Consider the following 67,590-nt stretch of genomic DNA (forward strand, 5'->3'; position numbering starts at 1 on the left):
TTAATTTTTTTTATCCTGTTCTGATTAAGAATATAGAAATTCAAAACTATTTCCTTATTTTTTTTTAAACTTTTTCTAATAAATATTAAACAGACCTATTTCAAAATATTATTTAATTGAAAGTTTTAAATTAAAATACTCTAAGTATGTTATTTACGAATAGAAGAGACAATATTAAATTTTTACCCTTTGTAAAAATTTGATATTTAGATAAGTAAATAAAAATTGAATTTATATTGTTAGTTATTATAATATCGGTTATTAATATAGGGTTTCTAAATAAGCGTAATAAAAATTCTCTTTTTATAACTGTTTTTATCTAGTTTTTCACGTCTACACATACCAGTTCCTAATCATTTTTTCCACCGGAAGTAAAGTTTCCTTTAAGGAAAAATTAAAGAAAAAAATAAGAGCGATTTATTATTTAAAATATATTTTAAAAATAATTAAAAATTAAAGTTTTAATAAATGTACTTATATAATAAAAATATCTATAAAAATCTTTAAAAATTTAATAAAATTTTTTTTCTAAAACTTTGTTAGATAAATTTACTGAATGCTTATTATAAGAAATTGTATGATAATAATATCTTATTACTCAATAGATTAAAATAAACTGATATTTATCGTTATTATTGTAAGAATTTGATCAATATATTAGTTTTTTAATAGTAACTTGATAATTTATTTTACTTATTGATAATAACTAATTCTTTTTATGTTAAAGAGTTTAACTTTGATATGTATAAATACTGTTGATTAAGCAAATTTTTAAAATGTATCAAAGAAGATAACATTCATAGTTTAACAACGGAAAAAAAAAATACGAATCATCACTCAAGCGACGTCTTATAATTAAGCTTTTAGAATAAGAGGAATTATAAGCGAAGAAATGACAATTTTATTTTTAATAATTAGAAAACTACTTTTAAAAATTGCAATTGCGAATTCTGGAAATTTAAATAACAAAGATTTTTATATCAAATTAATTTATTAAAAATATTTTTTTCCAATACTTTATTATATTTTGCTCTTTTATTTACAGAGTGAAATTTTTAAAAAGAAATTTGAGAAAGCAATTGAATAAAAGAATTATTTCAATGACTGGAAATCGAAAATATTTAAGTTGTATATATGTTACATTATTTTAAAATTTTATTATTAACTTAAAAGATGATAATAATTGATATTATAATTGTAAAGAGAAAATTTTATAAATAATACATTTACAAATATAAATTATATTTGTTACTAATTTCAATCCAATGCATAAAAATTATTTACTTAATTAATATGCTTGGATATAAATCTGTTGGATAATATAATATAAATAACAGGTTTTTAGTTTGCATCTTCCAAAAATGCTAAATTTTTCTAAATGTAGTTATATTCTAATATAAAATCTCAGTCTGGATTGAAATTACATAATTCATGTAAATCCAGACAGACATAGTTTAATATTTAATTAGAAATTCGAACAGAAACTTTTCTCCATATCTCTTTATTGATACTTCAGTCAAATCTTGAGAATCAGTTATGCTTATAATAAGCAAATTTAATAATTAGTTTCTACATAGCCACTATCAATATCTCTATAAAACTCAAAGTAATTAGCTTTTTCCTGGAACACACGTTCAAGCATCTTCTTCCATGCCTTGTATCTTGCATGTTACAAGAAAAACCCGTTCCTGCATATTCATCGTCACTGATATAGACCCGAAAGGAAAATAAAAGTAACTTGAACATCTGCAGGCATGAATTCATATAATAATGTACATATATTATGGCATTATAAACAATTGTTTTTTAAATATCTCTAATTTTAACATTTTAGAATCATTGTTTGAAACACCCGTAAAGTTTGTTGTGATATTTTGACAACGGAATTCATTTTTTTGACAGAAAGCATTATTTTAAAATCTAGTTACATCTAAATTTTTTGGCATGATTTCTGTACTCTAGTTCATCTAGATGGCTGAGAAGCATTGAGATTCGAATTTCGATCCGTACTATTATATGTTATTAATAATAGTTGGATTATCGTTTTCTGATCAGTCTCATTGAATGTCAGCCTATCTATCATGAGCAATATTGAGATGGATTGAATAGCTTGATACGAATAGAACGATGGTATTTGCATTAAGAAAATTATTCAACCAATCCACACTAAGAAGTATATGAAACATTAACTGAATTGTTTGTCCTTTCAAGATAAAATCAATTTTCTCTAGCTTCTAAAAGAAAATCTTATCGTTCGAAACTGATGATTCAGATTTATTTCACTGCATAAATTATTGTAATAATAAATTACAGCGGACGAGATTATCACGTTCATGAGAAATCAGACGTATATACATTAATATTTAACAAATTAAAGTTAAGTTTGTCTATTACTTGTTATATACATTATCAGTTTAGTTTGATATTGAATTTTTATTTGGAAATTTAATCTATTTCTATCGATTGTCGAATGCATGCATTAAATAATCCACGAATAAATGTTTTCGAAAAGATAAAATATTAGCACTTTTGATAAAACATAAGTAATAGATATAACAAAACATCTCGTGATTTTTTTCTCCTTAAATTTGGCATCTTTTCAACTTCTTAATCGATAATTTATCGATCAAATATAAGAGGACAATCATCTCAACCGCCCTTCGATTAGACAGCAATTTTAATTATATAATTTAATTATGAAAAAAGCATATAATAAATTATATTTATTACAATAGTATAAATATTTTTATTACTTTTTTTTTACTATATTTTAGTTCTAAGTGTTTAAGTAAATAGAAAATGTTAATAATGTGTTTATTTTAGACCTTAAAATTTAATATAAACTATGTAATGTTAAATAATCGTGATATGTATTAAAATAATTGACAGTAAGTATTATATATTTAAAATTTTAGATTATATACATTTTTTACTGTTACATAAATATACTTTCATTTATAGCTTAATTTATTATATTTAATTACATATATTAATTATATATAGAGTTATTATAGATTACCAGAGTTCATTGAACTCAGATTGAATAAACATTTTTTTTGTTTATTCAATATATAATTAAATAAATAAATAGGATAAATATAAATTAACTTTATTCTATATAGTTTAAACAGCTGTTTCATATTTATAACATGACTTCATATAATTTTGTAACTGCAATTGAAATGTAGAGATATGAAATATTGTAGACTTAAGAAATATTTTTAAGTAATATTAAGAATATCTCATTCATATAGATTTTAATGACATAATATTTTCTTATTTCGAAATGTTTATAAAAATTGCATTGAAGGAAAATTTTGATCAATTTTTTTTTTCTTAATGTATAGCATTTGAATAGTGAATTATAAATAAAATTAAGCTTGTGCTCTGAAAATTGTTTAAACAAAATTGCATCAATAATTCCAAGTAATCTTAATTCTTAGTGTAACTAAAAAATTTTATATTGACAAATATGACACTATTATACGATTTACATGCTTTCTTGTAAAAAATACGGTCTCATAGACTAAGAACACAACAAATATATATATTTTTTATAATTTAACGGACCATCGATGATATTTTTGTTTAGTTAAAAATAATATTGCCTTAGGGAAATAGGAATAATTTCTATTTATATATTTTATATATATAATGCAATATTGAAAATTCCACTTTTATAATCCAATTACATATTTTTACTTAAGTTATTTGATATTTTCTCTGATTCAAAATATTGATTAATTTTTAATTTAATAATGTATTTGACTTTTTAAGCTCTTTTATAATCGAATGATACAATGTTGGATTTATTTATGACACAAATTATATCTTATCGATTTTCAATGTAATTATGTCTAACGAGAAGTGTTAGTGTTATCCTTTCCTTTTCTTTAAGTAAATAAAATAAACATGGAAAGTGCATTACTTCGTATTCTGAAAATGTTACAAAATGGAATTTTTAATTTTGCAATTTACTATAAATTACTTACTTGTGTCAATCATTGAATATAAACTTGTTAAACGGAATATTTTTTAAAATATTCTTATAATCTATATATAAAAAATATTTTGTGGAATCTGAATTGTTCATTTATTAAAGAAATAAAATCATTTAATTAATATTACAATATATTACTGATATACAATTAAAATAATTTAAAAACGTAATTTTTTAATTTGATTATCATAAAACTTACTAACACAATAAAATGAATTTATATTATAAATTTCTTTTTAATTTACTTGTAATTTCCAAGTAAGTAATTTACAATGGATTGCAAAATGAAAAATTCCATTTTGTAACATTTTCATAATACGAAGTAATGCACTTTTCTTGTTTATTTTATTTACTTAAGAAAAAAGATAATACAGATAACACTTCTCGTTAAATATACAAGTAATTACAATCGATAAAATATAATTTGGTTTGACAATTAAATTGATAAATTTTTGTATTTAAAAAAATTAAATAAAATCTACTTAGTGAGATTAATTATGAAAATATCTAAAAAGATTTTTATAATATATAAGTACCTTATTAGCGTTTAATTATTACGTTAAATCATTAATTTTACGTTAATGTCTCTGAGGAATGTTAAGAAGGTCGATTATCTTAAATTTTACTTAAGACATGAGGCATGTGTATGTTGATCAGTTATAAAAATTACTTAATTTATAACTAAGAATGTCATTTATAAGAATTTAATGCCAATAGCATTAAAGTATGTAGGTCTAATCATTTTCATTCATTTTTCCTTTTATAGTAGTAATTTATTTTTATAGTAAACTTTCGTGCGAGTTGAAAATAGTTTTTTTATATGGCTGCATGTAATGAATTATATGAAACAAGCTTTTTTTTATGTAACTAGATATTAAAAAAATATTTATTTAGGTCATGAACTTAAGGTATAAAATATTATTTTTATTTTATTTATCTTTCATTGGCTTGAAAGACTGATTAGATCAAAAATTAAAGTTTTATTGAAAGTTTATTTTATTTTTAATTTTGAATAATATATATATATATTTTACTTTAAATTACACTTTAACATTTTTCAATGGTTAAAAGAGAATTAATATTAAATCCTATATTTTCAAAATATATTGTCGTGATTCTATAAGAATTGAAAGAATAAATCTTAAATTTTAGTGAATTATATAGTAGATTTTTTAAGGAAGTCTATTGATTTTTCGAAAAGTAATTAATTATACTCATTCGGTTATTACCCCTATAAAAATAATAATTATTATTAAAAGTATGTGAAAATGATTATCTGTAATAATTTAGATTTTTATTAGTCAATTTTTAATGATTAATCGATTCTTGAATTTTAAAAATTTATTTTAAAAAATGATTTACTGTTATAATTATTTTGATAAGACATTTTGGTATCGAAGAGTAGAATATATACGATATAATCTCTCTTTTCAGTCATTTCAGTTAGTGACTCAATAGTCTGTCGAAGTCGCCATACTTTGTATGGAGACTTCGACAGAATAATAAAAGCTAAGTTTACTACTGCATATAGATAACATCTAATAATCAATCAACGATAATGACCTATTTTTTGGTGTATAGACTTAATCAATGATAACGTAACTTGATAAACAATTTTTTTGTTTGAAATCTAATTTTTTTTTATTAATCCTTTAATTTAGAAGCATGAAATTAAATGGAAAGAGAAACATATCAATAAAAATATGTTGTAATTACATTAGTATTGGAAAGGAATATATGGATAAGGAAAGGAATAATAGATAACTATTCTTAATTTATTTCATGTTAAGTTGAAATAAATTGGTTATGTAAATTTAATTTATAAAGATATATTCTGTTAGAATATTTTTTTATTGTTAACAAGATCGTAATGTATTTTACAAATACAGTATTTAATTTATATTTTTTATTTCTATAATATAAATAGATATAATTTTTTAAAGTAATTATAATAGATTAAATATTAACATACATTCTAATGTAACTGTTGCCATGTAATTTATTGATGATTAATTTTAATTTATATGCAAATAAATGCATTTTATCCTCCCGAAATAAAGTTAGAAATATGTCTTGTGTAAGCTACTTATATTATATATTTTAATTTTATCTTGAAAGAAACAATAAAAAATGCTAAAATATTTTATTACTTATTTATTAATACTATTACTTAATTATATGTTATAAATTTTTTTATCAAAATTTCAGTTGTTTTTGATATAATAGTATATTAGACTAAATCATTCTAGTATTAAATTTTTAATGTTAATTTCATGTTGTTTATATATTAATTTATTTTTTTTTATTTTATTAAGATATCACTAGAAAATCTATAATTTAAAATTAATGAGTTTAATCAGAGGCACTACGTAGCCAATTAAAGGTCATTATGTAGTTCATTAATATTTTATTCGATTATTACCGTATTTAAGAATAGTGACAGAATATGTTGATATATGTTTCGTGTGATTATAATTTAGCTAAACGTAAATTAACGTTACGGAACAGAATATATGTAGAGCGCATTAATTATATCTCGACGGTTATGTTATGCATCGTAAGCATATATAAGGAGTCCACTTAAACATCTATCCAGAGGCAAAAGAGATTAACATTGGTTAGTTTAGATCGCGTTACGTTAGGTTATGTCGTGAACTGCTGAGGACCCAAATACACTTGATATTATGTCACCATAACATGCCAGTTGAGGGAGCACCTATTCTGCTGACCCCTCAACTAGCGCAACATGCAGAGGATGCCACACAGAGATTTCAGTGGTGCAACAAAATGCTAGATTTACACCAACCACAACTCTTTCAGGACATTTTATAGACTGACGAGACACTATTTTTCCGAAATGAAGTGTGTAACCATCACAGTTTGCACCATTGGGCAGAAGTGTACTTCACGAAGCACGCGACATACACGACACCAACTGCGTTTTACCGTAAATGTCTGGTATGGAATTTAGGATGAGCAGCTTCTTTGTTCCATATTCACTGACTGCACCCTGAATAGTGACTGATAAATAGTGATTGATCTTTGTCTCCTGATTAAAATAGACTATATGTCTTATGTAGTTAATTATGTAGTCTTATGTAGTTAAACTTAGGTTATTAGTCTCGGTGGAAGTAATTCTTTGGAAAATTTTCGCATACATTTAATAAAAAAATCTGCCATCGCGATTTAGTTGTCTAAATTGTTGTGTATAGTGACTGATATCTGAACATCCTAAATACGATGGTAGACAGATGGGTTTGATTACTTGCCAACTAATTCGTCTACCATCGTATTTAGGATGGTGCAACTACAGCGGGTTTGGCACCATCAAATTCCCGGACAGACGTGCGTCAATGGCTCGTAGAGCGGTTGGCAACAGCTAAACATGAAGGCCTTGTTTCATGGCCATCACGTTTTCCAGACTTGCTCCTCTGGAGTTTTTCCTATGAAAGCAGCTAAAGGCATCGGTGTATGATGCGTACCCAACAGTGCCACGTGATGTTGGCTAAATGGAAAAGAGAGGCCTGTGAAATGGTGACACCAGGAATTTTACATGCCATCCATAACACCACACTCGACTGTCTACATCAGTCATGAGTAGTTCAGAAAAGCTTAGCGCAGCTGTTTGGAAATACCGAACTGAGCTTAGATCCTGACAGATCTGAGCTGTGAATTTGGGCCGGGGCTGAGAGCTGCTGAGCTGGGCTGTGTTGAAGAAAAGCCTTAAAATAAGATTATTCAAATAAAGACTACTTGAACATTAACCAATTCAACTATAAATACTTTTTAGATTAAGAGAATTATTAAGAATAATAAAGGATAATATAATAAACCCTCGATTTAACAGAATAACGGGGAAAGGGGTTCTGCTATTGCCAAAAACCCGTTAAATCGAATATGTCTTTAAAAAATACATTAATAACAAACTTAAAATGTTAGAGATTGTTAAAATCTTATTATAATGTATAAGTACAAAAAATATTATAAAGTAGGCCTACGTTGAGTATTTCTACTATTGATTCATTGACCCAACCTTCTAACAAGCTCTATTTGCAAATAAAAAAGGTTTTAAATTTTTCCTACAGGACAGAAATTTATTTATTTATTTGTTATATTTGTTAAATCGAAGGTTTATTATATTTTAAAATGATACAAGTAACGACAATCAGTCATTTCTAGCAAAATGTGTAGTAGAGTCCCGATAATTCGAAGTGGCCGAGACGAGACAAAAAACTCTGAATATAAGTTACAGAATAACATGAAAAATTAGATAAAGAAAATACAATACATATATAAATTCAAAATTTATGCAATAAATTAGATGTACAGTATTTTATAAATATTAAAGTACATTCAAAAGTCGTATGTTATGCTATGTCTTAAATTTATTTTCTTTCTGTTATTTTAGTGTTGAAAAAGTATGCATCTTATACATACACTTGTGCAATGCTGGAAAAATCTATTTTGCCCTTGGATAGATGTTTAAGTGGACACCTTGTTTAGCAAAGACATATGCTTACAATGTTGAACTACATAGGTGACATCATCCTCTATCTAAAATAATTGCTTTCCGCGGCTTAATTTATTATTCGGTCGTAATAAATATGTGAATTTTATATCTGTATTTAATTTCGTGTCGTTTTATGATTTAATTTAATTTCATCTGTAGTTTCATGCAACATTATTTCAATATTATAATTATATATTAAATAATTCGATATTATATAAATTATAATTTTTATAACTTAAATATCTTTAAGTTACTCAAATTATTTTAATCTTACTTTTACTGTTCAATAAGAAATACTTCTTAAAAACAACTTTTGTTGTTAAAAGTTTGAAACAGTTTTCAACCTTTTTAAAATTTGGCTGAAACTGTTAACAAACACGAGACATGTAAATTATGAATCTTGGTGTTTAAAATCACATGCTCAACCAGAAGTGAGATTAAAACACATGTCGTTCAATAGTATGTCAAATGTTTCCTGCATTCTTAACGTAAATCTGGATCTCACCCGGGTCAAAACATTTTTTCTGTCTGGGATTTAATTTCTTTCTTTTATAATTGATATATGGCTTATAAACTAGGATTTATACTTCAGGTAAATAACAAAATGTCGTCTTATTCTTGAGTATCTAATGATAATATTCTATGTCCAGACTGTAAATATTTAAAAGCCTAATTAATTATATGAATACTTTTTAAGATTTTAAGATGTCATAAATTATTCAAAATATTCCTTTCCATAAAAAATTATTTTTATCGTTAATAAATGAAATATTCTCTTAAGTAATTTAAAATTATAAACCATGATATATATAATAATCGTCAGAAGGAAGTGAATAACCGGAGGTCTAATTTTGTTTTATTTTATTTAAAATAAGCAATGGAAATTTTATTATGGTCGTTTTCAAATACAACATTAAATAGGATTGAACACTTACATTATTAATTTTAATAGAATTTATAAAAATTATAATAAATTTAAATGAAAGCATAATTTGATAAGTTACTGTACGTCTCTGAAATGGTTAATTTTATTTTTATGCATAAAAAACTGCTTTATACCATGAATTATTTCTGTACAGTAAAATTGTAATAGAGTCAATCCTGGAACCGTATTGTGATACTTATTGTACTGAGTTTCTTATAAGAACTAATTAGTTCAAAACAACGTTTGCCTTGTCAGTTTCTGTTCAATAACCGTAGACACGTTTTGGGATCATTTATCCATCTACAGTATGGAATTTTACATTGTCCCTATCAGTTTTGACAAGATATTTTTGCAAAAAACAATCATACAAACTTCCTCATATCAACAAGTCATCTTATTTGCCGTATTTGCATATAACTTACGGTATTGAGATGAGTAAATACACTAAAACATTTTTATATAAAAACACTTTGTAAAAATACAAAGTATTAAAGACCAATACGAATGCAAATTCTTGTCTTCTCTATCGTCCTCTTTTTTACATAAATATAGGTGGGGAAAGTAGCCTAAAAAGAAAGGTCGATTCCGCTGTGTGGATCATGTTCTTGTGATGTTGAAAGAGGACGATAAGACAAAGAGAAGACTAGAATTTGTATTCGTATTGGTCTTTAATACTTTGTATTTTTATAATGTATTTATATATATTACATCCTGGATTCTTAGAATTTTTCTTTATAATATAGTAAAACATTTTACAGTTTTTTTAATTTTGATTGTCATATATTATGATTATTTAAAAATAAATTTTAATTATATTTTAAATTATTTTGATTTTTTAAAACAATTCTTTTTAATTTCCTACATTTCATATGAATTTATACTCGTTGACAAAAATTACCCATCAAGCAAGAGAGGTTAGAATGGAATGAAATTTTGTTAGTGTTGTTGACAATGGTAATAAATGATTACAATACCATAGAATTATACTGTTGTACAGTATAATTTAAAGAAACTTTTAGTACCTTCTACATTCTCTTCTTTCCTGGATATAAGAGGGCATGGAGGCATATAGGCATCTTAAGCTATCCTGCGACAAATTTGCTCACAGATGTTACAACAGACTACCGTTCCGAATCCCTCATACTGTAGATTCGTCTTGTCCATCAAATGCTTTTGATGGGTGACAAATCGAGTCTGGGCAGGCCAAGGAATTGCTGCATAATGACAGTGGCATTTCTGGAAAACCCTAGCTCTGTGCGGCCAAACATTATCCTGTTGGAAAATAGCTGTTTGTAGCCCTGTTATGAAATGCAACACGTGAGGACTTCCTGAATCTACCGCTGTGGCGTCAATATTCCTCGTACCATTATTAGAGGTGGCCGACTGTCATACAAGATAGCTTCTCTGAATAACACTCTAGCACGGGGGGTTGTGTGCCTCTTAACAGCAAAGACAGAATTGACACGCTCACCAATAGTCCTCCATATTACCATGGCTGTCTCCCATTCCCAAACAGAACTGGGATTAGTCACTAAAACCGATTCGCTATCAGTTCGTGTCTCCGTTACGGCATCACTGCAAATGAACCCGACTACGTTTAGGTGCTGATGGTAGGATACGTAGTTGTCGTCGAGCATGAAAATTGCCTCTGCTAGTTGCCTGACAATGATACAGGAAGAGACAGATTCTAATCTCTTCTCGTACCATTGTCAGGTGATAGTGAAAAGAGTTCCACCATCTGCCACTGAACGGTATAAAGACTATACAGCTATTTGTGCTTGTGACACGATTATCTCTCCTGGTGACTGAGGACTGAGGCCCGGACGTCGGGCATTTCGTCGAACATCTGGACCTCGTCCTCAGAACGATGATGTCTTTATCAAAATTCCGTTACTGTGGGTAATATCTTTAACTGTAACAGGTAGGTTCCAAATTTTCAGAAATTATGAATAGTGTGTATCTGAGGCTTTTTATAGGATACTGGAATGGTGATTTTAAAGTATTCTAGTGATATTATCTGGCGTACAATCAGATCAACTGTACATCATTTACATACATGTCTGAGATGAGAAACTGTTTTGTCAATGAATGTATTTTCATATTATAAAAATTACAAAATACTATGAGTTTTTGCCTATTTTGACTTATGAATTTGTCTTTTTGCGCGAAACTAATTAAAAATAAATTGCAGAATTTTTTGAAACCTTAAAAATTTAATTTTTTGAATTCTCATTTAACCTTTTGCTTAAGAAACTTATACAATACAGACGGTCCTTTACGTTCGGACGATTTACTCTTTCATAACACTACGATTTTCACTTTTCGTACGCTAAATTTGTATTTTAGTATATTTTCAGCTGGCAAAATAAAAATTTTTACTAGGCAGTGGCACTTTCTATCAGTTTTGGTTTCCGTAATAGTAAAATCATTTGTGAAAATTAATTTTTGTTACTTGTCTTATATTTAATCTGCAGTTTTAACGCCTTAAATGATGTTTTATGCATTATAACATATTCACAGCAACAAAAGTGAAACTTTAAAACCTTAATAAATTATTTTATAATTTTTGTTTTATTTCTCTGGAAACAGAAACCCTTTTGTAACGCAATTCTTCGACTTTCGTACACAATTTAGGAATGCATTACTTCCGAAAGTTGAGATCTGTGGATATTAAATTACACATGCTTTTGATGAAATTCCTTATTTAATAAAATAATTACTTTTCGTTTGTAATATTTATATCTGTTTCCGTTTTTCAAATAACTTTTATTAAAGGTACATAAGATAATTTGATCAGTGACATCTGTTTATTTTATTAACTCTTAAATTTCAAATAGTGAATTATTGTTGATAATTTAGAAATCAAAACATAGTAAAAAGAGTTAATTTATTTGTAGTTCTACAACCAATTTTCGTAGATTGATATAAATTGTGTTATTGCATTTGATATGCATTAATTCATTTTATTATAATAATAATATAATCATTGAAGTGTATAAGGACGAACGATTAAGTTATTGTAGTTCTCAATAAGAAGAAAAAAAGCCCACAGACATGTTTTTTATTAATTCACTTCATTCAAAAAGACATCGCAATTAAAAGGAACTTTATTTCGTGTTTCTTCCCTTATAAAATGGATCCGCCTCTCTTCCAATTTAGAAACAAGCTAACTGTTTAAAATTATTAGGACTTAATTTAAATATACATATTTTCATTTAGTCTAATTCTTTTACAAAAGTAGATTTAACGTTTTAATAACGAAAAATGTACAAATCTGTTATTTTTAAACATTCCTTTTGTAAGGAAAAATTTAATACGTTTTTGCTGTTTTTTTAAAGTTAATTCTATTGTTTTTTATTACCTTTAAACATTAAAATGTGTTTGTAAAAATTTACTTTTATATTCTAAAACTAATTTTGTATTTGTATTGGCTGTATTTTAATTTTAAAAAGAATAGATTTTTTTTTCAGAGAAAGATAATTATTGTATTTGCCTTTTGGGAATTATCTATTATTTTTTAAATAAATAAATAATTCATGAGAAAAATGTAACTTGAAATAATAATAATATAGTGTTTAAGATTTTGAAATTTATAAAATTTACTTACAATATTGAATTTTCTTCAATATAAATAGCATCTTAATAACATTATTTTAAAAATTCTTTTTCTGTTTATTCTGCAGTCGCCTTCTATTAAAATTGACGCATTTACTAAATAAATAAATAAATTTGTAATTATTCATATATTAAAAATAATTTCGTTCTTTTGTAAAAAAAAATTAAATTTTCTTAGTCATAAAGGGAAAATTTAAATTTAATTGCATTTATTTCCATACTTTCCAATCAATGAATAGACTTTTCTAGTTTTGTTAAATATTTTTACTGTTAAAACAAAGAATTATTACAAAAAACAATAAACATTTTAATTGCCTCAGTTAAATTAATTTTACATTGTTCTTTAATACAAGTACAATAAAGAATAAGAAATTATTTTATGCTTTAATAAACATAGTAAAATTTTATGAAAGAAAAGTAAGCTAATAGAAATATATGAATAAACGACAATTAAATTTCACATATTTATGATAAACCTTTAGCAGAATGCAGATTTTCGTGTATTTTACATGTTGATTATTCATTGGCAAATAAACTAGATAAAATGCATCAGTTGAATACAAATGATCACCTATTTAAGCAGGTTTATTGCTTCATAGTTTATGCACGAATTTCAAATTCATTTATATACAAAGTGCTGAAACTAAATCTTGTTTTTTAAATACTTCTAAAAATTTACACCATAAATTTTTATTTTCAACAATTTGTCATTGTTGGATTTTTGATAATGTAAATTTTGTTTTTAAATTTATGATGGATATACAGAAGCATAATGTTGTTTAAAATTTTTTATATAATACTGATTTTATTATGAGAAACTAAAATATATTATTATTATTGAAGATAAAATACTAAAAAATAGGTACAGAAAATAATATTGTAATGTTAACCTTTTTATCTACAGTTTTTTCTATTAACAATTGGTTTCTAATTTTTCAGGAAAAAAATAAATATAATAAATTTAAATATAATTTAAAATATAAACAGTATTCTTTTTAAAAACAAATTCAATTAAATCAATGATGTAATAAGGTTGTGTTATGCATACTCAAGTGCTCTTTAATCAATTCCAATGTTATCAAGGGATACACCGATTTTATATTCAAGATAGGGCTGTGGAGTCGCGTAAAAATCTACCGACTCCGACCAGGGGCGGACATGTTACCGAAAGAGACCCAGAAATTCCGATGTCATCACGTGACCTCAGAATAAAATATTCAATAAATATAGTCCTAATAAAGATAGAACATAGAAACATTTTATTCCAAAGCTAAAAGACTTCTCTAAGTAATATATAAATATGTATTCGATAATTTTTACTTTTCCGTCTGTTATATATAAGAGAGGAAAAGTGTAGCGCTCGGTCAAAAAATGACCCCCTCCCAAATTTTTACATTTTTGGACTCAGAACATCTTGAAATTTCGAGATATGCAAAAGATTCGAGGTTTTTTTTCTATATGTGTGGATGTTAGACTGTGTATGTGGGGCATGATTTTGTTCACCCTATTTGAAGCCTAATAATTTCTGTGGTCAGAGTGGTCAGAATCGGAGTCAGATGGTTTAATACAGGAGTTAGTTATTAAGCGTCAAAGTGGTTGAACTAAATCATGTCCCCATATACATTCTAACATCTTAGGCGAGAACTTTACCCATTCTAAGATATTGTTTAATATCTCAGAACTAGAAAATAAAGAAATTAAACAAATTAGACGCCAACACACACGCACGCGAATTTTTCCCCTTTTATTGACTTTTTTGAGGGGTTCGGGCGATCTCCAAACGTGTAAATTTGCAAAAAAAAAAAAAAAAAAAAAAACTTGGAGGGTCAAATTTGACACGATTCCAATACTTTTCCGTTTTATATACATAACAAGTTGAGAGGTAAAAAAGGAGTCGGAGTCGGCGGATTTTTTGACGACTCCGACTCCGATTCCGACTTCAACTAAAACACCAAAACTCCACGATTCCAACTCCAACTCCACAGCCCTGATCCAAACTCATCATTCTATACGTCGGTTCAATTTGTCCTTTTAGTAGTATTGTAATAAGTTGATCTGTGTCACTTGATGCAGATCTTGGTATCACCTGTAAGTAGTTTTTAAGATATATTTCTAGAAAAATATTTACGAGAAGAAAAGGTACCAACAACTTTTCAACTACCAACCAATAAAGACGAGCATCCGATATAGTGATATTTGGAAAATAGAAAAATTAATTATAAAATCTGCAATAAAGAAAAAAGGTAAAAAATCTTTAAATTATCTAAAAAAACCTTTAAAAAAGACTAACAATAACGTTAATATTTATTTTCCTTTCTTCAATCTTTTATTTTTTAGCTACTAATAAGATTAAAATATAATAGTAGACATTTTTGTTTTTAATAATTAAAATAGAAAAATGAAACTTAAATTGTATTATTGTCATTTGTATTCATTTATTAAATAAATAAAATAAATAGGTAAAATGAGTTACTGATAAAAGGCAAGCTCGATATAATCGCTGAAATCTTTGAAGTCTTTCAACAAACAAATGTATCAGATTGGAACATATTCAAGAGCATTTTATGTCTATTCTATATAGTTTCAATGAATATGTTTATTTAAATTGACGTGTATCATAATCACGAACTTCATTAAAAGTATTTCTATTTATCATCTAAAAGAAGATTTAATTAATGTTCTAAATTACGCTGCTTTACAGTAATCAATTCTTTATTTAATTTTTCATGTGGTGGAAGATATTTAATAAATGAAATTTAATAATTTCATTAAAAGAAATATAAATTTATTTTATATTATTTTAAAAAATTAATACAGAAATTTATAAACCTGCTAATCTAATTAAATGCGGTTTCATTTAAAAGTGGAAGACATTACATATAAAAACATCAATATAACGTTTTCTTTTTTATTATGTTATGTAATATAATGTCATAATATTATATAGGTTTATGTTTCCGAAAAAATTATCTAATTGAATGTCGTATTTCAAATATATTTCGTTATTCTTTTGCAGAAATTCGTTTGCAGATAATTATTTTTTTTTAAAAAAGGGGGAAAAATATATACTGCCTTTCAAGAATGAAAAAGTTTGATATTTTTAATAGCTTTGGTACATATGAATAAAAAATAAGTCAATAAATCAAATCAAATTTGAAAACGTCAAGTGTTTTATGCAAATCACAATATTCTGATTTGTAATGTATAAAATATGCATAGTTTAATAGTAAATGATTCTTATTAGGCTATTTGTATGCATAGCGTAGAAGCGTACAAATATAAAAATTAATTACCAAAGATTTTTGAAATATTTTATTATTAAAAAGTTTCGAATGTATGAAACGTGTTCTCAAAAGTGTTTTTCCCTGATCAAATATAAGGTTGAAATAAATTTAAATTTTCAAAAAATATACAAGTATATTCAATTTTTATCTGTTGATTAAAATGATCAAATAACATACATTTCAGCAAAACCATTAAATTGATTTTTAATGTCATTCCAATGTGACAACGATAACTCAGCAATGCTTTTGATTTCTTGAGCATGATTAATTAATTTAGAATACTTCATTTATAGGCTATATATTTTTAAAATTGACAATTGTAATATTGAAATAAATTATAAAACATTAGCATTTACTTATTATAAATATACAATATTATCATTAAATCATGATCTGAAAATAATCTGTAAGAATTGCATTTCTTATAATTTCATTTAAATGGTTATAAGTTAAATTAACTAATTAATTAACTTGAAAAAGCTAAAATTATAAAATAATTTAAATTTTATGGAAACGAATTGAAACAGATTGAAAAGATGTAAATTTTATACTAAAATTCTTTCCGGTGGAAAAGCGCTTTATTTTAACATTAAAACATTTTATATATGCATTAAATTATTTTGAGTATCATATTAAAACACGTTTCTCACTGCTTGAGAAACATTTTCATATATATGAATTGTCACTTCAGTCAGCCAGTTATAAGCTATTAATAATATTTTTACTTAAATTCGGATAAGTATGTTCAAAACTAAAATAATAACCGAAAACCATCTAAACATCAGACAGTTTTTTGTTATTATCTTCATTTTTTAAGATAAATTAAATTAAATTAGTACTGTATTCTCAATTGGGGAATTGAGAAAATACAAAAAATAATAAAAATAAAAATAAATAACGCAGCAAATTACCTTTGGTGATAAATGCAAAGTTTAATTCATATGTCAGCCTATTTACTCGTCGAATTAATCAGCTTACGTGTGTCGGTAACAATACACACAACAACACTATAAAAAAAATAAACACTGCATAACTGAATAAGCAATACTAGTTGATCTAATAAACACTTTTTCTAATTGTTTTGATTTTAATCTTGTGAAAAATTAAACAAATATATCCCGTGAATATTCCACTGTTTTATAAATAAAATTTATTTTTAAATTTATATCAATTAGTTTAACAAATTTAAATATAATGAATCAATAACTGATAATATAGATTATCTTCTAATACAGAAATAATATCTGGTTATAAAATACTAGCCGTTATTGATTTACTGCACCTAATGTATATCTTTGATCGACAATAGTTCTCACTTATTTTTGTCAATATTATTTATTTTTTAACTGAAGTATAAAAATAATTTAATTATATTGACGAATTATGATTACTGTTTACATTTTTTATTGTTTAATTTGTGTAGATAATTCACTTTATATTAACTTAGGTTAGTAAATACCGTTAAATATGTTACATTTGACCTATATTTCAATAAGTGAAGAATTGTCCATTGATTCGAAAATACGAAAAATGTAGATCAATAGAATAAATACTGATTTTAATAAGTTAAGAAATGATCCTCATCAACTACTTTCTTAAAAGCAGAGGTCACCAAAGTGGGGTGTGTAATTTAAATTTCGCAAAGTGCGGGAGAAAATCCGCAAACAGTTGTATTGTTTTTCTGTATAAAATGAGTTAATACTTTTAAAATAATAATAAATAGGATAATTGAATAATTCTTCTAATACTTGGATATGTACAGTACGTGCTAATTTTATTTTAAATCGAAAACTAGAATTCTAAGATGATTTCTGTTGTATAGAGTGAGAATGTGATATTTTTTCCATTGAGAAAGGGGTGCGCGATTTAAAAATTTACCAAACACTACTATAAAAAAAGGATGCTTACAAGTAGCATATTTATTGGTTTTAAATTTGTAAGGATTACATCATAATTACATAAAATGTGTGATTTATTTGAAAATGATCTATTTATAATCTATAAAATATGAAAATTGCTAGGGTAAATTTGTAAAATTGTCGAAATTTAATTATATAAATTTAAATTGAAGCTAAATCAGTGTCTAAATTAGCTCTAAACTGTATTTCGATAACTTTATTCGTAAATTTTATCACTACATCGTGTTTTCTTGATTGATTTATATAACAACATATTCTTTAAAAATTTTTAAAATAATTTATTTAGAACCAGAATAGTGTAAAGATAATTATATCAGTAGTTTTGTAATGAATTAAAATGTCAATTAATTATTGAACATACATATTTAAAATTTTATAAAAATATTATTTATGTACTTATACTTATATAACTTAATAAGTTATTTATATTCCTATTTAAGTATTTTACTGATTATAATTAAGAACCAAGTTTCTGTCTTATAAAAAGCTTTTGTTTAACGTGAATAAAAAAAGAAAGATTGACACAGATACTGTACCATTCTTATAACGTATGTAACATCAAAACATGAACGGTGTAAACATTTTATTTTGAGCTAGTTGTTTTTTTCTTAAATGTTTAAAACTTTTCTAAATACTCTATTATAGATGTGTAATAAAATATCTGTATTACTTTTTGTTTATACTTTTAAGAATATAAAAATTGTGGAATTTTTTAAGTGTATAATATATTTTACATTTATGTTTTATAGCATTTATTTTAAAATGTTTTTGTGTTCATTTTCTGTTACTTGTTATTTTTTATTGTATCTTTTTAATACAGTAAAACTTGTCCAAAGTGGAACCTGTTCAAAACGGAAACTTTTCAATTCGGTTTACACAGGTTTTACTGTTTATTTGTTACTATTGCTTTTATCTTTGTGGTTCTTGCTCAACGAAGCATTACCTATTGTAAATTAAGTTTAAAAAATATTTTGATATTAGAATAATTTTTCACTTTGAAATGCATAATTTAATATAATTGCTTCTGGCAAAAATATATAGAAAATTTCACTATTACCTGTATATAATATTTGTATATATGTGTGTGTTGTGTGGGTGGGTGGGTGTGTCCGAGACAGTCCTAATTTTACCGATTAAAAGCAAGTTCGACTGCAATAATGTTGATTGGAATGAGCGTAGCAAGTATTAGATAAGCGAGCTTCTATCCATATGTAAGGGTGAAAAACAAAATTTTCAAGGATAATAACAGATTTTTATTCTGAAATTTAGATTTTCAGAACACGAAATCCATTTTTTATGAATTTTAAAAAATTTAAATAAAATATATTATAAAAATAAATAGTACTTATTATTATTATTATTTCAGAATCGCACAACAAAAAAGAGGGCATATGACAAAAGGAAATGACGCCTTTATCTGATATAGCTTTATAAATATAAAGATCCAGATTAGATTCATATCCGGATTTCCATGGTGATTATTTAATACCTTATAGCGTAGTAATCTATTTAATAAATATAGAATAGTTTATATTTAAACCTGTAAAAGGTATCTTCGATCATAGATGCTAATATGGTGAAATTTATTGATAAGAGTAAATATAACACCTAGTCTACACTGTTAATTTCCATAATGGCAAGTTGAAATTTGCTTGCCTTTATGGAAATTTTCAGAACTTTGGAGCCATAAATTTTCAGATTTAATATTGCACTGCACTATTTCAGATTTTGTCAGGCTTATCATTTATTTAAGTTACAGTTGTCACAGTGTTCTGACACGGAGCCAGAATAATTTATAAAATGTTTACTTGAAAGGAATAACCTCATTTTATTTTTTCAAATATCTTATGAAACTTTTTATATTGAATTTTTTTCTTTGCTAAAATAAAATGAATTTAAGATCATTTATATGCTTCTTTATTCACTCTTTTAATTTTTTGAAATTCTATTTTACTAATAAAGAAAAACACAATGTATGAATTATACTAATATTTTTTTATTTGTGCTCTGAAAATTAGTTTATATTAAATCACTGTCTGGTCGGTTGCATCAGCATAATTATTAGGCTATATATTCCATTTTTCGTGCAAAAAATTTGATTGGATTGTCATTAAATAAATCAAAATAAAAAAAAAATTATATAAATTTTCATTTTCTGAACTTTTCGATTTACATTCTTTACATTCAATTTGCGAAGTTACGACATTAAAAATTCTATTTAAATTAAAAGTTTATTTTAATTTTGGAATTTCTTCATAACTTAAGCAAAGACAAGTGTTGAAACGATTTTATAACACTTACTCAATGTAATCTTAATACCATTTTGCACAATACCGCATCAATTTCTTTGATCAAGCAAAAATTCCGACTAGCATTTCAGATTTAAGATTTTAGATATAAAAATGAAGGTATAGTTAAGTTCCTTCTTAAATTCTGCTTTCTATTACGTATATTAGAATTATTTATAATGTTTTGTTTGTTATTAAATAAATATAAGTAAAAGAAATTTAATAAAAACGTCAAATAATTATTTGGTAAATTGTCAAAAGTTAATGCTCGTATTATTTAAAAACACTGAATGACCTGCTTAAATTAAAAAAATAACTATAACTATTTTAGTAATTTTAGCAATAGTTGTTTGGCTTTTTAAACAACCATTTTACATTTCTCTTTCGAAATCGACTTTGATAGCTTATAAANGTAGTATTGTCGCTTTTCAGTGTATTCAGTTGTCTCTGTTCCGTTGTAACACAAGAGTGAACTGTGGTAGTATACCATTATTGTTTTTGCAAATTTGTATACTGTATATCTTTATTTTATATTTTTTTTTTTTTGGGTGGCGAAAAAATTACAATCATAAATGGGGTCGTGAATAAAAAAAGTTTAAGAAGCCTGATTTATATCAACAAAGTCAAATAGTGCGAAAAACTAGTTTATATTCAATGAAGTTATATTTTAAACACTAATAATATTTATAAATATATTTATTTGGTTGTTAATATTAATTTTTCTAGCCTAAAACGCAATGTTAAAAGATTTCTACGTGTTTTGTATTGTCTAATACTATTCACCTTCACAAATTACATCATCATATGTAATATATTATGTGGATAAATTTATAAATTAAATCGACGTACTATAAGCGATAAAGTTTAATTTGTTATAATTAATAACTGTTCGTGACATTCAAAATGATAAACTGTTGTAATTTCTAACGTTATATGCAATACTGTTCAAGTATTATTATTGTATGATTAAGGAAAATTAATTAAAAAAATTGCTGAGTGGCGAAGATAAATACAGTACGTGTTATTAAACAAATGTAAGTGACTTATTTCCAATTCAGAGCTTTTTAAAGTCAAACTGCAATTTTCTTTTATTTATACATAAATACTTATTAAATAATGTTTTTGTAAAAATTAAAACACGGTCTTACATTTATTAACCAAAATTATGGTGGAAAATATTTCGTAACTTTCAATAAATGGCGTCTGATTAATTTATTTGAGTCTAATTGATAATATCAAAAAATAAAAAAATAGAAATAGAAAATAAAATCAATTATTTTAAATATATATAAAAAGTTTATAGTTGATTCTTATATAAACTGACTTGAAAGTCATGGCCTGAATTTATAATAAAAAAAAATTTAACATGTTTTTTTGTAAATCTATTTTAATTCAATCTTAATTTAAAAAAAAAAAGCCTGACACATTTAATATTGTGCTATACGTCTCAATTGTATCAATTGAGCTGTGACATTCATTGTGTAGATCGAATACAGTACTTCTATCATAATGTATTAATAGCAAACCCGATGGTCAATAAAGCCGCCATCTGATGATTATAAATGGAACTTTTTTTAACTTCATAACCATTTCCTTTTATCTAAACTGCGTGTTCTATATAAAATGCATATAAATTATATTAACGAATATTTAATGGATTCTACTAATTAAAAAACACTTAGTTTAATAAGATTAACTTTTAAGTTTATTCAAAGATAATCATCAGTTAATTTATGAAAATAAAAATAAATTATCATTAAATTTATAAGAATTTAAATCACGTAAGACCTTGATGTCGCGTTTTATATTCTATCTTTAATATTTTTCTTTATAACAAATGAGAATAAATGAATTGTCATATATAACACGCTAATAAATAAATATTTTATATAAATCATCGTGTTTTATTTACTTTAACATTTTGACAGTAACAATATACAGAAAGTATTAGCCTACTATTCTTACCCTTGTCAATGGTGTAAATTTAAAATTAACTTCCCTTTCTCTGTTTTCATTATTTCTAATTATAGATTTTACAGCAAATATGTTTCAAGGCGATAATATAATTTAAAATAGCTGAAAAATTTTCAATAAAGGTCAACGACTTTTGATCTACTGTACAAAATATTGAGTTTTTCTTAAAGTTACGCACTCGTATCGTTCGAAAATCGAAATATTGAATTATTTTGAGAATCTATAAATACGCTTAAGGTAACATTAATATGTATTTTATTGATTTTGATTTAGTATATATGAAACTCAAGTAATAGTTTCGTAGAAGTTTACCTTTTTAAATTTGTTCCTAGTAAGTTATAAAAATCGATTTATGATAAATATAGACCTAGCGATTATGTAGACCTATAAATTCTATAACATACAAATTTGAATCAATTAATCACAACTTTGCGATTCAATTGAAAATAATATACACTGAAGAGTATGAATAAAACTTTTTACTTATTTATTTTCCATATTTAACGACAAGAAGTGAATCAGTAGGACTTCAAAGTATAAAATGGATTAGTTGTCTCAAGGTTATCATCCTAAATTATCTCGCTCTATTTTCTTCCATTGTTTTAAAATCAATGTTAGTTAACCTCTCTCTAAATTTTGTAGAATAAAATGAATCATCTTTTAACTTTCGAATTGTTACATGAGGTATTAATTTACTTTAATGCCATTACAGAAATTCTATTTTATAATTTTTTAAATTGAATTTGTATGCTTTTTAAAAAATAAAACGCTTAAATAAATCAAAGATAAGTCTGTCCAAGAGGGATCGCCATTTATTTTGCATTTCAGACTATACATACATCTTTTTACTTTTAATTGGATGTTTGCGTTTTTTAATTAATGGACTTTTTTTACCTTTTGGCGGCATGAAGCCTAAAAAGGAAGGCCTGTCGCCATTAATGTGTATGTATAGTCTGAAATGCAAAATAAATGGTGATCCCTCTTGGACAGACTTATCTTTGATTTATTTAATAATAATCCAGCCATCGGACGGAAAATTCAACAAAAATAAAACGTTATTGAATTTATCATTTTAGTTTATCAAATTACTGTTTAATATCATTTTATTTATTAAGATTTCTAAATAAAATTTTATGTAAATACATAAAAAAAACATATAAAATTAATATATTTCATTAATATACTGAATAAGACTGATTTANACATTTTTTATTGTTTAATTTGTGTAGATAATTCACTTTATATTAACTTAGGTTAGTAAATACCGTTAAATATGTTACATTTGACCTATATTTCAATAAGTGAAGAATTGTCCATTGATTCGAAAATACGAAAAATGTAGATCAATAGAATAAATACTGATTTTAATAAGTTAAGAAATGATCCTCATCAACTACTTTCTTAAAAGCAGAGGTCACCAAAGTGGGGTGTGTAATTTAAATTTCGCAAAGTGCGGGAGAAAATCCGCAAACAGTTGTATTGTTTTTCTGTATAAAATGAGTTAATACTTTTAAAATAATAATAAATAGGATAATTGAATAATTCTTCTAATACTTGGATATGTACAGTACGTGCTAATTTTATTTTAAATCGAAAACTAGAATTCTAAGATGATTTCTGTTGTATAGAGTGAGAATGTGATATTTTTTCCATTGAGAAAGGGGTGCGCGATTTAAAAATTTACCAAACACTACTATAAAAAAAGGATGCTTACAAGTAGCATATTTATTGGTTTTAAATTTGTAAGGATTACATCATAATTACATAAAATGTGTGATTTATTTGAAAATGATCTATTTATAATCTATAAAATATGAAAATTGCTAGGGTAAATTTGTAAAATTGTCGAAATTTAATTATATAAATTTAAATTGAAGCTAAATCAGTGTCTAAATTAGCTCTAAACTGTATTTCGATAACTTTATTCGTAAATTTTATCACTACATCGTGTTTTCTTGATTGATTTATATAACAACATATTCTTTAAAAATTTTTAAAATAATTTATTTAGAACCAGAATAGTGTAAAGATAATTATATCAGTAGTTTTGTAATGAATTAAAATGTCAATTAATTATTGAACATACATATTTAAAATTTTATAAAAATATTATTTATGTACTTATACTTATATAACTTAATAAGTTATTTATATTCCTATTTAAGTATTTTACTGATTATAATTAAGAACCAAGTTTCTGTCTTATAAAAAGCTTTTGTTTAACGTGAATAAAAAAAGAAAGATTGACACAGATACTGTACCATTCTTATAACGTATGTAACATCAAAACATGAACGGTGTAAACATTTTATTTTGAGCTAGTTGTTTTTTTCTTAAATGTTTAAAACTTTTCTAAATACTCTATTATAGATGTGTAATAAAATATCTGTATTACTTTTTGTTTATACTTTTAAGAATATAAAAATTGTGGAATTTTTTAAGTGTATAATATATTTTACATTTATGTTTTATAGCATTTATTTTAAAATGTTTTTGTGTTCATTTTCTGTTACTTGTTATTTTTTATTGTATCTTTTTAATACAGTAAAACTTGTCCAAAGTGGAACCTGTTCAAAACGGAAACTTTTCAATTCGGTTTACACAGGTTTTACTGTTTATTTGTTACTATTGCTTTTATCTTTGTGGTTCTTGCTCAACGAAGCATTACCTATTGTAAATTAAGTTTAAAAAATATTTTGATATTAGAATAATTTTTCACTTTGAAATGCATAATTTAATATAATTGCTTCTGGCAAAAATATATAGAAAATTTCACTATTACCTGTATATAATATTTGTATATATGTGTGTGTTGTGTGGGTGGGTGGGTGTGTCCGAGACAGTCCTAATTTTACCGATTAAAAGCAAGTTCGACTGCAATAATGTTGATTGGAATGAGCGTAGCAAGTATTAGATAAGCGAGCTTCTATCCATATGTAAGGGTGAAAAACAAAATTTTCAAGGATAATAACAGATTTTTATTCTGAAATTTAGATTTTCAGAACACGAAATCCATTTTTTATGAATTTTAAAAAATTTAAATAAAATATATTATAAAAATAAATAGTACTTATTATTATTATTATTTCAGAATCGCACAACAAAAAAGAGGGCATATGACAAAAGGAAATGACGCCTTTATCTGATATAGCTTTATAAATATAAAGATCCAGATTAGATTCATATCCGGATTTCCATGGTGATTATTTAATACCTTATAGCGTAGTAATCTATTTAATAAATATAGAATAGTTTATATTTAAACCTGTAAAAGGTATCTTCGATCATAGATGCTAATATGGTGAAATTTATTGATAAGAGTAAATATAACACCTAGTCTACACTGTTAATTTCCATAATGGCAAGTTGAAATTTGCTTGCCTTTATGGAAATTTTCAGAACTTTGGAGCCATAAATTTTCAGATTTAATATTGCACTGCACTATTTCAGATTTTGTCAGGCTTATCATTTATTTAAGTTACAGTTGTCACAGTGTTCTGACACGGAGCCAGAATAATTTATAAAATGTTTACTTGAAAGGAATAACCTCATTTTATTTTTTCAAATATCTTATGAAACTTTTTATATTGAATTTTTTTCTTTGCTAAAATAAAATGAATTTAAGATCATTTATATGCTTCTTTATTCACTCTTTTAATTTTTTGAAATTCTATTTTACTAATAAAGAAAAACACAATGTATGAATTATACTAATATTTTTTTATTTGTGCTCTGAAAATTAGTTTATATTAAATCACTGTCTGGTCGGTTGCATCAGCATAATTATTAGGCTATATATTCCATTTTTCGTGCAAAAAATTTGATTGGATTGTCATTAAATAAATCAAAATAAAAAAAAATTATATAAATTTTCATTTTCTGAACTTTTCGATTTACATTCTTTACATTCAATTTGCGAAGTTACGACATTAAAAATTCGATTTAAATTAAAAGTTTATTTTAATTTTGGAATTTCTTCATAACTTAAGCAAAGACAAGTGTTGAAACGATTTTATAACACTTACTCAATGTAATCTTAATACCATTTTGCACAATACCGCATCAATTTCTTTGATCAAGCAAAAATTCCGACTAGCATTTCAGATTTAAGATTTTAGATATAAAAATGAAGGTATAGTTAAGTTCCTTCTTAAATTCTGCTTTCTATTACGTATATTAGAATTATTTATAATGTTTTGTTTGTTATTAAATAAATATAAGTAAAAGAAATTTAATAAAAACGTCAAATAATTATTTGGTAAATTGTCAAAAGTTAATGCTCGTATTATTTAAAAACACTGAATGACCTGCTTAAATTAAAAAAATAACTATAACTATTTTAGTAATTTTAGCAATAGTTGTTTGGCTTTTTAAACAACCATTTTACATTTCTCTTTCGAAATCGACTTTGATAGCTTATAAACAACGCGAATAAGAATAACCTGTTATCGAAACACGTAAAGTGACATCCTTCATTTAGTTGACTAAAACAGCACATTGGTATGAAGGAGTCTGAATGACTTGGAGTTCTGCCCACAATGACTAGGAAGAGGTTAAAGGCGACGTGATCTGTGTAAAAATTTTTAGTTTTATAAAATTATAAAAAAAAAATAACATTTACACAAAAAATTGAGAAAATAATAGACGTAAAATCGATTAAATGAAGTTGAAAAGTATATTTAATTTTCGTTTTTAAATGAAAAAGTATATTATTAAAATTATATTTAATGCCAATTTATATTTATTAGCCATTCATTATTTGAAATATTGAAGAATGGATTACTTTAAATCATTCTTTTCAAATTTTTGTAATTATTAATTCGTTAAATACAATTAAAATAAATAAGCTATTTTTTGCAAATAACAGTCTTGTAGACTATTGCTTGAAATACAATGAATGAACATAATTATTCAGAAACACTGAATAAATTTATTGTTAGTTTTAAAATAATTTATATCAGTTTTTAATTTCCCTATATTTTTAGTCTCGTAAAAGCTTTATGGATGAAGGAAATTACACATAATTATAAATTGAATCTCTATTATCGGTTTTTGGTAAATTCAGTGTTTAGCTAGTTAAAATACTTTCAAATTATATTATTAATATATTTATAAATCTAATATTAGAAAAATATATGTGATATTAAAGAATATTTAAAAATATAAGTTTTATCGATTAATAGTATTCATAAAATATTTTATGGATTATAAAGAAAATGGGTAAAGGCTAATAAAAATCTGATGTTTATATTTGGCTGTAAAACTTCTTTTAGATTAATAAACTATTTACGGATTGTCCTTTCGCCAAAATTAACACATTTGACGTTTCTGTCTTATCGATATTTTCATTCTCCATGAAATTCATAAAAAATATATTATTACTTTGGCATGGTAATATTACAACATTAAATTATATACTATATTTCCTATAAAAATGTGCTAACATTTAAAACGTTTTTTTTTTTTTTTTAATTTTTCATAAATATTTAAAGTATATTTAATTATAAATAATTTATCTATAAATCACGTAAAATTAAATTAAACCAATAAAAATTTTTCAAAATTAATATCCTATTTTCAATTCATTCGATTTGATTTTCGGGAAAATCTCTGGTAAGTTAGGATTATTGCCAACTGTTTCAAAAATTTCAGTTAAGTAACTCTTTTAGTATCTTTTTCTGGCAAAATATCAAGTTTCCATGAAACATTTTCAAGAAATAGGAAACTTGTTAATTAATATAACTGAAATTGAATATAGCATGTCTTCTATAGTATTTTGAAAATATACTAACAGTAATAATTAATAAAAATTAAAAGAATTATTTTATTATATTACAGTATGGATATTAAACATCTAGAATTAAAATAAAAAATATATAATATTTTTTTAAGTAATTATACTTATATAATAAAAAGGAATTGATCAAGCAAGCTATCATTGAGCAGGCTTGACAATGCGTAAACATACTTTTGAAGAGCTGTGTTCAGAATGAAATATTTTTAAAATATTAGAATGTTCACTAAATCAATGGAAATAAGTTTTTTTATTAAGAATATTGTATTCAGTGAGATATTGGAAAAATAATATGTAAAAATTATAAGCTGATTTAAAAAAAATTAATTTTTAACGGGTTCTGGCTAGTATAGTTTAAAAGGAAAAAAATAAATAAATGTTTTAAACTGCGCATAATGTGAAAGTATTGTAATTTAACATGAAGAAGGCAATAATCTAAAATTAGATTGTCAAACTGACTTCGCTAAAATTATACAATGACAATAAGTATATAGGTGCACTACTTCATGTTATTTGTTTGTATTTCAATTTTTATATCTTAAAAAATGTTCTTTATGTTTATATTTTTATTTATTTATTGTACTTAAGAAATGATTATAGCTTGTATTTTATGATTGTTTTTCAAAATAAATAAAAAATTAATATCGAAATGTATAATAACTTAAGAATATCAAAAAATTTCCAATTAACTATAATTGAATTATTTTATTCAGAATTACAATGTTTAAATTTTATAATAGAATACATAATGAATAGTAGAAATAATTGAGATTTTTATTTCTTTGCAAATAAATTTAGGGGAAAAAATCTTTAACAAAAATTTTACCTAAAATATTTTTCTTAAAAACAATGAGGTTTAATGTATAATTAACTATTGATTGACATCATTAATATAAATATGAATTATATTTATATTTATATTAATGATGTCAATCAATAGTTAATTAAAACAGAATATAGTTGAATTTTAGTATACGAGTATTATAATATATTTACTTTAAAATATGCAACAATCGAATAGAATGTTTTATATATTTCCTTACATTGTATATATTTTTTAAAATATAAAACCAGTTTCGTGTTTTTAAATTTTACTTTATAAATGTAAACTATAATAAATGTAACTAGATAATATTTTTTTACAACGAGCTGGGAGTACATTTCACAATATTATATAAAGGTGATGTAATATATTATAGGATAGATTTATAAGTTTTCAGTATATTCGCTACGGTAGAATGGAGCCATATTTTAGTGAAATTTTAGTTTCATTCAAGAATAACAACAAAATTTCATAATTTTTAAAAATTATTTTAACATAAAGTTTTATAAAATAAAAAAATTTCATTGTAAAATATTCTCTCTCAGTGCTCAGAGAAGAAAAATTATTATATGCTTTAAAAAGCAGTGTACAGAATAAGACTGGCCAAGCAACAGATTGCGAAACGCATGTGGCTCTTTGCCAAAATACTGAGACGTGGATAACATAGTTATGAAACGTTTTTCATTTTAATATAAAATAATTATAAAATTAATTTATTTAATATTATATTCATAATCACAACTTTGCGATTCAATTGAAAATAATATACACTGAAGAGTATGAATAAAACTTTTTACTTATTTATTTTCCATATTTAACGACAAGAAGTGAATCAGTAGGACTTCAAAGTATAAAATGGATTAGTTGTCTCAAGGTTATCATCCTAAATTATCTCGCTCTATTTTCTTCCATTGTTTTAAAATCAATGTTAGTTAACCTCTCTCTAAATTTTGTAGAATAAAATGAATCATCTTTTAACTTTCGAATTGTTACATGAGGTATTAATTTACTTTAATGCCATTACAGAAATTCTATTTTATAATTTTTTAAATTGAATTTGTATGCTTTTTAAAAAATAAAACGCTTAAATAAATCAAAGATAAGTCTGTCCAAGAGGGATCGCCATTTATTTTGCATTTCAGACTATACATACATCTTTTTACTTTTAATTGGATGTTTGCGTTTTTTAATTAATGGACTTTTTTTACCTTTTGGCGGCATGAAGCCTAAAAAGGAAGGCCTGTCGCCATTAATGTGTATGTATAGTCTGAAATGCAAAATAAATGGTGATCCCTCTTGGACAGACTTATCTTTGATTTATTTAATAATAATCCAGCCATCGGACGGAAAATTCAACAAAAATAAAACGTTATTGAATTTATCATTTTAGTTTATCAAATTACTGTTTAATATCATTTTATTTATTAAGATTTCTAAATAAAATTTTATGTAAATACATAAAAAAAACATATAAAATTAATATATTTCATTAATATACTGAATAAGACTGATTTAATATAGATTTATTCATTAAATTTAAGGTTTTTAAAGTTATTAAAATCTATAACCTTATCTATAAAGTGTTAATTAATCTTTAACAGGTTTAACGATATGTAAGGAAATACAGCATAAAAAAAATATCAATTACTTTTGAAAGATTACAAGTTATGATGGAAAACTGTATCCCAAAAAAATATTGCAAATAACGATCTTAATCATTTATAACAAAGTTTTAATTTTATTTCATTAAAATTTAATAATAATATATTCGATATATTTATTTATATACAACTATTAATGCATATTTTAAAACCTGTATTCTATATTAAATATTTTATTTTTTCATTAATGTTTAAATTTGTTTTAAGGTTAATATAAAGTTATAAACGGAGACTGCTTACTTTGAAAAATTGATAGCAAACGTGCAATACGTGATTATTCAGTAAAAAAGTTTCAATTGTTTCTAGGAAAAGTTGAAAATAACCGACTGGATGAAAGAAATTAAATTATTTAAAATCCTATGATTATTATTATTATTTGGAAAAAATAAAAATATTTAAATAATTATGGGTAAGTTTCATATGTTAGTTAGTTAATTTATTATTATTATTCATTTTGAAAACCGATTAGTTACAATAATTAATTAAAATCCAAAACAACTTTTTTAGATGCCTCATCCAAAAGTCAAACAAGTATATATTTTAAATTATCTAATTAACATTTAATTAATATTTATTTTTTGTTTTAAATAAAATTATCATCAATAAACAGACTACAGTAATATATATTACTTTATCGAATTTTATTGGAATATATTGCAAGTACTATTTAGTAGCATTTCAATTTAAAAACACGGATTAACTGTAAGTAAAAATGATACCGTTGTAGGATATAATTTTATTTGATCATGTATTAAAATATTTTTAATTAAAAAATATTGAATGTATTTTTAACTAATTAAATTCTTTTTTAAAATTTATGAATATTAATAATAAAAAAAATTAGCATTTACTTTATATTTTTACAGTTGTTATGTTTTAATTTTATGAAAATCATAATTATGCGATCTAAATTATTATAGTGATCTTTGACTAGACTTTGTGTACGAATATAAAATTGCATTGCTCTTAAAATGACCTATTAAATTACGTAAGCAGAAATTTGTTTATTTCTTTACTATGTTTCCAAGTTTCATGAAGTAAGCGGACGTATAAAATATTTTTTGATTGATTCAAGAATTAGGAAATCTTGATTTTAAAATAAACAAATAAAGATACAAGATTTTATAAGAATAAGAGTATTGAACAGAATTGAATTTAAAATACATTTAATTGTAGCGCTTCTAAAGAAACAATAAATTATCAGCATCAATTGCAAATAAATGTATATTTTTTATCATTTTTTTTCGTTATTTGCTTGTAAATTATCAGTGCAGTGATTGAGGAGCAAGCATTTGCCTGTCGCTTTGGAACAGAGCTTTGGGAATTTTTATGGATCGAGTTTCTCATGTTATATATGCAGTTATTCGTTACCTGTTTTATTACGAGCCTGGCTGAATCCGTAATTAGTTAATATTAAGTTGTCAATTAAAGATATAAATAATTAATTATTTTTCCAAATAGATATTTTCCCATTGCTAAAACTGAAAGATCCAAATGTATCTTTCAGTTTTAGCAATGGCAGCACTTTTTTTACCTGCATTATAATCGTTTCCAGAGGAAACAATTGTTAATTGATTCTTAAGAAATCAGTAAAGAGATTAAAGTACTTTCCTTGGGATTATGCCTGACGTGCACTGCCTTTGATGTCTGAGACCTGATTCTATTTTCAATATATTTTATCCTTTTCTCGTCTTATTCTTTGTCCTTTCATTTTAGATTATTTAAAAGGAAATTAAATGGAAATTATAGACGAATAATGTAACAACAAAAGTCATCGTTAAGCGATTTTGCTGTCTGATATCATTATAAAGTCTTGCAAAAAAATAGTAACAGCCTCAGGCATATTTCTGTTTCTTTAAATCAATATCATTAAGAGCAACTTCTCTGTCTAATCAATTTTACCAATTTTTGTTAAAATCCCTTTAGTTTATTCGAACAGCGAGTAAACGAACTCGGATCTTTTATTTATGACTTTTTTTCTTTTTTAAGTTTACCGCTTTTACTGTACAAAATTCTATTAATCAATAAGTCTCTTTACATATAAACTTATTAGAGTAAAGGAATACAATAAAATATAAATAAAATATATATTTATAAAATTGGCTTTCAACAACTAACGATGTAAGATTTATTTTTAATCACAGGATCTATAAACCATCAGAAAGGCTTGATAACTTTTAGATTTTAAAGTTATTGATTCTTCAGTTCTTTTCTGGCAATATGATTTTTCAAAAAACATTAAATATATCTGGATTATTTTTGATGAGAATTTGTTATTCCTATGTATAAATGTTTTCGAACACCAACTAAAATTTGACATGTAGACAAAACTGATTAGTTTTCTTAGAAAATTTGCTTACACTTGCTAAAGCCAATTGGCCGTAGATTATCGTACGATTATAAGATATATGAAAGAAGCAAAATACTTTCTTTTTCAAGAATTAGGTATTTCTGTTTATATCATGCAATAGATTGTTTCAAGAAATGGGTGTAGCTGTATATACGAAAAGTATTTTCCTTTTATAAATAAGTAATTACTGTAATTTTACTAGCAAAAATATACAGTAGGATTTATTCATGAGTTTTGAATATTTATTTATTTATTTAATTTATATATATATATTTTTNCTTATATAACTTAATAAGTTATTTATATTCCTATTTAAGTATTTTACTGATTATAATTAAGAACCAAGTTTCTGTCTTATAAAAAGCTTTTGTTTAACGTGAATAAAAAAAGAAAGATTGACACAGATACTGTACCATTCTTATAACGTATGTAACATCAAAACATGAACGGTGTAAACATTTTATTTTGAGCTAGTTGTTTTTTTCTTAAATGTTTAAAACTTTTCTAAATACTCTATTATAGATGTGTAATAAAATATCTGTATTACTTTTTGTTTATACTTTTAAGAATATAAAAATTGTGGAATTTTTTAAGTGTATAATATATTTTATATTTATGTTTTATAGCATTTATTTTAAAATGTTTTTGTGTTCATTTTCTGTTACTTGTTATTTTTTATTGTATCTTTTTAATACAGTAAAACTTGTCCAAAGTGGAACCTGTTCAAAACGGAAACTTTTCAATTCGGTTTACACAGGTTTTACTGTTTATTTGTTACTATTGCTTTTATCTTTGTGGTTCTTGCTCAACGAAGCATTACCTATTGTAAATTAAGTTTAAAAAATATTTTGATATTAGAATAATTTTTCACTTTGAAATGCATAATTTAATATAATTGCTTCTGGCAAAAATATATAGAAAATTTCACTATTACCTGTATATAATATTTGTATATATGTGTGTGTTGTGTGGGTGGGTGGGTGTGTCCGAGACAGTCCTAATTTTACCGATTAAAAGCAAGTTCGACTGCAATAATGTTGATTGGAATGAGCGTAGCAAGTATTAGATAAGCGAGCTTCTATCCATATGTAAGGGTGAAAAACAAAATTTTCAAGGATAATAACAGATTTTTATTCTGAAATTTAGATTTTCAGAACACGAAATCCATTTTTTATGAATTTTAAAAAATTTAAATAAAATATATTATAAAAATAAATAGTACTTATTATTATTATTATTTCAGAATCGCACAACAAAAAAGAGGGCATATGACAAAAGGAAATGACGCCTTTATCTGATATAGCTTTATAAATATAAAGATCCAGATTAGATTCATATCCGGATTTCCATGGTGATTATTTAATACCTTATAGCGTAGTAATCTATTTAATAAATATAGAATAGTTTATATTTAAACCTGTAAAAGGTATCTTCGATCATAGATGCTAATATGGTGAAATTTATTGATAAGAGTAAATATAACACCTAGTCTACACTGTTAATTTCCATAATGGCAAGTTGAAATTTGCTTGCCTTTATGGAAATTTTCAGAACTTTGGAGCCATAAATTTTCAGATTTAATATTGCACTGCACTATTTCAGATTTTGTCAGGCTTATCATTTATTTAAGTTACAGTTGTCACAGTGTTCTGACACGGAGCCAGAATAATTTATAAAATGTTTACTTGAAAGGAATAACCTCATTTTATTTTTTCAAATATCTTATGAAACTTTTTATATTGAATTTTTTTCTTTGCTAAAATAAAATGAATTTAAGATCATTTATATGCTTCTTTATTCACTCTTTTAATTTTTTGAAATTCTATTTTACTAATAAAGAAAAACACAATGTATGAATTATACTAATATTTTTTTATTTGTGCTCTGAAAATTAGTTTATATTAAATCACTGTCTGGTCGGTTGCATCAGCATAATTATTAGGCTATATATTCCATTTTTCGTGCAAAAAATTTGATTGGATTGTCATTAAATAAATCAAAATAAAAAAAAATTATATAAATTTTCATTTTCTGAACTTTTCGATTTACATTCTTTACATTCAATTTGCGAAGTTACGACATTAAAAATTCGATTTAAATTAAAAGTTTATTTTAATTTTGGAATTTCTTCATAACTTAAGCAAAGACAAGTGTTGAAACGATTTTATAACACTTACTCAATGTAATCTTAATACCATTTTGCACAATACCGCATCAATTTCTTTGATCAAGCAAAAATTCCGACTAGCATTTCAGATTTAAGATTTTAGATATAAAAATGAAGGTATAGTTAAGTTCCTTCTTAAATTCTGCTTTCTATTACGTATATTAGAATTATTTATAATGTTTTGTTTGTTATTAAATAAATATAAGTAAAAGAAATTTAATAAAAACGTCAAATAATTATTTGGTAAATTGTCAAAAGTTAATGCTCGTATTATTTAAAAACACTGAATGACCTGCTTAAATTAAAAAAATAACTATAACTATTTTAGTAATTTTAGCAATAGTTGTTTGGCTTTTTAAACAACCATTTTACATTTCTCTTTCGAAATCGACTTTGATAGCTTATAAACAACGCGAATAAGAATAACCTGTTATCGAAACACGTAAAGTGACATCCTTCATTTAGTTGACTAAAACAGCACATTGGTATGAAGGAGTCTGAATGACTTGGAGTTCTGCCCACAATGACTAGGAAGAGGTTAAAGGCGACGTGATCTGTGTAAAAATTTTTAGTTTTATAAAATTATAAAAAAAAAATAACATTTACACAAAAAATTGAGAAAATAATAGACGTAAAATCGATTAAATGAAGTTGAAAAGTATATTTAATTTTCGTTTTTAAATGAAAAAGTATATTATTAAAATTATATTTAATGCCAATTTATATTTATTAGCCATTCATTATTTGAAATATTGAAGAATGGATTACTTTAAATCATTCTTTTCAAATTTTTGTAATTATTAATTCGTTAAATACAATTAAAATAAATAAGCTATTTTTTGCAAATAACAGTCTTGTAGACTATTGCTTGAAATACAATGAATGAACATAATTATTCAGAAACACTGAATAAATTTATTGTTAGTTTTAAAATAATTTATATCAGTTTTTAATTTCCCTATATTTTTAGTCTCGTAAAAGCTTTATGGATGAAGGAAATTACACATAATTATAAATTGAATCTCTATTATCGGTTTTTGGTAAATTCAGTGTTTAGCTAGTTAAAATACTTTCAAATTATATTATTAATATATTTATAAATCTAATATTAGAAAAATATATGTGATATTAAAGAATATTTAAAAATATAAGTTTTATCGATTAATAGTATTCATAAAATATTTTATGGATTATAAAGAAAATGGGTAAAGGCTAATAAAAATCTGATGTTTATATTTGGCTGTAAAACTTCTTTTAGATTAATAAACTATTTACGGATTGTCCTTTCGCCAAAATTAACACATTTGACGTTTCTGTCTTATCGATATTTTCATTCTCCATGAAATTCATAAAAAATATATTATTACTTTGGCATGGTAATATTACAACATTAAATTATATACTATATTTCCTATAAAAATGTGCTAACATTTAAAACGTTTTTTTTTTTTTTTTAATTTTTCATAAATATTTAAAGTATATTTAATTATAAATAATTTATCTATAAATCACGTAAAATTAAATTAAACCAATAAAAATTTTTCAAAATTAATATCCTATTTTCAATTCATTCGATTTGATTTTCGGGAAAATCTCTGGTAAGTTAGGATTATTGCCAACTGTTTCAAAAATTTCAGTTAAGTAACTCTTTTAGTATCTTTTTCTGGCAAAATATCAAGTTTCCATGAAACATTTTCAAGAAATAGGAAACTTGTTAATTAATATAACTGAAATTGAATATAGCATGTCTTCTATAGTATTTTGAAAATATACTAACAGTAATAATTAATAAAAATTAAAAGAATTATTTTATTATATTACAGTATGGATATTAAACATCTAGAATTAAAATAAAAAATATATAATATTTTTTTAAGTAATTATACTTATATAATAAAAAGGAATTGATCAAGCAAGCTATCATTGAGCAGGCTTGACAATGCGTAAACATACTTTTGAAGAGCTGTGTTCAGAATGAAATATTTTTAAAATATTAGAATGTTCACTAAATCAATGGAAATAAGTTTTTTTATTAAGAATATTGTATTCAGTGAGATATTGGAAAAATAATATGTAAAAATTATAAGCTGATTTAAAAAAAATTAATTTTTAACGGGTTCTGGCTAGTATAGTTTAAAAGGAAAAAAATAAATAAATGTTTTAAACTGCGCATAATGTGAAAGTATTGTAATTTAACATGAAGAAGGCAATAATCTAAAATTAGATTGTCAAACTGACTTCGCTAAAATTATACAATGACAATAAGTATATAGGTGCACTACTTCATGTTATTTGTTTGTATTTCAATTTTTATATCTTAAAAAATGTTCTTTATGTTTATATTTTTATTTATTTATTGTACTTAAGAAATGATTATAGCTTGTATTTTATGATTGTTTTTCAAAATAAATAAAAAATTAATATCGAAATGTATAATAACTTAAGAATATCAAAAAATTTCCAATTAACTATAATTGAATTATTTTATTCAGAATTACAATGTTTAAATTTTATAATAGAATACATAATGAATAGTAGAAATAATTGAGATTTTTATTTCTTTGCAAATAAATTTAGGGGAAAAAATCTTTAACAAAAATTTTACCTAAAATATTTTTCTTAAAAACAATGAGGTTTAATGTATAATTAACTATTGATTGACATCATTAATATAAATATGAATTATATTTATATTTATATTAATGATGTCAATCAATAGTTAATTAAAACAGAATATAGTTGAATTTTAGTATACGAGTATTATAATATATTTACTTTAAAATATGCAACAATCGAATAGAATGTTTTATATATTTCCTTACATTGTATATATTTTTTAAAATATAAAACCAGTTTCGTGTTTTTAAATTTTACTTTATAAATGTAAACTATAATAAATGTAACTAGATAATATTTTTTTACAACGAGCTGGGAGTACATTTCACAATATTATATAAAGGTGATGTAATATATTATAGGATAGATTTATAAGTTTTCAGTATATTCGCTACGGTAGAATGGAGCCATATTTTAGTGAAATTTTAGTTTCATTCAAGAATAACAACAAAATTTCATAATTTTTAAAAATTATTTTAACATAAAGTTTTATAAAATAAAAAAATTTCATTGTAAAATATTCTCTCTCAGTGCTCAGAGAAGAAAAATTATTATATGCTTTAAAAAGCAGTGTACAGAATAAGACTGGCCAAGCAACAGATTGCGAAACGCATGTGGCTCTTTGCCAAAATACTGAGACGTGGATAACATAGTTATGAAACGTTTTTCATTTTAATATAAAATAATTATAAAATTAATTTATTTAATATTATATTCATAATCACAACTTTGCGATTCAATTGAAAATAATATACACTGAAGAGTATGAATAAAACTTTTTACTTATTTATTTTCCATATTTAACGACAAGAAGTGAATCAGTAGGACTTCAAAGTATAAAATGGATTAGTTGTCTCAAGGTTATCATCCTAAATTATCTCGCTCTATTTTCTTCCATTGTTTTAAAATCAATGTTAGTTAACCTCTCTCTAAATTTTGTAGAATAAAATGAATCATCTTTTAACTTTCGAATTGTTACATGAGGTATTAATTTACTTTAATGCCATTACAGAAATTCTATTTTATAATTTTTTAAATTGAATTTGTATGCTTTTTAAAAAATAAAACGCTTAAATAAATCAAAGATAAGTCTGTCCAAGAGGGATCGCCATTTATTTTGCATTTCAGACTATACATACATCTTTTTACTTTTAATTGGATGTTTGCGTTTTTTAATTAATGGACTTTTTTTACCTTTTGGCGGCATGAAGCCTAAAAAGGAAGGCCTGTCGCCATTAATGTGTATGTATAGTCTGAAATGCAAAATAAATGGTGATCCCTCTTGGACAGACTTATCTTTGATTTATTTAATAATAATCCAGCCATCGGACGGAAAATTCAACAAAAATAAAACGTTATTGAATTTATCATTTTAGTTTATCAAATTACTGTTTAATATCATTTTATTTATTAAGATTTCTAAATAAAATTTTATGTAAATACATAAAAAAAACATATAAAATTAATATATTTCATTAATATACTGAATAAGACTGATTTAATATAGATTTATTCATTAAATTTAAGGTTTTTAAAGTTATTAAAATCTATAACCTTATCTATAAAGTGTTAATTAATCTTTAACAGGTTTAACGATATGTAAGGAAATACAGCATAAAAAAAATATCAATTACTTTTGAAAGATTACAAGTTATGATGGAAAACTGTATCCCAAAAAAATATTGCAAATAACGATCTTAATCATTTATAACAAAGTTTTAATTTTATTTCATTAAAATTTAATAATAATATATTCGATATATTTATTTATATACAACTATTAATGCATATTTTAAAACCTGTATTCTATATTAAATATTTTATTTTTTCATTAATGTTTAAATTTGTTTTAAGGTTAATATAAAGTTATAAACGGAGACTGCTTACTTTGAAAAATTGATAGCAAACGTGCAATACGTGATTATTCAGTAAAAAAGTTTCAATTGTTTCTAGGAAAAGTTGAAAATAACCGACTGGATGAAAGAAATTAAATTATTTAAAATCCTATGATTATTATTATTATTTGGAAAAAATAAAAATATTTAAATAATTATGGGTAAGTTTCATATGTTAGTTAGTTAATTTATTATTATTATTCATTTTGAAAACCGATTAGTTACAATAATTAATTAAAATCCAAAACAACTTTTTTAGATGCCTCATCCAAAAGTCAAACAAGTATATATTTTAAATTATCTAATTAACATTTAATTAATATTTATTTTTTGTTTTAAATAAAATTATCATCAATAAACAGACTACAGTAATATATATTACTTTATCGAATTTTATTGGAATATATTGCAAGTACTATTTAGTAGCATTTCAATTTAAAAACACGGATTAACTGTAAGTAAAAATGATACCGTTGTAGGATATAATTTTATTTGATCATGTATTAAAATATTTTTAATTAAAAAATATTGAATGTATTTTTAACTAATTAAATTCTTTTTTAAAATTTATGAATATTAATAATAAAAAAAATTAGCATTTACTTTATATTTTTACAGTTGTTATGTTTTAATTTTATGAAAATCATAATTATGCGATCTAAATTATTATAGTGATCTTTGACTAGACTTTGTGTACGAATATAAAATTGCATTGCTCTTAAAATGACCTATTAAATTACGTAAGCAGAAATTTGTTTATTTCTTAACTATGTTTCCAAGTTTCATGAAGTAAGCGGACGTATAAAATATTTTTTGATTGATTCAAGAATTAGGAAATCTTGATTTTAAAATAAACAAATAAAGATACAAGATTTTATAAGAATAAGAGTATTGAACAGAATTGAATTTAAAATACATTTAATTGTAGCGCTTCTAAAGAAACAATAAATTATCAGCATCAATTGCAAATAAATGTATATTTTTTTATCATTTTTTTCGTTATTTGCTTGTAAATTATCAGTGCAGTGATTGAGGAGCAAGCATTTGCCTGTCGCTTTGGAACAGAGCTTTGGGAATTTTTATGGATCGAGTTTCTCATGTTATATATGCAGTTATTCGTTACCTGTTTTATTACGAGCCTGGCTGAATCCGTAATTAGTTAATATTAAGTTGTCAATTAAAGATATAAATAATTAATTATTTTTCCAAATAGATATTTTCCCATTGCTAAAACTGAAAGATCCAAATNAATAAATATTTATCTCGAATATTTATCTGGACTTCATTACAGTTTTATAGTAAACTTTATACGTACAACTTACTATTTGTTTTTGTTATTCATCTAGTTTAAACAAGTCGGTAATCCTTTAGTTATAAAGGACAAATTTCATAGTTTCAGTTATAAACAAAAACTTGAATTGATTAATTAATAAATGTGTTCAATGGAGGAAAAAAAGTTTCACTTTTATTCTGTTTAGAATTTCGATTTATTAAATAATTATATTTTACCTAACTACAAAAATATAAAATCTTCTTTAAATAAAAGACTAGATATCATAAAACAAAATAAGTCATTAAGATTTTTTAACAATGTAATTTTACATGGTAAAACTATTCAAAACGTTATATTTACCACACTTTTGAGACGATTTCATCAATTTTTAAAATATATTAAATTATAGTAAAAAGCTTATATCAGCATTTAATTACAATGTAGAAGTTTATTTATTTCATTTTCTTCTGTTTTTATTTCCTTTTAATGTTTTTGTAAAATATTTAAAATAAGTCCGATTGTTCTGAAAATAGAAATTCAAATTATTGCTTTCTTCATTTAAATTCATTATTCAGTTATAAAGACAAACGATTATTTTATTTCAATGTATCTAAAATACAACAATGTAGCAAATTTATGGCTTTTGATGTTCCTGTATTGCAAAATAGGAGGAGAGATTTACAACGTTTTAACTAGATTTATTTATCTCTTTCCCCCCTTCCTTTTAAAGATTTACTATTAAGAGACACGACGCAATAACTTACGTCATGGAGACGTACAATTATCTAAAAAAAGCGTGTATAGTAAGAAAATCATTAGGCGTATGACACGTTCTAAAAGAATTTAGTCTACTATTCCAATATTCTAATGTACTATATAATTTTATATGATTATAAATCTGTATATTTTCGTTTCGAAATCGTTTTCTGATATATTAAATCTTTTAATATGAAATAATAGAGCTTATACAGTACACGTGTTTTAAAAAAATGTCATATTCTTCCATTGATTAATATCAACCCGTATGTCCTTACTCATTATTCATAAATTTTGCTGAGTTTTATATAGATATAATCTATAATATATAATAATAAATAAGCTGTTATTTCAAACGTGATGCTATTTCATTAAATTAAAATCGATGTAGAAATTCGGTTGATGTTTTACTATTCTTGTATTCTCTGTATTGATGAAGTTCAAGGTCAACAAGGAACGCCTACGTTGTATTCTAGAGTTCATGTGTCCGCATTTATAAATATTTAATTTCCGTTAAAATAATTTTTTTTTTATTATTGGTTGTGTGTCTGTCTGTGTGTTATCAGTCGGTGAAATTAGGTCTAAATTCAAAAATCTTAAGAATCATTTTTTACAAATTTTATTGATTTATATCAGAGCTTTTTAAACTATGGGTCGCGACTCCATTTGTGGTCGCTTAGCAAAATCTTGGGGTCGCGAGATTTTAATGCAAAATATTGAAAATAATTTGTGAGAGTTTTAAAATGGCACGTTTTGTGTCATAGGTTTCGTGAGTTGCGCTTTGTGTCACTTCTGGTGCAGCGAGACAACGATTTAGCAACACTGATTGTAGTGTGAACTAGTGTAGTATTGTCGCTTTTCAGTGTATTCAGTTGTCTCTGTTCCGTTGTAACACAAGAGTGAACTGTGGTAGTATACCATTATTGTTTTTGCAAATTTGTATACTGTATATCTTTATTTTATATTGTTTTTTTGGGTGGCGAAAAAATTACAATCATAAATGGGGTCGTGAATAAAAAAAGTTTAAGAAGCCTGATTTATATCAACAAAGTCAAATAGTGCGAAAAACTAGTTTATATTCAATGAAGTTATATTTTAAACACTAATAATATTTATAAATATATTTATTTGGTTGTTAATATTAATTTTTCTAGCCTAAAACGCAATGTTAAAAGATTTCTACGTGTTTTGTATTGTCTGTGTAATACTATTCACCTTCACAAATTACATCATCATATGTAATATATTATGTGGATAAATTTATAAATTAAATCGACGTACTATAAGCGATAAAGTTTAATTTGTTATAATTAATAACTGTTCGTGACATTCAAAATGATAAACTGTTGTAATTTCTAACGTTATATGCAATACTGTTCAAGTATTATTATTGTATGATTAAGGAAAATTAATTAAAAAAAATTGCTGAGTGGCGAAGATAAATACAGTACGTGTTATTAAACAAATGTAAGTGACTTATTTCCAATTCAGAGCTTTTTAAAGTCAAACTGCAATTTTCTTTTATTTATACATAAATACTTATTAAATAATGTTTTTGTAAAAATTAAAACACGGTCTTACATTTATTAACCAAAATTATGGTGGAAAATATTTCGTAACTTTCAATAAATGGCGTCTGATTAATTTATTTGAGTCTAATTGATAATATCAAAAAATAAAAAAATAGAAATAGAAAATAAAATCAATTATTTTAAATATATATAAAAAGTTTATAGTTGATTCTTATATAAACTGACTTGAAAGTCATGGCCTGAATTTATAATAAAAAAAAATTTAACATGTTTTTTTGTAAATCTATTTTAATTCAATCTTAATTTAAAAAAAAAAAGCCTGACACATTTAATATTGTGCTATACGTCTCAATTGTATCAATTGAGCTGTGACATTCATTGTGTAGATCGAATACAGTACTTCTATCATAATGTATTAATAGCAAACCCGATGGTCAATAAAGCCGCCATCTGATGATTATAAATGGAACTTTTTTTAACTTCATAACCATTTCCTTTTATCTAAACTGCGTGTTCTATATAAAATGCATATAAATTATATTAACGAATATTTAATGGATTCTACTAATTAAAAAACACTTAGTTTAATAAGATTAACTTTTAAGTTTATTCAAAGATAATCATCAGTTAATTTATGAAAATAAAAATAAATTATCATTAAATTTATAAGAATTTAAATCACGTAAGACCTTGATGTCGCGTTTTATATTCTATCTTTAATATTTTTCTTTATAACAAATGAGAATAAATGAATTGTCATATATAACACGCTAATAAATAAATATTTTATATAAATCATCGTGTTTTATTTACTTTAACATTTTGACAGTAACAATATACAGAAAGTATTAGCCTACTATTCTTACCCTTGTCAATGGTGTAAATTTAAAATTAACTTCCCTTTCTCTGTTTTCATTATTTCTAATTATAGATTTTACAGCAAATATGTTTCAAGGCGATAATATAATTTAAAATAGCTGAAAAATTTTCAATAAAGGTCAACGACTTTTGATCTACTGTACAAAATATTGAGTTTTTCTTAAAGTTACGCACTCGTATCGTTCGAAAATCGAAATATTGAATTATTTTGAGAATCTATAAATACGCTTAAGGTAACATTAATATGTATTTTATTGATTTTGATTTAGTATATATGAAACTCAAGTAATAGTTTCGTAGAAGTTTACCTTTTTAAATTTGTTCCTAGTAAGTTATAAAAATCGATTTATGATAAATATAGACCTAGCGATTATGTAGACCTATAAATTCTATAACATACAAATTTGAATCAATAAATGCAATTAATTACAACTTTTAAATAATAATAATAATAATGAAATTTCGTGTAAAGTTATTTAAACTTCAATAATTCTTTTCGCAAAATTAATAGAGAAATTGGGAAAGTAATTATAAGCTATCTAATTTCAAAAGTAAAATGTGTAATATATGAAGAATTCTTTCAAGAAATTTTTAAAAATATATTGATATCTTCGAATATCGAATATTTTATGGTACGACGTAGTTGCACTTAACTGTTCTATATGTAAATGGCATTTGAATGTACTTAAAGTCAATGGCTTGAAATGTTTCCAGAAGATATTCAAAACAATTGGAGGTCACCTTGAAATACATTCATCTTAATAAAATAAAAATTTAGAAAGTCTGCGATATTTTTGATTTTTATTTCAATTGGCTCAATGATAATATCACACTCTCAGACATAGTTATCAATTATCTTAACAGTTGAATGATTCATAATTTATGAAATGTTTAAGTTGGACATATTCTTGTTACTGTCATTTTTAATTTTTGAATTTATTTCATATAATATAGTATAATTTAATTATATTATTGCTATGAATAATAATATTATTACCAATGAGATCTTTATTTATCAAAAAAGATTTCTTAATAATTTGAATTTTTAAAAGTTATATATAAATTTAAAACATCATCGAACTTAATTCTATCTTATATTTTATTTTTAAAAAATATAAAATATATTCAGTAAGCAATTTTGAGAAAAATTAGATTCTGTAACAGGTGCAAATTGTTTTCTTTTTACTAGATTTAATTTGTCAGTGTGATGGATGGAAGAATCTTGAAATAAAGTGTGGCAATTTGCCATTATAGTATCTACAAGTTGAATTTCGAAAGAATGAAAATTCATAGTTAAATTACAGTAGAGCGTCGATTTTCCGAATCAATTGGGGACTGGGGTTGTCCGGATAACTGATGTTTCGGATAACTGATTTACATACGAAAAAATAATTTAACGTATCCGATGCCGAAATTTTTCTCCGTTGCGTGTCGCTTCGCGTCGAATTTTCGTCGATGTTAAGCCTAACAAAGACTATTGTATCGTTAAAAATTATTTTTTTATTTTGTACAAACAAAATAAATATATTGAAAAATATAAAAATAATAAAAAATTATACTTCAGATGTTAATTTAGTATCAAAAACATAAAATATTTGAGTAGCCCAAGACATAGCCAAAGATTGAAGCGACACAGCACTGGCGAAAATTTAAGTTTGCCGACTGGAATTCTTTCGGATGATTGACTTTCGGAAAATCGACGCTCTACTGTATTTCAATATTTTAAAATACAATCTAATTGTCGCAATTTAAAATTTATTATGTAAAATCTATAAAATAAAGAAATCGGACCAACTTATTACATTATTTAAAGTATTAGTATAATTTATCTGGATTTTTATCTTTTAAGGATAAAAAATTTAATGTTTATAAAATGATAATTCAATGATTTAATATATATGGTTCGACTAATTTACCATGTTATTATTTTCTTTGTAATTTTCATTGAAAGTTTTAAAATTGATTTTAAATATTCAAAATAGAAATTGGAAATTAGGTTAGGCAAAAGGCTTTAAAATAGAAGGGAATAGTGATTTAAATTTTTACTACTAAAATTAATTTTTAAAAATTGTCAAGTTTTGATATTATTGAACTTTACTAAGAAATTCCAATTTGACTTGAACTGAAATTCATCATTACATTAATATATATTTTAGTTATTTAATTATTAAAATTGCTGATTTTATATAATTTTTTATATTATGTTATTTTCCCACGAAGAAAGATTAGCCTTTTCCACTTGTTTTTTTTTTTTTTTAATATCTTAATTTTCCTCTTGCAAATATTACATAGCTTTATTATTTTTCGAAATTATGAGATATTTCTATATTAAATGCTCTTTTTTTTATCATTATTTTAATTTATTTTATCGACACTTTTGTATATAAGTTACTGAAAAAGTGTAACATACTTTCACAACATTTGAATGATATAAGTTGTTATAATGATGATTTTAAAACTCGATTATGTTCAAGTGTTTGAACTACTACATAACCGCCTTTAAGCATTTACTACACGAATCTTCAAAATATTTTCTTCGTAGTCTCTATAATAAATAATGATCTGACAGATCAAAATTTATTTTGTAGCACATGATCAATCATTCCAATGTTTCTTTTTGCTATATCGCTATTCAGATAAATGACAAGTGATAAAATATTGGGCTACATCCTCTTGAAAAATTATTGTGAATAGATTATAAATTTAAAATGTATATTATTAACTTATAAATAAATAGCATTTTATTTAAGTTGAAAAGTTCTCTTGATAATACTTTTTAATTTTTATTTAAAATAAAATTTATATTATGTTTAATATATATTAAACACTCCATTTTCAATGCAGTAAAAAGTTCTTTCATGTTTTATTCGCGTAAAATATTAAATTTCAATAATATTAATGTTTGATCATATATAAATAATAATGCTGTATTGCTAAATAAATACAAATAAAGGGGTAGTTGAATAACCCAAAGATTAGATCTAGACTTAATTATTTTCCCATATGTTTAATTAAAGAAATGTTTTGCTGAGTAAAATATTTGTGTTTGTAAAGAAAAAAAATAAAATGTTTTGTTTTCTGTTTAATGATAGACTAATGTGAATAATAATCTAATCGCAAAATAAATTCATAATCACTTATCATTTATGAATATATAATATAAACAATTGTAGTGACAAACTGAAAGCGACCGTAACTTTCGCAATGCTTTTAACTCGACATTCAAAACAACTGATTTTACTTTTCATTACTTCGAGATTGATGTATTATTTTTTTAAATTTTAAAAGTCGATTCTGTTGAAATTTATTAATCTATAAATCTAATCTCTGGGTTATTCAACTGTGTCTTCTTTTTGTATTTATTTATATTATTAGCAATATGATTTATACGTGTTTAAGCATTAGTATTATTGATATTTAACATTTTAAATCGGGTTTTCGTCTTTTTTTTTTTTTATTGTCAACTTTTTCCAATACTACATTTAATTTGCTGACTCCTATTTTGATTTTAAAAATTACACAAAGTAAAACAATTTTAAAGTTTTGATTTATGCTTAACAAGATCTAAGGATACATCAATTATTAAATATAATTTTTTATTGTATTGAAAATTGATCTAACTACTGCATTTTAATTTTAAATGAAAACTAAAGAAAGATTATCTGAACTGTTCTATTTTTTTTTTTAATAATAAAATTTCAATTTTTAATATACAACATACACATACAGGTACTCATAAATATTAATTTTAAAATATTATGTATTTAGCTTTTTACAATACATACTGAACCTATTTTTCTGTTTATACCATAAAATAATTTAGTTTTGAATTTTATTTTATTGAATGTTTTTTTTAATATTTTTATGTTATGAATGAAAATTATACATTAAAGAAGAAAGTTATTATTTAAGTAATTATTACAGATTTTAAAATAATGCATTTTGATATAAAAAACTAAATTAAAAGTTTAATTTTCTTATTTGATTGTTTTAGAAATTGTTAACGAATTAGACTGAAATCATCACTTTTTATGTGAGTTAAAAGAAAATTCTTACCAATATTAATGCAAGATCATCATAAAAATTTTATTTTATGAAATTGATAATAGGCTAATCAAGAAAGGAAGTACAGTACATTATTGATATATATATCAATATTTTTAAATTTTATCAAAATTGTATAATCTAGCCTATATAGCACTTATTAAACATGTGAAAATTTATGTAAGTTTACCGATAATTTAATAACTTATTCTACTTAGCTGATTATTCAAAATTAGTAGACATGAACAAAACATACATGCATAAGCTTATCCCTCGCATTTCTTGTTATTATAAATGTACTGTACAATATATAAGGATAATATTATATACGTACAATTAATATATAAAAGTTTTGCTGTTAAAATGAGACTTATGGAGTTAATGAAGAAAAATTATGTCGCTCAATTGGGAGTACTCTAATAATTTATTACAAGCTATTAATGATTAGCATTAATTTATTATTCACTTAGCATTAATCTAATTTAATCTAATGTAACAGATTAGGCTAAACTAAACTAATTGTAATAACATAAACTAATAAATGAGATATTCAGTTTTGAATTTTATATCTATTACTATATATTTCAAATATATTAAGTTTAAACGTTAAAAAGACTACAAAATAAAAAAAACTTCATGTTTTAAAAGAATTTGTGTTTCTAAGGTTTAAGAACACTGTTCTATTTTGGAAAGCTGCCTATTTTCTACAAGTGGCACCGATTTAAATATTAGGATCTCGACATTACTGACTCAACATTGGCAGACATAACAATCAAAATGTTCTATTGTAGGCCTATGCCAGGGTTGAGGCAATAAAATTGAAGAAAAATTATTTCGAAGATAGTAATTGCCAAAAGTGTTTTACTGTTAAGGTTATCGGTGTTAAATAGTCCACTTGGTGTTGTGAAAGAAGATCACTCTTCTTGCTACTATTATCGCTTCACCTGTATAAAAAATGTTTCGCTTGCCAGAACATTTCTTTGTTTTTTGTTCTACCATTGTCACTTTTGATAACTAGACCTATCAAAGTCTGAAAGTTGTAGTTTTTAATTATTACTTAACAACACTAAATATAAAAAAAAAGCTATTTTAAATTTGTAATAAGTCATTTAATATCTTTTGTACTTGAGATATATTAGTGCATTTTTAAATCCATTACTTCTACATTTAATGAAACATTCACTTTATCATTGAATTAAGAATTTACGAGTATATCTTTGTCTAGTTAATTAGTTCTATACAGATTCCGTATTGTTTTATCATACAGTATTATTAAATTCATGTAAGCTGCTTACCACAAATATGATTTTTATATAGAATCTTCTATAAATCAATTGATTCGTTGATCCAGTTAAGATTCTGAAGAAGTAGCTTTACGTTCAATGAAATATATAACATGTCCTAATTTTATCCCTTACAGAGAAGGAATTGGATATTACTGGAGTAAGGAAACATAATTGAGAGGTAGAATGCTCTGAATCAAACTATTTGTGAAAAAATTATACAGATTTATATCGAATTCAAACCCTGATCCTGATAGCGGAAGAAATTATTCCAATTAGAAACTTATTTTTTAAAAATTTATTTTTTTTGTGAACTGCAAACGTATTCTGTACATTATGTTTGATTTTACAGAACATTAAATATCCTAATAACTTAATATTTTTGTGTTTCTCATATTCTTAGTTTGGTAATTTTATTTTATTTCAAAGATCATATTAGTGTACTGCATTTAGATAATAAGTAGCAAATGTAAATAGTCATCTTTTACATAGAAATTTTATTGTTTTGAAATTTAATAAATAGTTTTTTTTTTAGCCCATTAGTGACCAAGTGGATAAAACTACAGAACACTGGTAGTTGGTCGCGAATTCGCGTTTAACCAATCGACTAGCCGCATGAAGTTTTCCGGTTTTCTTTGTGTGTCTAACATTAATTAGAGCCAGTTTTCCATAGAAAGTCCTTCCGGAAGGCACCCCACCTTGGCAAATTGACCGTGTATTACGTTGTCTTATTTCATCAATCCAATCCAATAGTTTTTAAAAATATTTTGTATTCTTGAATAGGAAATAAACATAAAGTGAATTCATATTATTCATTTCATATTGTACAATTGTAAAAACTTATTTTTAATAAAAATGCAAAAAAATAAAATTGTAAAACTTGTATATTGCAGTGAAACATTTTATTTGATCATTAATTAGAAGATTTATGATTTTTGAATTTTTATTATTCTTAAAATGCTTTTTATAGATTACAAAAAATTATGTTGAGAAAATTAAAATAAAATTTAAAAAATTCTAAGAACTATTTGTATTTTAGGGACTATAATTGTAACGTCCGTAATTGTAGATCTTAAAGATCTGGTAAAATGAACAAATAAGGTCTTACCATGTGAATAATTCATCCTTTTTCTGTCTAATTCGTCTAATTGTGCTTGTTCGAGTGTTTTAGTTTTCAAAGGAGAACGCTAGTTACAAGAACAAAATAATCTATTTTGAACGGAAATCGAACCGGATTCTCATGCTAAATGATGTATGTTTGAATCATTTCTATGACGCAACACGTATAAGATCAATTTTTATTGGTCAAGAAAATAATATAAATCATATGGACGTTATATTTAAAATTTATTAATTATCCTCTGTTAACATTAAATACAGTACTGACCAATTATCCGGCAAGTTAGAAATCCGTGCAGGAAGAAAACTAGTTTTTCGTTTTCTGGACACGGGATAAATATGTACTTAAAACATAAAATAAACAATCGAAATTAAAGAACCAAATTATATTTAACACATCGTAAGCCATATACGGTGTGTTAAATACAATTTGGTTCTTTGGCCACGGAAAACAGAACAAAGCAGCCATGCGTTAACTATGACTGTACAGAAAACTAGCTAGTTTTCTGGTAACTCTCAATTTCTGGAAGTCGGATATTTAGTCCATTACTGTATACTGTAATTAGTCTTTTTTCATCTTCTTTTCGACATAATTTTGGCTTTCACAGCTTGTTATTGATTTCGATAAACATATAACGAAATGTATCAGGATCCCCGCGTTTTTTTATGCAGCGAGAGTGTAGCGAAATGACGTCACGAGCAGTATTGGCCAATTAGAAACCATTTTCAGTGTGTTCGCTGTAAAGCGCTTCTCGAGCGCTGCATAAAAAAACGCGAGGGATCCGTTAGATTTTGATCAATTTCGAATACTTATTTTAAATAAATGCTCCTCTTTAGTTTAAAAATTTTATTACATAAAATTGAAAAATTTTTAATTCTATATTCTTCTTTCAAAACGTTGACATTGTAGTTTTTTCGAAAAACTTCTATTGAAATCTCTTTCTCAAAATTATTTATTAAGATAAAAAAAAATAATTTACGTGTTTGTTCGAAATATGTTGAATATATTTATACAAATAATTACAATAAACACTGAACAGTAATAAACAGAATAAAAATTTTAAGTGTTAATCTAATTTATATAATTTCAAGTGTTTTTATTTTGAATCGTTTCATAAGCTCCTAGAAGCAGATAAGTTATTTTTAAAAAGTTATTTTTTACTATTAGATAAGTTATTATCATGAATTCTATTAAAATTTCCCTTTGTTTAAAAAGAGTATATTTCGGTTAATTCGTGTATAATTATTAAAAAGATTACTTTATATCATTTTTCGTCATCGCTAATTTTAGATTTATCTACTTATAACATTTTTAAGGAAGAAAATTTAAATTTAAGTTGGTAAAATTACTACGTAATCCTGTTTTTTCCATCAAATATTCTAGAATACATTTAAATTGGATGAAGGAAGATGGATGGGTAAGATGGAGGAAATTGATCATAATTTTATTTTTTAAACAACTTTAATGAAAAAAGTAAATGGTGAATTTATAATATAAAATGTTAAAACTTTGTAATCGTATTTTTCTTTTTGTTTTATTTTCCTTATAGTAAACATGAAATCTAACTTTTTGTTCGATAAGTCTCAATTAATCATTGTTTCCAAATAAAATAACACATATAAGACATGCTGTCTATGTTATACAATTTAATTTTATATTAAAAAGACCAAAAACATTTCCTGTAAATTAGTTTTACATTTATAAAAACAACAGACTAATTTCTTCATTTTGATATATCTAAGCTAAATTTTAGTAATATATTTAGCTTAGTTATACATACGTAGTACATATATAATATTATTAAATATTAAAAAATATTTTTAAAACAATAATAATTTGTTTTTACTTTCCTGGCTATTATATAAAACAGAGGGCTCAAAGAGATCGGTCGAAAGATGACCCCACCACCCAAGATTTTTACTTTTTTGGACTTAGGACACCTTGAAACGTCGAGAAATTCAAAAAAGATTCAGGGTTTTTTTCTTTGGGGGGACACGATTTTGTTCATCCTGTTTGCGGTTTGTTTATTAGGGGATTAATGTTGCTATTAAATTTTGGTGATTAAAGATCGAGGGTGGGGAGATAAAGGGCGTTCTGTGTATCTTCAGTAGGTTAGGACTTAATGACGATTTTACTCGATATCAGCATTTACAATTTGTCAGAAAACCCATCTCTACCCTCAAAATGAAGCTTTTTGCCATTTTATAATAGTTAAAAATATAAAAAGTTTTTGAAATAAAATATGATAACAGATGGCGTCATCAAACTTTTAAATGTAGCCGGGAAAGTGAGCAACTCGTAGCTGGATTTTTTTTTTAAATGCTTACAAAATTACGATTAATGTGATGTATCATTAGTAACAAGGTAATTAAAATACGCTTAGCGATATTTAAAAATTCAATTAACAAATAAAAATTTATTTATCTATACCTGAAGCAAACTTTAAAATAATATGTTGAATCAATAATTAAAATAATGACTTCAAATTATAATTTTGATCAAATTTTATATATCCAAATTACATTCTGTAGCCATATTTAAAAAATAGTAAGTATGAGAAAATATATCATACTTTTCATTGACAAAAGAAAAATTATTTCCAAAACTTGATGTCTGATATGAAATTAAACTGAGATATTATATCATAAAAAATATCAAGAAAAACATGATTATTATAAAATATTAGAAATTTATTTTTAGAAAGTGTTAAATAACGAAACTATTTATAAAAATAATAATAATAATAATAAACTACAAGAAAAAATATCACTTGTAGCATTTATTTATTCGCACTACGTTTTCATATTTGAAAAATGTACGAAAAATTTAATGGATTGAGGACATCTATGAAAATGGAAAGTTAATCTGCTACCTAAATTTGGAACCAATAAACAAGCAGGATTCCTAAAAGTTCATAGTCTCTATCTATAGAAGAACAAATGAAGAACAAAGAACAGAAATAGGAAATAATTATTTATGGGAACGAAACTAAATCTTTACGCTGATATTTAAATATAAATTAGTGTAATTCGATCGATAATATATAGAGGAATAAATTTGAAAAACAAATCTGTTACCTAATTTGTAAATGAAAAATCAGTTGATTCATCACAACAATCAATGAACAAGAAGACCTACACTGAAACCTATAAGAATTCATTATAAAGTTATTATTATCAGGAATTTTGTAAAAACTAAAATATTAATTAGATATGCTTACATTATTTTTGTTTTTTAAAAAAACTCATTTATTGTAGTTAAAGATTTTATATTATATATCTACTGAATATGGTATGAATAAATAGTATTAATTTATTAAATTAGTACCAAACTAATCATAATTTGGTACTAATTCTGGAATCGATTCCTTAAGTTGATGACGAATTTATTTCTTAATTATATTTACTTTTTTATTTTTGAAATATTAAATTAATTGCTTGAAAATTAAAATTAATTAATATTTATTATTTTAAAACATTATATAATATGAAATAAAATACATCATGAACACATCTCGGCTGTTTACTGTAATTTTTATTTCGTATTCATATGATTTATTTGAATATATAATGATTGATTACAATTTGAAAATATATCGATTGATCATTTGAAAACAATCGATTTATTTATTTTTCATTATATAATAATATAATATTATCTATATTATATATATGTATAGTTTGTATGTAAAATAACTTTAAATATTGTATTTGTGGTTCAGTCATTTATTTTAAGATATTCTTTATTATTGTTGTTATTTTTTTAAGTAATTGATTAGAATAATAAATTAGCTTATTATTAAAAGATACTAATCATGCAATTAAGAGAAATTCTACCCGTTAAATTGTATTATATTTTATGTTTATATATTACTTTACAGTGCCTACTATGACATTCCTGTAAGAAGAGGAGATAATTTCGAGCGCACATTGTGTCAAATAATGAAACCGTCTTAACAGAGACGTTATCTTAAATGTATCTATATATAGTCTCCTGTCCTTTGCACCGTAGTCTGGGATCTCTTCGTGCCAAGTATCGATTTGCAGACCAAATTTGTCTTAGGCCGTTACCTTATAGTCTAGTGTTGTTATTTATAAGAACTGCAGCCTATATGAATATGAAAACATAGAATAAATATTTAATAAAATATCTTGAATTGATAAAGATATTAAACAGTTTATTTAAGTTACTCATATTCACCAAATTTATAAGGCATATAAATAAAAATATATAATATAAACATAGGTATACATTAAAATATGATACGTAGAAAAAAAATTATAAAATATTTATATTTATTAAATTAAATAACAATTTATAAAATAATATAATTGTACCAAGTAGTGTAGGCTAAACAAATTTTTAAATATTCAAAATACAGTTATATTTAAATATTTTTAATAAGAAACTTTATACAAAACTATTGTTAATTGACACCTATACTATAGCATTGAATCATCATTTATCGTCATATAATAGCTCACACGTGTATTTATTTTATCTTTAATCTTGATAATTATTATGAATACTGGCTGACAGTTGGAGTCTGGGTCGAGTTATTGGTATTTATTAAAATATTTTTAAGGAAATGACAATAAAACAAAATTATATTCATTAAATAAATAATTCGTATTCATTACGATGATTAAGTTATTTCGATTGTAACATCATTATTTTAATTTCCACAAAAAAATTAATTTTTTAATTTATTTATAGTTTTTATCTATAAATATAAGATGCAATGATGCAAAACATTCTTATAGCCTATTTAATTGAGAAAGTTATGTGCATTAATCTTACATAAAAATAATTTTCTATATATAATAATATATAATTCTTGTAAATTATTAAATTTTAATACTCTAAATGAATTTTTAATATTTTTTTCACCTCCTTTATATACAGTATATATGAACATCTTTCATAAACATCCTTCTAAACAGAAAAAAGAATATCGTTAAGTTTATTATGCACATATGAGATAAGCTGAGACATCAAAACAGTCTTCTTGTGTCAAAACATTAGATAAAATGATGCAAGATAAATGTCAAATGTCATACAAATAACTATCACTCAATCCATCTAATGATAATTTCAAGAAATCTAAACACTATGTTAATTGTTATATTTATTGGGAGAGAAAAAAACTTATCAATAAATTCACAGCCAATATTTATTCATAAATTTTAAATCAATAAATGTATAATCATGAGTTATTACACAAACAAAAATTAAACAGTTGCTTATATAATGATATAAATATTCAAACTTCTAAATAATCTGTTTATTTATTGTCATTTCTAAAATTTTATTTTTGTAAAATAGTTAAAATTATAGAATAAAATTTATTTATTTTTTTAATTTCTCAAATAATTAATGTCCTATATGAATTTATCTTCATTCAAATTTTATTTTATTTTCTCTAGAATTATACATGTGAAAAAAAATGATGAATAATTATCAGATTTATAACAGTTTAAACTCATTAATAAGTTATTAAACATTTCAAGTCATTTACTTTACTTTTTTTTCCTAAAGTACTGTAATATGGAAGTGTTCCTTGTAGACGAATTACATCATCTACCAGGAATTGCAACACACAATCATTTTAGCAAAAAATCTAATTTTTTTCCAAACTGAATTTAAAAATGATTTAACATATTAAGAAAAATATTTTTTTTTTTTAATTACTGTTTAAGCAATATAAAATTTAATTGATTTCTATCAATAATGAAGCATTATCACGAAATTTGAAATTTACAGTTAATTAGCTTAATATTTCATTTTTTAACAGTTTATAATTTTAATAATTAATTTTTGGTATTTGATAAGTTAAAATAAAAATTCTAAGTTTATTTTTTATAATTATTTTACCCAGCGTTTACGTTTACTAGCGACATCTAGTATCGTTAATATAAAATAAATATATAATTTAATATCATTATTAAAATACTTTTTAATTAAAAATTTATATTTAAATAATTACAAAATTAAATCCGCCATACATACTAATTTAATTATAAAATTTTAATTATTTAATAATGGAAAATTCGTTAACTTTTGCCTTTTTTTTTAATTTTGTTTTTAATATTACTCCTAGAAAGAAAGAAAAAAATATATATACAGTAGCACTAAAATTTCTCTAGTTCAAATAGCATAACGTCCTTCACCGTATAAATATTCTGTGATTTGAACCAATGAGATCTTTTACAAGATTTTTTTAAATTCTAAGCACGGACTCTATTTTTAGACAAATTGTAATTATATAATTAAACAATTCGAAAAACATATTATAACGATTGTTTCACGAAATTTCGACTTTAGCGTTGATTAGCCTAAAGTTTTCATAAGCTATATTAATGGCATTTTTAAAAATTATTATTAAATCATTTTTAAGACGAAAGAATAGAAAGAGCATTAAAATAAAAAAGGGAGTTCAAATATATTGTATTGAATTCTTTTGTGATATATAACTGAGCTAAAAATGATTAGCGTCATATAAAAAATTCACTATCTGATACATAAAAGAGAAATCATATAACAAAATCTCTGTTTTTCTTTTCTTTTTTTTTTTGCAACGTTATTTTGGCGTTTTGGAATTTCCATAGTTTAAATAGGGGCTTCTTAAACTGTGGGTCGCGTAACTGAATTTGGGAGTCGCGAAAATTTGACAAGAGCAAAATTTTGTAATAAGTATTTATGCGAAGCAATGTTTTTAGCATTGGTGATTATAAAATCAAAATGTCGGTCAATTCTGAAAAACTTAGATGGTGCCCTGTGTCCTTCAATTTCAAATATTCATCCAACATTTAATTGTTTATGGAAAAATAAACAAGCGTACCTATCTCATCAGTAATTAAAGTTGTTTTTGTGTTTAATGAATGGTAATAAATGGTAAATAATATGTATATCAAAGAATTGCTTTGGAATAAGTTGTTTTATGATTTACTATCAGTTGTTTTATTTATACGGATTTTATATGCATATATATCGGTGATCGCGTAAAATTTTCTCTGTTAAAAGAGGACGCGAATGGAAAAAGTTTAAAAACACCTTCAGATAAAACGATTTTCGGGCTGTTGTTTCAGCTTTTACCCTAAGAAGAAATGGGCCGTGGCGCCGTATAGCACACAAAAGAGCGAAATACTTATACACGAATTTTACACACAATAGAGAGGTTGAGGCGCACGTTTTAAACGTGTAAACGTGTACGTGTGACGTTCGGCGCCGCTTTCCCGTAAGCCTAAAAGTTTGACAATGGTGTTTGGATAGTCGGTGGAATCACGCTCGACATTCCAAACACCATCGTCAAACTTTTAGGCTTACGGGAAAGCGGCGCCGAACGTCACACGTACACGTTTACACGTTTAAAACGTGNGAATAATTTTAGCAACTTTAATGGATCACCCTACTTAATGTGCAGATTAACTAGGTAATGTGCACATTAACGGATTTCAAGCTTTAGCGGTAATATACATATATACATATACATACATCATATATAGCCTATATATATATGATATAAGTGTCGATAATGATATAACTAGGACATCACGCGACTTTGTTGTATCGTGATAAAATTCATGCGGAGCTGGACAGAAGCGATCCAAACCGACACTTGCGGACACCAAGAGGAAATCCAAGATCAAAGCTATCGCCATTGATTGCTTTGTTCTTGTGTTTTCTTCGTTTTTCGCGCCTATTTTCCGTTAGGCGCACATAATGCTGTTTTTATTTTTGATCCCTAGGCTTAAATTTCATTAGGCGCGCTCAGCCGCATCAGAAAGTATGGACATTGTTACTTTGACTCCACTGTAGGCTATATCGAAAACGAAATCAAGGACCACTATTTTTTAAATTTAAACGGACCCTCATTACATGTCTGATCCCTTATCGTAATTAATGGAAAATGGCAGTCTTATCAAAATCGACCTATTAAATTTTGAAAACGTACTCAATTCTATAATCTCATAAAGCGTTGTCAGATTTGGCTACTTTGTGCCAAATTTGGCTACTCTTTCTTTAGTTTGGCGTAAAAAGTATCATTTGATGCATTGGCTACATTTTTGGCTACATATTTATTTTAAAATATATTATTTGAATAAAAATACACTTTACAATGGTCTTTCAGAAGTTTTTTAGAAGTATAGACCCAAATAAAACAAATATTTGTTTTTGAAATAAATTATTTTTAAAGGAGAAGTAAAAATTAAAAGAATCTGTAGAAGTAATTTTTTTAAATATCTTTTCTGGTGATAAAGTTTTAATAGTTATTACTATCTAGACATGTTAATCTTTAAATAATAATATGAAAATTAATATTTTTCTACTATTCCAAAGGACTTATTAAACCACAGTTATTTAATTTGAAAGTTGACTAACAAGTAAGAGATTTCTTTATTAAGCAAACTTTATATGGCATATAGTTTCATTCGTGCAGGTTTTGTAGGCAATATGTAGAACAGTAATAATGAGGATTTAGTATCTAAACATAGAAAAGCCACTAATTTTTCGGCTTCATTGTAATTTTATGGAACCTCCGTCATAATCTGATTGGATTCCTATTTAACGGTGCATACTTGTACATGTACAGTTGACCCCCCCTATAACACTATTGATAATTTCGTTTTATATGAATTCCATGTTGTTCGAGTCACTTAGATTTTACAAATACGTGTGCCGGGCTGTGAACTGCCCACGTATTTGTAAAATCTAAGTGACTCGTACAACATGGAATACACATAGGCTAAATGTAAAGTTCATTTATTGTGACGAAGGTCCAGGTATTTCTGAAATTCTTGATTTTGCGATAAAGTTGTGTTGATTCATTTGTCGCTTTTTTTTTCTTTCCTTCGATCCTGCAAATGTCGGTGTAGAAGATCACATCCAAAACGTCTCGTTTTGTTTTGCACTCCTTTCAAAATCTGGATCATTCGCTACAATTTAATCAACGATTTTGGTTATCGCATTGGCGTAGCCAGAGGTTTGTTATGAAGGCTAGTAGAGGCCAGCCTGACACAAAATTGAATTATTTCAAATGAAATTTCCATAGGAATCGACAATAACTTAACACACATATAATATGAAACTTTCTTTAATTATACGTTCTAACATTAATATCAAACTCTAGCAATGCTTTAACCCGTAGAGACTAAACTGTACACAGAGATTCTTTTCTATCACTTCACATTGCGAGGATATAAGGATATAAGGAATTATCGCGGATCCATTCGAGCAATTATTTGAAGTTAAGTCCAATATTCAAAGATTAATCGCGGGCCGCATAAATTCATTAAGCGGGCCGTATGTTGGCTATGCCTGATCTAGACTTTCAGTAGGTACACTACACCCAATTAAATTAGCTTTAGCTTTTTATTTATTTTTGCAAATCGGCTCAACACTTTTTGGCTGTAATTTTCTGGGGAGGGGCACCAGGTTAACTGGGGGGCCGTGCCTACCAGTGGCGTAGCGTGGGTGTCAGCTGCCCGGGACGGAGGAAAATTTCGCCCTCCCCCTTATTTAGATATCTCAATTTAAAACACTAAAATTCAGTTTTGTCACAGAACTAGAAATGAAAAATTCCTTGCTAGTGCAGCGACCTGTTTAGAATAGCTCTATTGGATATTGGTGGTGTATATGAATACGAATGAATCGTACAAGCAAAAAACAAAAAGGTCAGCAGGTTCCGCAGGATATGCTCGGATGAAATTACTAGTTCACCCGGACGGTGAGCCGATTCCCGGACTGTCCCGACGATAGCACTATCGTAGGCGCGACGCAAATATAGATTGGAATGGTTCAAATTTTTACAAGATATTATTATTGTTCATTGTGAAATATTTCTGCCCCCTAAAAGGTAATTTTTCCTCCCCCTAAAAAGTGCCGCCCCCACTACGCTATGCCACTGGGTTATCGTTACCAAACTTTTACTAAAGAAATCTGTAGAGAAATTCTTTGGGTTCTTCGTTTTCAGAATTACTATTTTCCAGTTCTACATGAATTCCTTGTTCTCTCAGTTCTTGAGGTCGTCGTTGATACGGCTCTCGCCAGAAATCTGCTGTAACTCCTCAATATCCTGCTCATCTATATCTCCTAGTCCTGCTATATCGATTAGGTTGAGTTTGGTCAACCTAACAATACAGCAATAGGTTCTTCTCGTTGAGAATTCTTGGATACCTTCAGCCATAACTTCTTCCACACTTTGTTCGTGAATTTGTCAGTTAATTCTTGCCAAGAGAAGTCGATATATCTTATGGCATCCATGATGTTATATTTTTTCCAAAATTGCACCAAACAAACATAGATTTAAAGAAAGTACACCTTTTTTTCCACCTTTTGCTGATTGGTTTGCATTCGCAAATAATCGTATTATATACAAATCAATGAAATGCCGCGATAATTTAAATCAGCGTAAATTTTGAGCTTTTTTTTTAAGGCTTCGAGCAGACCGCGTTATATCGAATCAGCGTTAAGCGGGTCTTACTGTACGAAGATTAATCTACGAAAAGAAAACACAGTGACAGTCTTAAAGGCTAATAATATGAAAGCAATCCAGTTGATAGGAAAACTAGAACAAGGAAGAAAAAATGTTCACTATCAGTTTTCATTAAAGTAAACCTGACGAAAGACACAAAACAAATAGAAAATTTCAATATTCTAAAATTCGTGGACAAATTTTAGATAACAAGCAAGCTTACTTGAATAAAAACAATATCGAATAAAGGAGTTTGTAGTTAAAAGTTGTGAAATTTTGTGCGGAGGATTTCCCAACTTCTGGAACCGCGTTAGATCGAAACCATATTGTACGAGGGTTACCTGTGATATTTTAAATTACATAATCTATGTAGTTTTATTATCGTATTTTTTACACATAGATAAAATGTCTTTATTTAAAATTCATATAATTTTTACCACAGTTTTATTCAAAAAATAATGTATATTTTTAACGAGCCTCGCATTTTATGATTGATCCGAGCCGCTCGCAGTTGCTAGCGGAGGTCCTGATAATGATAATCGTAATAAGGAACAGTTCATTTTTTTAACTGGGACTTAAATTAATATTGAAAAACTTACATTACTTTTCTAAAATTTACTGCGACTTTAGGTAATTCTGTACTGTAGATACGAGGGGTGTTCAAAAAGTACCGGACCTTTGGTCGGCAAAAATACATTTATTGGTTTTGAGGTACAAAACCCTAATACCCTTCAAAGTAGTCTCCTTGGTAATGTATACACTTTTCCCCCCAACGCTCCTGCCATTGCTGGAAACACTACTGGAACGCATCTTTTGGAATGATCATCAGCCTGTCCGTCGCATTCCACATGATGTCTTCTCTTGACTAAAATCGGGTTCCTTTTAGCGGCATTTTCAGCTTGGGAAATAGCCAAAAGTCACACGGAGCCATGTCGGGAGAGTACGGAGTGTGACGAACCACAGGAATGTTGTGTTTGGCGACTAAAGTCTGAATCAGATGCGCAGAATGGGCGGGTGCACTATCATGATGGAGCTGCGAAGTTTTGGTTGACCACAGATCCAGTCGTTTGCGTCGCAGAGCATCACAAAGACGACGAAGGACCTCCTGGTAGTATTCCTTTGCGATGATTTGGCCTTGTGATGCGTACTCACGATACATCACGCCACAGGAGTCGAAAAAACTCAACATGACCTTGACATTGCTGCGGACCTGCCGCGCTTTTTTTGGCCTCGAATATTCTGCAAATTTTCTTCTTCGTAGAAAAAAGTGTTAGAACAATGTGCAATGCTTTTTTATGGGTTATAAATGAAAAAAATAGATCATATAAATTATGTTTATATAAAATTTTTTATGTCTGCACCATTAAATTCGGTAAGGGTCACTTTTTCCTTAGGGGTGATTTTCCAATTCTCCACTTTTTCCCTGTAGGCTATAGTGATATGCAATGGATGAAACATTGAACTCAGACGTTTAACATCGATAGTTTGAAAAACATCGATGATGTCTTGATGTTTTAAAAATTAAAACTAAAACAAAAATTAATGAACAATATGATAATTTAAAAAAATTGTAGAGCTATAAATTCCCAGTCGTCGGTCACGACTGTATTGTTAAAGGAAAAGAATGATGTACAGAGACAAGCCACTACTAATTTACTACTAAAATATAATTAAAAATTGCAGCCCGGCATTGTGACGACGTTACAATAAATAATTGTTTACCATATTACTTTTCGCTTTTGTAAATCACTGTTACTGTCGATATTTCTATTACTAAAACGTTGACACTGAGTGCAAGTGCAGTGAAATTCTGAAACACATGATATGCCTTTACAAGTCGTCTATGTATTGTACATTTTCTAAATGTTGTCTGTAACTGATTGTCATATTTTCAATAAATATTGAACTGTGTCTTTCACCCTTTTCAACTAATGTGAAATTCTCAGATGCCAAATTTCGTTTCCAACTTACAATATTACATTGCAACGACCCATTCGCTTTCATTGTCATCATCTTGAAGAACATCGATGCTTTGAAATATCAAAAAGACGTGGATGAATCTATGTCTTAAAACACCGATTTGTTGACAAACAAACGATGCATTTCACAGCAATAGGCTAACGATATTCTGATATCGATGTTATTTACTATACGAATCTGTATCTGAATAATAATAAAAGCCTTCCAATTTCAGTAATAAATTTAGATATATAGCAGCAGAATCTGTCTTTTCTGTATGCATTAACTATAAAGTCGTCCAAATTTTTTAAAATTAGATTCGGTACGTTCCTAAATTAAACATTGTCTTAAAATACTTCTTGTTAGCTAGATGGAGACAAAAACTTTCTGGTAACTTAAATAGACCACTTAATAAGAGATATAGTAGAGTAATAAATTGTTAATTTACTCGCTCCGAAAGCCGACACAAAGGGCAAAACTTTAAACACTGCACAGACGCAACACGAAATGTATAAGTTAATATCTTTACACATTAATGTCTACCATATTTTTCTGACTATAAATCAGAACTTGTTGGCTTGCATATGTTACTTGAAAAGTCAATACCACCTTTGAACGGAAGAACATGAACGAAATAATTTGTCCAGTATTGGAATATATTCGGAACTGGGCGAACTTCTATATGTCTACGAGACAAAGTTTCGTAAGGAAGCTTGAAAATCATAGCTTGTAATATTGTTTTTTACGAACAAGTAAAAAATTATAATTTATTTACTGCTCATCTATATCTCCTAGTCCTGCTATATCGATTATGTTGAGTTTGGTCAACCTAACAATACAGCAATAGGCTCTTCTCGTTGAGAATTCTTGGATACCTTCAGCCATAACTTCTTGAAAGTGGCTTTCCATTTCGNACAAAATAATGATTTCCTGTAATACAAACGTTCTGTATCATTTAAAATATAAAAGTTGTTATATTTTGGATATTTCAGAGGGGTGCGTGTCAATGTAGCATCAAGATTCAACCTCTTAAAAGTCAGATGGTTTAGAATATATTCTAAATAGATAATCTATGATTAACTGTAGTTATGAGATTGATATATAAGAAGTACTGTATTATGAAGAAAAGATCTTGGTATTCTGCTTTACAAAATAAAAATATGCAAAAAGAAATAAAAATGATTTTTAAAATTATTTCATGGTTTAAATCAAGATTATATCAAACCATCACAATTAAAAAATATGTATAATCCTATTATAAAAATAAACAGAATACAGTAAATACAACTTCCAAATGTTTTTGGACTTCCTCAGTTCATTATCATAGGATAAACCCAGAATAAAAATATTCAAAAAAAAAAATTCTGGAAACATTTCTTAAGTTTTAAAGCAGATGAAGCATTTCAAAAGCATTCCAAAATGTTTTCTTTCATTGTTTTTTTTTATTTTTGTGAAATTTTTTGTTTATTTTATGACCTTATACATTAATGACGGACCTAAGAAGTCTAAAAATGCTTAGAATCTAGTATTTGTTTCATTTTGTCTCCAAAAAATTATATAAAATATGTCAAACTTTAAATTTCAGTGCTTTATAATAAATCATGATAATTTTAATAATTTTTAAATTTATTCCATCCAATAATTTTATTTTAAAATAGTTTTATATTATACCCATGAAATAAATTTAAGATAATTTTCTAGATATACATTTTATACATCATAAAATTATTATAAAATAAAATTATAATGGAGTTAACTCCTTAAGCCCTTATTTTTATTCAATTTTGGATTTTAATTAAAGTCTAACACTCGCATAAGCTTAAGATTAGTTTAAGAATAATTAGTAGTTTATTATTTCTTTTTATCATTTTCATACACATTTATTGTTTATAAACAATATTTATAATCAAATACTGTATTTATTGAGAAACAAATGATAGACTCTTGCAACTTTTTAAAACTGAGAAATAAATTATGAATTTTTTTTTATATATTAGATGTATAGTAAATACTATATAATTTTTAAGAGGGAAAAAAATCTTCGAAAAAATTTTGTTCAACGCGTAACTTTTGTTCAGCGCACAAGTAATAAATTATAGGATAAATATATTGTTACAGTTTACCACTCTGGCATGTTAGTTTTATGATCCAGCTGCAGGTGGCGCTAATCTCTCGAACCCCGTTGTAATCCCGAGCGGGTGACGACCTTTCGCACGTGACTTTCATGCTCAAGGTGACTTCACGTTTCTTATAACAACACCGTAATTATCTAGTGGCTCAAACAAATTTTGGGGTGTACAGGTTGAATGCGATTCTAATCTCTTCGTTGTACAAACATGTCTCACCTTTACCGCCCTAACCCGACACTTTCGTTTTGCCACTTAAGCGTAAGGGAGTGGAAACGGAACTCCGAGGGTCAGGAACCATAGCCTAGTGACATTAAAACTATCAAAGAAAAATCCTTTATATTATCGCCTAAGTGAGTTGTTTAACTTTGGATTTATTTGAATCATGAAAAAAACATAACGTGAAAGAATTTATTTATATTCTTATCGCGTTTAGGATATTATCAAATTTATAAGAGCGAATGTAAATTAATGTGTGATATTGTATTGTTAATTTAAACGATATTTTGAATAGATGAGAGGAAAACGTCACTAATTCAAAATATGACATTTCCAAATTATGGGAAAGTTCTAAATATATATATAATTTTTTTAATGAAATTAATATATGTAACTTACAAATTGCTATATTAAAATAACCGTTAACAAGTAAAATTAAGTTTAAATGAATGCCATTATGTTAAATAATGGAATTTATTTAAAAAGTCTATATTATAGACTAATAAAAGTATATCGGCCATTATCATTAACTGATTATTTCGAGTGAAAATATTAAAATATCGATCTCAATTGAGCTATTAGAATAACACCATGTTTTTTTTTTCAACCTTATATTAATAATGCCACCTGAACTTGGCAATTTTTTTTTGCAGCACCCTTACTTCTTTATAAAATTCAATACGTATTATAAATACATGTACTGTAAGAGTATAATTAGTTTGAATTGTATACAGTATATTCAATAAAATCATTTATAATTTAAATAATATATGAATGTAAAATAATTTTAAATAAGTGTTATGGTGCTGCTCATCATTATATTTCGCGGAATCCCGGTTGAAAATCACTTGGCCAACCTATTATTTTATAATTATAAATATATAATAATATATACTCTATATGAATATAAATATCTTGTATGAATAATTTAATGTATGAATATAAATATTTTGAATATTTAGAAATGAAATTATTAAAATAAATTATTTAAGTTCTTTGAACTAAAATAACGTGAAAGTATTATGGTATCATATGCTAATAACTTTTGTCTATTATAATTTGTTTTTATTTATGATAACTTAAAAATAAAAAAATTTTGAACTCGAATCAAAAAGTTATATAATAATTTAATTATTCAGTTTGAAATTTGCAAATAGTAAAGATTTTTTTATTTAAATAATTATTTATTAANTTTCTAAGTAAAAATTGAAAGTGTCTGTAGAAGTAATTTTTTAAAATATCCTTTTTTCTTGATAAAGTTTTAATACTTATTATTATAATCTAGACATGTTAGTTTTTAAATATACTTGTATATTGGGCCACAAGTATATATTATATATACTTGTGGCCCAAAACTCCTTGACTTCTTCCAATGCGGCCCAGAGAAATAAAAAGGTTGGACACCCCTGATATAGATTGATGTATATAGTACCTATACAATCTGATAAATCTACAATTTCTACCAAAAAAATATCCATATAGTATCAATGGAGAATTAAGAATTTCTGAGGACCTAGGCACGGATTAGGAAGGATTCCTTTACATAATTTTACGACTTCATAAACTAATAACATCTAATTATGGATATAGAATTATTTATAAGTTATGATTTACAATTGAAGTGGTAAAATTGCCTACTAAATCTCAAGTGCTTAGTAAGCAATCCTGCACTGATATACATATATATTTTTATCAAGGAATATTTCCTCTTTTCTATATGAAGAGGAAAGAGCTAAAAAAGTTTTCCATATTGGAAGATTTTACGCGAATTTCTATATTGGAAATAAAGGATAAAATCTTCCTTGATAAAATATTACTATTATAAATAGGTGTATATTGTATATTGATAATACAATACAAATAAAAACATATAGTATGAAAAATATTTTCATTTGTAAAGTGATTTATATGTGATTTAAAATTATATTTTGCTTTTAAATAAGTGTATTAAACTGCTATTTTTCTCTCTAAGAAATTTAATTTTAATATTAAAAATATGAAATAAATTTTATTCGGAAACAAAATGAAGGGAAACATGAGAAATATATAATATAAATTGTTTTTAATGAATTAAATAAATTGATAATATTAAAATCTATATAAT

The 67,590-nt window shown here is 25.1% G+C and overlaps 1 long non-coding RNA gene across 1 annotated transcript; it reads left to right on the forward strand.

Annotated features, from left to right (window-relative positions):
* Positions 1 to 34,394: 34,394 nt before the first annotated feature.
* On the forward strand, positions 34,395 to 54,872 carry LOC111628244. The gene is made up of 2 exons (XR_002757142.1): positions 34,395 to 34,494; positions 54,589 to 54,872. It is a non-coding gene; the product is annotated as an uncharacterized LOC111628244 (long non-coding RNA).
* The last annotated feature ends 12,718 nt before the right edge of the window (positions 54,873 to 67,590 follow it).

Source organism: Centruroides sculpturatus, unplaced genomic scaffold (assembly GCF_000671375.1).
Source record: "Centruroides sculpturatus isolate CEXI.00-Female unplaced genomic scaffold, Cexi_2.0 scaffold532, whole genome shotgun sequence".
NCBI classification, from domain to species: domain Eukaryota; kingdom Metazoa; phylum Arthropoda; class Arachnida; order Scorpiones; family Buthidae; genus Centruroides; species Centruroides sculpturatus.